The 67,603-nt window shown below is 54.1% G+C and overlaps 5 protein-coding genes across 16 annotated transcripts in view; 2 read left to right on the top strand and 3 right to left on the bottom strand.

Moving 5' to 3' along the window:
- The window catches only part of EML2 (EMAP like 2), a 25,537-nt gene extending 10,998 nt beyond the window's left edge, over window positions 1–14,539 (bottom strand). For 2 of the 6 annotated variants that reach the window (XM_032388361.1, XM_032388362.1), the window contains exons 1-12: window positions 14,198–14,539; window positions 11,231–11,449; window positions 11,024–11,147; window positions 10,731–10,835; window positions 8,813–8,841; window positions 8,483–8,612; window positions 5,034–5,183; window positions 4,458–4,527; window positions 4,247–4,357; window positions 2,789–2,884; window positions 1,767–1,901; window positions 686–785 (exon numbers count right to left, since the gene is read on the bottom strand). In XM_032388361.1, coding sequence (XP_032244252.1) covers window positions 686–785; window positions 1,767–1,901; window positions 2,789–2,884; window positions 4,247–4,357; window positions 4,458–4,527; window positions 5,034–5,183; window positions 8,483–8,612; window positions 8,813–8,841; window positions 10,731–10,835; window positions 11,024–11,147; window positions 11,231–11,449; window positions 14,198–14,369 — 1,441 coding nt within the window. In that variant the 5' untranslated portion in view covers window positions 14,370–14,539. The other 4 variants (XR_004297537.1, XM_032388364.1, XM_032388363.1 and 1 more) reach the window with 4 other exon arrangements.
- Window positions 14,540–21,820: 7,281 nt separating this feature from the next.
- On the top strand, window positions 21,821–33,420 carry GIPR (gastric inhibitory polypeptide receptor). 5 transcript variants are annotated; one of them, XM_032388498.1, is made up of 14 exons: window positions 21,821–21,903; window positions 22,907–23,035; window positions 23,438–23,533; window positions 23,984–24,091; window positions 25,001–25,104; window positions 25,851–25,954; window positions 26,150–26,294; window positions 27,058–27,217; window positions 27,429–27,489; window positions 27,809–27,878; window positions 28,000–28,088; window positions 28,180–28,318; window positions 30,096–30,137; window positions 30,234–33,420. In XM_032388498.1, the coding sequence occupies exons 2-14, from the start codon at window positions 22,945–22,947 to the stop codon at window positions 30,438–30,440; spliced, it is 1,416 nt and encodes a 471-aa protein (XP_032244389.1). In that variant the 5' UTR covers window positions 21,821–21,903; window positions 22,907–22,944; the 3' UTR covers window positions 30,441–33,420. The 5 variants fall into 5 exon arrangements, with proteins under 5 accessions (XP_032244389.1, XP_032244387.1, XP_032244391.1 ...); XM_032388499.1 differs by having other exon boundaries at window positions 21,827–21,903; window positions 23,434–23,533; XM_032388496.1 differs by having other exon boundaries at window positions 30,096–33,420.
- Window positions 33,421–33,535: 115 nt separating this feature from the next.
- On the bottom strand, window positions 33,536–39,403 carry SNRPD2 (small nuclear ribonucleoprotein D2 polypeptide). 2 transcript variants are annotated; one of them, XM_032388501.1, is made up of 3 exons: window positions 39,296–39,403; window positions 37,684–37,863; window positions 33,536–33,803 (listed from the first exon to the last, which is right to left on the bottom strand). In XM_032388501.1, coding segments are annotated over exons 1-3 (357 nt in total). In that variant the 5' UTR covers window positions 39,298–39,403; the 3' UTR covers window positions 33,536–33,628. The 2 variants fall into 2 exon arrangements, with proteins under 2 accessions (XP_032244392.1, XP_032244393.1); XM_032388502.1 differs by having other exon boundaries at window positions 33,539–33,803; window positions 39,260–39,364.
- A 661-nt stretch (window positions 39,404–40,064) lies between these two features.
- On the top strand, window positions 40,065–48,890 carry QPCTL (glutaminyl-peptide cyclotransferase like). 2 transcript variants are annotated; one of them, XM_032388693.1, is made up of 7 exons: window positions 40,065–40,323; window positions 40,799–40,942; window positions 41,727–42,008; window positions 43,406–43,558; window positions 43,645–43,744; window positions 44,266–44,382; window positions 46,429–48,890. In XM_032388693.1, exons 1-7 carry the CDS (start codon window positions 40,114–40,116, stop codon window positions 46,572–46,574), a joined length of 1,152 nt encoding a protein of 383 aa, XP_032244584.1. In that variant the 5' UTR covers window positions 40,065–40,113; the 3' UTR covers window positions 46,575–48,890. The 2 variants fall into 2 exon arrangements, with proteins under 2 accessions (XP_032244584.1, XP_032244585.1); XM_032388694.1 differs by lacking the exon at window positions 46,429–48,890 and having other exon boundaries at window positions 44,209–44,293.
- Window positions 48,891–52,437: 3,547 nt separating this feature from the next.
- Window positions 52,438–66,829, bottom strand: FBXO46 (F-box protein 46). Its single transcript, XM_032388953.1, has 3 exons — window positions 66,757–66,829; window positions 52,714–54,583; window positions 52,438–52,463 (listed from the first exon to the last, which is right to left on the bottom strand). Exons 2-3 carry the CDS (start codon window positions 54,503–54,505, stop codon window positions 52,438–52,440), a joined length of 1,818 nt encoding a protein of 605 aa, XP_032244844.1. The 5' UTR covers window positions 54,506–54,583; window positions 66,757–66,829.
- Window positions 66,830–67,603: the final 774 nt, after the last annotated feature.

Below are 67,603 nucleotides of genomic sequence, written 5' to 3'. Positions count from 1 at the left end.
CTGAGCCAGCCAGGCTCCCCAGGAGCCTATGGTTTTCTGTCTGTGAAATGGGAATAATATTCAGTGCAGCCTTGAATAAGGAGCATCACGTATATGAAAGCAAACGTACCCAGGCCAAAAAACTCACTGATTGGTTCATGCCGTCCATCTGCCGGCACAACCCATTCATTTCTTCGTTCACAATTCACGCAAAGGCTGGGGCAAGCTTTTATTCACCCCGTTAGCCTTTGCTGGGACAACAACACACCAAGCCACTGGTTGGGACAACCATTCATTCATTCACTTGCTCATTCAACTCATTGTTCGCCGTCAAGGAGGACAGTGCATTCACTTACTCAATCTTCCATTCACTGAGTAGGACAATTCACTCATTCCCTTATTCTTCATTCACTGCTCTGGGACAAACCATCCCTCTACCCACGCAACCATCCATCTACCCATCCACCCACACCTGGGTTAACCAGCTCATTTGTTTTTCATTCAAACTTGATCCCTACCACGGGATTTGCAGGGGACAAGGGTAGGGAATAAGAAATTTCATGGAGGTGGGGATACCAGAGCTGAGCCTTGATGGGGGGGTGGCGTGGGAATTAGGCAAGTAAGGATTCAGACTGTTTTATCATACGCTCCACACAAGCTGGGGCAGAGGAAGGCTCAGCCATAGGGGGTTAGGGGTGACACTGACCTTTGCCCCAGACATAGAGGTTCCCCCCAGAGTCCCCGGTGATCACATCACCACCCTCCAAAAAGGTCACACACAGCACATACTTCGGTTTCTCGTGTTTCTAGGGTAGAGGAGAAGGGGAAGGTGTCAGAAGGTTGTTGAAGCAGAGAGCCTCCTAGAGCTCACCCCCCCTCATCCAGGACCGTGGTCCAGGGGATCCCCTCCACGCTTTTGGGTGTGAGGCCCAGTGTGGAGCATCCCATCTCCAACCTGCCTCCATGGATCACTCCGTGGCCTAGAGCTTCTGACCCCATTGTCTCCCTTGCCCACTCCCAGACCCACTTCCTGCCTCCTTTCTGACTTTTCTTCTGTCCTCTCTCTGCCCTGACTCTCCCTCTCCATCCCTGGCTCTCCCCTGTCCTCTGTTCCCGGGTTCCCCCTCTCCCCATCCCCGGGTCTCCCCCTCTTTGTCCCAGGTCTCCCTTTCTGTCCCCGGCTTTCCCCCTCTCCATCCCTGGCTCCCCCACTCCGCCCCTGCCCCTCTCTCTTCCCCTCTCCTTCCCCACCCTCTGTCTCTCTGTCCCTCTCTCGGCCTCGCCCCACCCTTTCCTCAATATCTGTTTCATCTGTGCCCAGTTCTCAGGGCCTCCCTTTTTGGGGTGAAAGCCCCAGTTCTCACCAAAGACTGGTGAGCCCTGTCAGAGGTGCCCCTGCATCTTCTCCCAGGCCCTCTGCTTCCTGCTCAGTGTCTGTCTGTCTGGGTACGCATCTCTTTCGGCCAGTCGGCCTCTGACCTCGGTGTTTTTCCATATTCTCGGCAAGCATAGCACTGCTTACTGAGCATTTACTATCCACTAGGAGATGCTATACTCTTCACCCCATTGAAGCCTCCCGGCTTGAGAGTTAAGGAGGATTATCCTCACGGTATGGATAAGGCAACTGAGGCCCTGGCGGGCAACACCGTGGCATCCCCATAATCTCCAGCCTCTGAAACCCTCTAGAACCCTCTGGAACCCTCTGGGGCCCTCTGTTTTGTTGTCTGCCTGGGTGTCTCTGCCTGCCTGCTTCAGGGCCAGCCCGTCCCCGCACCCCTGGCACTCACCTCAAAGAGGCCCTGCCGCTTGCTCAGGCCGCCCCCCTCCAGACTCCAGAAGTAGATGTGGGATTTCCCGCAGGTGATGAGCAGGGTGGGGTCTGTGGGGTGGAAGGTGGCCACCAGCACGGCCTCGTTGGAGCACTTTGGGAAGTGGGGGAGATTCTGAATCAGGACCTCAAAGCCACCAGGGCCACCCCACGTAGGACTGCCCTATACAGCTGTGCGGGTTGTGCACTGCACACCCTAATTGCCTGTGTCTTTACTATACCGGCAAACTAAAGTACAGGAGGCAGGGCCAGCCGGCATAACACTATTGCCATCTTTGTCAACGTAACAGCAGACCCTGGAGAGCCCCAACTCCGCATCAAGTGCTGTGCTCAGTGCTTCACCCATTAACTCCTGTAATCCTCACAGCACCCTGTGAGGTAAGGCTCATTAGCGGCCCCCATCACTGATGAAGACTAAGGCTCAAAGAGGGGACAGCGTCCCTTGCCTTAGGCCACACAGCCAGGGAAGGGTCAAATCCACAATCAACTCCAGAGCCCAGCCTCTCAAACACTAAGTCTCTGTCCCCAAACTGTGGGCCCCATCCAGAACCCAGGTCTCCTGCCCCGCGCCCAAAATAGGCATGTGACCTCAGGCGAGTAGCTGTCCCCTCTACCATGCCTCAGATTACTCATCTAGAAGTCAGGCCACCACCCAGAGATGCAAGTCAACGTTTTGGACACTGCAAGGCTAAGGTCAGTAGCTGCCTCGCACCGACCTTTCTGTTGGGCCTGGTCCAGCATCCCCGCATCCCAACATCAAAGCCAAGGCCCTACTAGGAAGATGCTACCATTATCCCCATTTTACAGATGAGGCAATCGAGGCTCAGAGAGGCAAGCCTCTTGCCTGAAGTCACACAGCCACCAAATGGTAAAGGCTGGGCTTAAACGTGAGTCTCTCTGGTTCCAGACTCCTAACCGCTGAGATCCAGGCCAGTCCCAGAGAGGTACCCCAAGGAGAGGGGATGAGAACAGTCACCCCACCTTGCCATCCACCACCTTGCCCTCCTTGGCCCAGTCCCACACAGAGAGCATGTGATCGTTGGATTCGTCCACTGCACAGAGCAGGTTGCCCCCATTCTAGAAGGAGGAGAAAGGAAGGGGGCAGAGAAGGTGGGTCAGGATCCATCCCCTCAACACTTTGCCCACAGGGGCATTTCCCACGCAGGCCTGTTTTAAGATTTTCAAAGCTCCTGGCCCACATTATATGAAATACATTCAAATACACTCCCTGTCCAGCAGCCAGACACACATTTTAAAGGGTTTCTAGAATTTTCCTTTTGAAATGACCTGTCCCTAAGAAATATCTCCTTGGGGGGCCTGGGTGGCTCAGTCATTAAGCATCTGCCTTTGGCTCAGGTCATGATCCCGGGGTCCTGGGATAGAGCCCTGCATCGGGCTCCCTGCTTGGTGGGGAGCCTGCTTCTCCCTCTCCCACTCCCCCTGCTTGTGTTCCCTCTCTTGCTGTCTCTGCCAAATAAATAAATAAAATCTAAAAAAAAAAAACAAGAAAGAAATTCATCTTTATCCTCAGCTTTTTCTCTGCAGCCACCATGCGGTGAGGAATCCTTACACCACCTAATCTATACTCTTATATGGAGTAACTTTTATGTACATGAAATTCCACAACGAAGTTGGTAAAATGTTGGGTGTTTATACCTTTGGTTAAACAGGTTAAGTTTGATTTTGCAGGGTTCACCCGTCCCCATACACACTATGGCAACAAAATCGCTTTCCTCTCCCACCCCCCCACCCCAAGTGTTCTCAAAGGACTCCCTGGGCCTCAGAAAATCCGTGAGGCTCTAATCAGTGCTTCTTACATAATCGGCGGGGAGGACTGGTTGTTTCTTATTCCTCAACCCCTTGCACATCAATACTTTGGTAGAATGCATTTTGATAAAAGCGTAAAATATGATTAAAAAGCCCACCAATCACAAACTTGGATGTGGTGGGAAATGTCCAATTGCTCTACAAATTCCTAAAGGCTTACTCTCCAGTTCTGGGGTTATCTCACCCAGACCTGCCAACGCCCATCCTGCCAACACCCATCCAGGCCGGCCCGGAGAACCACAAGGCCCTACACACTGGGTTACAATGCCTAAGGGATAAGGACCTTTGGAGAACGAGAGCTGGTGCCAAAAAACACAACCAAGCATGGGCCGATCAAAAGATCGCCAAGGAGTTCGTCTGGGGACAATCAGGTCATGTGGGTCACCCCCTCCCCCCGCAAGGGCTAACAGAGCAGCCCTGTGAGGTCACAAAGATGGGGGCTCAGCCTGGAGGGCCTGGATTTCTGCCAGGGGGCATGGCCTACACCTTGGATGTTACAGTGAAGGCGTGGCCCCACCCCAAAGTTGTGGGAGTTGCGGGGGGAGGTGGGGGTGAGGGCTTGCTCCTGACTTTGGAGGTGAGGGGGCAAATGGAGGGCGGCGCAGAACTTACAGATTTGGAAAAGCCCACACAGCACACAGCTCTGTCAAACACCCCCAGGCCCAGCACATGTAAGGTGGAGAGAGAAACTGAGTCCCAAATGCGCACGTGGGGTGGTAGTGGCTGCAAGGAAGAGAGAGGCCTGTTACCTGGGGGGCCCAGCTGTCTGCCCCCACCCCCACCCCACCCGGGTCTCCACGAGCCGCCCCCTCCAATCTGTTACCTTCCCCTCCTTCGTGGTGCCTGCTACCTGTCCCGTGGCAATGGTGACCATATCAGGGTGGACAGCCAGGCTGAGAGAGAGGACAGATGGACAGGGCTCAGGGGGAGGGAGGGGGCTCACGGCGGCCCAGGACCCCTCCCAGAGCAGGCCGAAGTCTAAGGCCGGGCTATTCATTCCGCAAGCTGGTTGAGTGAGTTATTCAGCCAATAAACATCAATTTTGTCCGTTAACAATAAGGGGGCACGTTCTGGGTACTCAGGCTCAGAAGCAAGACTCTGGCCTGGGGTCTTTAACTCAAATACCCTCAGGGCTCAGGCCTGGACCCAACTGGTAGCCAGGAGAGTGCACCCATTTAAACGGGCTGTCTCTATCTGGCTCCAACACGCTGTGGGATTGTCTGGGGCGCCAGCTAGGAGTTTTCGAAAGAAGTGAAAAATCCACGCATTTGAGTGAATTCACCGACCTTTAAAATACTGATAAGCAATCCATTCCCGCCCCCGCCCCCCCAGTTCAGCCTGTAGGCCCCGCAAAGGCCTGGCCCCGCCCCTCCCAGCAGGGCCCCTCCCCCGCCTTTACCATTTGATGTCATCGTTGTGTCCCAGGTAATGCCGCTGTCTCTGCTCCTCCACGCTGTACAGCACGGCCACGGAGGCCACGAAATACACTATCTCGCCAGTGGGCAGCAGGTAAAGGTTGGCCCGGCAGTCTCGGCCGCGGTAGCCATAGCTGGAGATGCCCGGGGCAGGTCAAGGAGCCTGTTTGACATTGCACATGCGCACTGACTGCCAGACTCAAGAACTGGGCTTAGGTTTTCCTGCTTCCGCTCTGATCCCCGGCGATGGGGGTGGGGGCGGGGGTTGGGGTGTGTGTGTGTGTGTGTGTGTGTGTGTGTGTGTGTGTGATGGTATCCCCCCCCCAAAAAAATATGTCCACCAAAATATTAACCCTTGGAACCGGTGCATGAACCCTTCCCACTCACTTGGGAAAGGAGTCTTTGCAGATACAATTAAGGATCTCAAAATGAGATTATCCTGGATTATCTGGGTGGGTCCTAAATCCAAAGACAAGTGCCCTTGTAAAGAGTCAGAGAGGAAAAGACGTGAACACCGCGGGGGCTGTGGGATGGGACCCACAGGAAAATCAAGAGACTGGAGTGATGTGGAGGGGTTACAGGGCAAAGAGCCCCAACGGGCTGCCGGCAGCCACCAAAAGCCAGGAGACAGACATGGGACAAGTCCTCCCCCAGAGCCTCCGGAGGGAGTATGGCCCCGCCAGCACCTTGACTTTGGATTTCTGGCCTCCGAGAAACTGTGAGAGAAACTTTTTCTGTTTCAAGCCACCAAGTTTGTGGTAATTTGTCACAGCAGTCACAGAACACCAATCTAACCCCCGCCCCCCTCTCTCCAGAAGGATCCTGTTAAGACCTGTTAACACTGTTAGCTCACATCTGCTCCAACCTTCCCATGGGTCCCAAGTAACTCAGAGCAAAAGTCAAAATCCTTACGAAAGTCCAGGCACGAGGCCTGGACTGATCTGGGCCCGATTCCTCATTCCTCAGGCAGGCTCCACTCACACTGGCCTCCTCTCTGTTCTCACCTCAGGGCCTTTGCACTTGCTGTTCCCTCTACCTGAGTCCTCCTCCCCTTCATCCCTCCATGGCTCCCTCACCTTCTTCGGGTCTCTGCTCAACTGTCAGCTCCTCAGAGAGGCCTTTCCTGCCCTTGCTATTTAAAACTGCAAGCTCATGCACCCTCACTGCCTCCCCTCCCCTCCCCCACTCATGTTTCCGTCATACACTCATCAGAATCCCACACGGTTTAACTGTCTCCCCAGCTAGAGTATCTGCTCCAGGAGGGCAGGAATCTTTGTCCATTTTGTTCACTGCTGTATCCCTTGTGCCCAGATCAGAGCCTGGGACAGAGCAGACATAGGAATTTAGTATCTGATGAAGGAATGGCTGACTCCTCTGTTCAGAACTTTCTGTGGCTCCCCCCATTGGCCTGGCTGGGCCTTTTCTGGCCTCAACAGGGCTTCTGCCCTCCTTGGCTCTCTCTGATCTTGGAGTCCCTCAAAATGTCAAGATCATGGGATGCCTGGGTGGCTCAGTCGGTTAAACATCTGCCTTCAGCTCAGGTCATGATCCCAGGGTCCTGGGATCGAGTCCCACATCGGGCTCCCTGCTAGGCGGGGAGCCTGCTTCTCCCTCTGCCTGCCGCTCCCCTTGCTTGTGCTCTGTCTCTGATAAATAAAATCTTTCAAAAAAAAAAAAAGCCAAGATTATGACTCCAAGCCTTGACACTAATTTCCCTTTGCCTAGTACATTCTACCTGCTACTCTTCTCAGCTGTCACTTCCTCCACTGGCCTCATCTCACTCATTAATTACCTGGTTCATCTGTTAACTGTCCCTATTCCCCAAGGAGACTGTGAGTTCCACAGTGGCCAAGACTGGGCTGTTTCATTCACTTCTATAACTCTTCCTCTGGGAAGCCCTCCCTGACCCCCAGGCTGGGTCAGCTGCCCCTCTGGGTTCCCCTATCCCAGCCCTGATCACTGTGGGTTGTCACTGTCAAGGAGTCTGTCCCCACAATGGACGGGGAGCCCTAGTAGGGCAGGATGTCATGGTGACTACTGGGTGCCCAGCCCTTGGCCCCAGATGGTCAGAAAATATCTGAATGAATGCTGACCCATGTATCGTGACCCCACAGAAAACTGCTTTACCCTGCAGTTACTTTGGAAACGGGACATCTGAGGCCCACACTGATTTCTGCAGCCTCGGCTGATCTAGCCTGGTACAACAGCTTAGGTATGCTTTGATTCTCGTGAATATTTCCAGCGCTCTCGAAGAGACCCTGGGCTCCAACAACCCTGCCTCCTCCAGAGCCGAAACCAAGCCCGAGAGAAGAGAGGACAGGGACTGGGTCCCTAGGATGCTGATCCCAAGCCCCAGTGGGCTTTTTGGAAAAAGCCTGGGCCACACAGTCGAGCATTCTTTGCCTCAGAACTGTTCTGACTCCCTAGGACAGGGCTAGGTCCATTCTCTTGGACTCAGTTTTCTCATCCAGGAAGTGGGGGTCATAATTCCCAACCAGCAGGCTTCAGAGAGCTCTCGGAGGCTGCTGCTTGTGCAAATACATTCTCAGTTCTACAGAAGAGAAGGATCGTATCATTCACCATGTTTATCCATAAAACACTTTAGAACAGTGCCTGGCACCTAAGTCCACAATAATGAGTAGTTACTATGCTATCAATCCCTGTTTATGAGGCACATATTTTGAGCTTGGCACCTTTGCACACTGTTTCATAGCCTTATGAATCTCAGATCACAAAACCCATTTTTCAGGGGACACAACTGAGGCACAGAGAGGTGAGGTGACTTGTCCAGGGTCACACAGCCAGCCAGAGGCTGGGCCGGGGTTTCAACCCATTTCTGCTAGGGTTCTTCACCATTTCCAACTTCTTCAATTTCTCAAATATGCCAAGCTCGCTCTGGCCACAGAGCCCTCATACCTGCCGTGCCCTCTGGAACGTTCTTCTTCTAGTTCTTCCTATGCTGGCTCCTAATTGCTCAATTCGTGCAGCTTAAAGGCCCCCTCCTCAGAGAAACACAGTGACTCCTCTCACATGACCTTGGGTTCCTGTGTTCCCAGCATTTACTACTTAACTGAAATTACCTTGTTTGACCGCTGGCTTCTGGTACCTTCTCTCCCACCCACCCCCCAACCCCCTTTAGAAGGTGAGCTCCAGTTCACTCCTGGAATATAGAAGAGAATCGGACATATGGAAGGCACTCAGCAAACATTTGCTGCCTTCGTGAATCATAAAAGGTCATTTCATCTAATCTGCTTTCCTCTGGCTCCCTTCTGACTCCAGGGTCATCCTGACCCCTCAGGCCACAGAGGCCTACAAGTCCCTCCTGATTCAGCACAAAGAACGTGCCCCCCAAAGTCTCATTCCAGAAGGGCTTTTGTCCCCTCCAGACTGGAGGATGAGGGGCGGGGAGGAAGGGATTAGAGCAAAAGGATACACCCAGTCCAGCTTGAGACGGCTGGACGGCAGCTCCGAGCGCGTGTCCAGGCTGTAGGTGGGCGCCAGCTCGTCCGGAATCAGCATGGGCACAGGGCGCCCCCTCAGGAACATTTTCACGGAGCCCTCCTCTGCCAGGACACCCCCAGAGGTCAGGCGCTCACACCAGCCCCTATCCCCTATTCCCTCTCCCCTTTGGGCTTCACTTTAAAAAAAAAAAAATGATAATAATGGGCGGGGAAACTGAGGCCAGAGAGGCAAAGGCTCCATAAGCCAGGTCCCCTGACCTCCAGCGATCCCCAACCATGCCCCTCCCCCTCTCCCCACTCACCCATGCTGAAGATAACTTCTTTGGTTTTGCTGCCGGGAAAGGGGGAGAAAAAGCGCCCTAATTAGCAGACGGGTCAGAAAAGGGGAGAAACCACTCCCCTACCCCACCGCTCCCCGGAGGTCTCTGATGAATAATGGGGGCCGCGTAAGGAGCGGAGCGCTGCCTCTCTGCAGGCCGTGTGCTTTGCTCGGTTGATCTTGCAGAGCCTAAGACACAGGCCCAGAGAGGCAGTGATCGCCAAAGATCACACAGCACGAAGTGGCAGGGACGCGATCCTGGAAGACGGGAGTCACCAGGGACCCCTCCCTCCTAATCAGCACCGCGCTCCCAGCGCTCCCCACCCCCAGTCCCACAGTGACCCAAACTTCAAGCAGCAAGGGAAGCGGTGAAGGGGCGTGTCTCCACGTTCCCTTGGCGGGCGGGAAGGGGTGATACTCGCGGGCCCAGGTCCCTGGCGAGGGCGAGGGGAGACCTGGGATCCAGGCCCCGGGGGGTGCAGGGAGGAGGGGGTCTGCCAGAGGGTCTCACCCAGCTCCAAAGCTACTCATGGCGGCGGCCGGCGGAGCTTCGGGGCCGGGGGTGGAGCCGGGACGGGCTCCGCCGCTTCCGGCCCCGGGAGGCGCCCGCGCCGCCGCGCCCTGCCCCGCCCTCCGCGGCCGACCCCGCGAGCTGGCCGGTCACACTGGGTCTCAGATCCCGGGCTGTGGGGTCCTGACACCAGGCTCTTTTGGGGGGGGTGGGGGGAGAGTGTTGTTTGAGAACAGGACTAGCGGGAGTGTCTGCCTGAGTTCAAACCCCACCTCTGCCACTTCCTAGTAGTGTGGACAAGTTGCCCAACCTCTGCCTCGGTTTCCTTGTTTTCAAAAAAATGGGGATAATAAGAATACCTACCTCGCGGGGTGATTGCGAGGATTATGTTGGTTAATTCATGCAAAGTGCCTGGAGTTGTGCCTAGCACATAGCACTATGTACGTGTTTGCTATTATTTGAGTCGGGTTGAAATGTGCGGTTTTGACCCAGTTCCTGCCTTAGTTCAGCCCCCAGGCCCACAGCATCGTGACTCCATCCTCAGGTTTTTACTCCGCCCAGACCTTCAGTGTGGTCCTGCCTCCAGGGAATTGACCACGCCCAACATCCCCGTCACACCCACCTCCCTTTCTGATCTGTCCCCAGACTTGACTCCTCTCTTGATAACTGAGTGCTCCCCCCTGAGCCCTCGGGTCCCCCCAGGAATTCTGACTGCGACCACTTTATCGGGATCCAGTCCCTGGGCTGAGTCCCTTCAAAGCCTCCAGGTTGGCTTCGCCTCCTGGTGTCGGGCCACGCCTATCTGTGGCTCCGCCCCTCTGGTCTGGTCCGACTCCGCTGCCCCTGCTTCTTGCACCTGACCTGCCACCAGCTGGTATTGGGCCCAGTGATCCCCACCCCAGGCTCTGATTCTGCCCAGGCTAACACTCTGCCCATGCCCTCAAATCCCAATCATACCCGTCCCTCTATTTCTCTATTCCCTGCAGACACTGCTTTGAGGCTTCTGTCCCGGCCCCACCCCTGAGATTCAAGGGAGACTCTTTTACCTTAATGGCCACGCCCACAAGCCTGGCTCCCCCTTGATTTCCACTGTGGCTTACCCAAAGGACCCTACCCACTCACTTCTAAGTCCTAGCGCAGCCTCTTAAGGCTTGACCACGCCCCTCGATGTTGGCTGCGCCTTTCCAGGCCTTCCCCTTGGGACTATGCTCCCTCAAGATTGGTCTCTCCAAGCCTCCGTCATAGTCCCCGCATTCGGAACTACATGGCCTCGCTCTAAGTTATCACCTCGTGGCCTGGGGCATCACCCGAAATTCCCCATCCCCTTTCCCATGCCTCTCTGGGGTCCTGGCCGCACCGTCTGTGACATAAGCCCACCCCAGACACCTACCCTTCCTTTTTGGCGCTACAATTGCTGCTAGAAGATGTGGTGCGGCTGCGGGGGTCCTCGCGGCGCACCGAGGCGAGGCGCTCTGGTGACAAATAGCGGCGGGCACTGCGAAGAGAGAGCACACAGTTAGGAGCCTGTGAGGTTAGCAGGCCGGTGTGAGAGGCGGGCGAGAACCTCCTGGCACTTTCCATTGCTGGAGTTCGGGCACCTGAGCCCGTCCCTCGCCGTATAAACAGCCTCCGTCTCCCACGGGGTCTTGGAGGAGGCTCGGGACCCCGGCCTCCGTGCCTTACCTGCGCCCGGAGGTCGCCTCCTTCTTGGGGGAGGATGGGGAGGTGGCATAGCCGCCCACGCGCCGCGGAGGCCCCGCGCCATTGAGAGGCGTCCTGGTGGGAAGGCCTTTCAAGAGCTGACACACTAGAGGGAGAGGATGGGGTTAGAGGACAGAAGTAGTGAGTGTGCCCTCTCCCCATCTCATCCCTCTGGTCTAGCAAAGATACCCGAGGCTGTGGTGCCTAAGCGTGGAGGCGCTCGGCCCTTGGGGGTTCCCCGCGCGCGCAGCGCAGCACCCTGCTCTTCGCATGCCCGCAGGCGACGCAACGCGTCAGCCAGCGCCGCCTTGAGGACCGCGAGCTCGTCTTCCTGCAGCTGCAGCCGCTGCTCCAGCGCCGACACGCGGTCGTCCACCTCCATGCCGCTCGTGCCCGACAAATTGTCATCTGGAAGGAAGGACAGCGCGGTCTGCGGGGGCCACTCCGGAACTCCAAGGCTCAAGATGTTCCCCCCCGCCCCCCCCCCCCCCGCCACCTTCCCGAGTTAAAGCGGGGCCAGCCACCCCCCCTTCCTCTCCCTCAACCTGCGGCTTGAGGACGCTCGCAGATTGGCCAGGAAGACGGCTCCGAGGGAGAAGGAAATCCCCACCGCTCTCAGACCTGTGCTCCCACACTCCTCTGCCCGCCCTGGAGGTGTGACCTTAGGGAAGTCCCTTCCTCTCTTACTTTCTAAGATTCTACCAGTCAAGAGCCTCTCGGCTCTGATTTCAAGATTCTATGACTAAGATGCTAAATTAACTATGAGTGATATCAATATTTGTATCTTTTTTTAAAGTCGGCTCCACGCCCAACGTGGGGCTTGAGCTCACGACCCTGAGATCAAGGGTCGCATGCTCTATCGACTGAGCCAGCCAGGTGCCCCCATACCAATATTTTTTAAATGACACCGACTTAATCCTAGTGACACCAACGTTCTAGAATTGATTCTCAATATTCTCTGACGAATATCAATATTTTACCGCAGGTTCTAACGTTTCCTTTCTGTTTCTTAAGACTTTCCAAGCCAAAAAGGTCATGCCTGGTCCCTCCTCTTCCCCTTCTCTCCTCTCGGTGAGGTTCAACCCCAGAGTCGGCTGCAAGGACAGAGTTTCTGCGGCCCCTGGCGGTAGACTTGGGGGTTGCAGGCAGCGCATCACAGACCCAGGAGACCCACGGGAGGGAGATGCGGGCGGGGATCTGACAACCAAACTCTCTATCCCAGCCAGAGCTTCTCTCCTGTTCCTCTTCTCTATTTCGCTTCTGTACCCCACGCCCCAGATTCGGCTCTCCCTCTCCTCTCCAGCCCATGGGTGCAGGCAAAGAACTCCTCCATCACCCCCCAGCCCATTTTCCCCAAAGTGGGAGGGCGTGGATGACTGAGGCGTCCCTCTCCCGTCCCTCTCCCCTCTCCCTCCCAGACCACTCATACCCAGACTCATTGCTGGCAACAACCGAGGAAGACCTGGCTCCCAGCCGGGTGGAAGTAAAGGTGGTATTATTAACAGGGACGGGGCGTGGAGGTCGCACCTGCTGTCCCGCGTCGGTAGGCCGCCCCGCCCGCCCGCTGGGCTCCGCAGTGCAGCCGTCCGTCCCTCCCCCCCCCCCCCCCCCCCCCCCCCCCCCGACTCCTGGCGGCCCAATCGCCAGCCCGGTCTCGCCCGCCCTGCCCCCCACCCAGCGCCTCTTTGGTCCGGTGCTTGGACCTGCAGAGGAAGGTGGGGGCCTCCCGAAGTCGGAGGAAGGGAGCTGTCAGGACTTAGAACTCGGAAGGGAAGGGACTCTCAGGGTCCTGCTGGGATCACCTTTTCCAAAGGAGGAAACTAAGAACGGAGGCTGCGAGAGTGTGCGGAGACTCATCCAGTCAGTAGGTGAAGGGGCAGGAGGGCCCAATGACCTCGTTGCGCCAGGCCCCCTCTTACCTACCATCGCTAATACTACACACACTCCAAAAAAAAGGGAGGGGGAGAGAGAGAGAGGCCCCTTATACTGTTATAGGGAGCTTACATGTGACAGGACTCTTCATGCGAAGCACTCAGCACTGTCCACTTAGCACTGTTTCCTGGCTCATGGTACGGTGCTCAGTAAATCCAGAATACAATTAACTATTATTATGGCACCTACTGCTCCAGGCATCTTTGGTAATGGTGGTATTACCTCCACTTTAGGAGGAGGGGAGGAGGAAGGGGATTGAGGCCCAGAGAGATGAAGTTACTTGTGCCTGGACACACAGCCTTGCAGCAGCAGAACAGGCACTGGACCCAGGCTTAGGCATTCTGCCTCTTAGAGGGTCAGAGGAGGCTAAAATAAGCATTCTGGTCCTCTGCCAACTCCAGTGTGACCAGGGGAGTGAGCCTCCAAACTGGAAGACAGTCTCTTCTCAGAGCCCCCTGAGTGAAATGGAGGTGCTTTCACCTTGGTCCTTCAAGCCCCCACCCAGAGAGGCCAGCTGCATTTTGAGGCCTTGGACCGCCCCCCCAGACCCCCTTAACTCAAGTCCTCTGCCCCCTCCTGGGCATTCCCCCACCCTCAGCCCTTTTGCCCAGAGACCAACCCTGGTTTCTTCTCCCCTCCCTTCCACCTCCTTCACCTCCTGCTCCCCTCATCTAGGCCTGACACTCACAGTGGTCCTTCGGGTAGAAGGGAGGGGTGTTTAGGAAGAAGGGATGAGTCCTAATGGGTAGGAGTGGTGGGGCCTGAGGATTTGGGGGTACAGTGGAGGCTAAAACCTCTGGTCATCCTACCTGCTCCCACACCCAGCCCACAAGCCTACACCAAATCCCACCTCCCCCTAATCTGTCAGTCCCTCTGCCAGGGAGAAGGGGTAGGGTCCCAGAGGATTGAGGGGGGGAAAGGGCAGAGTTCCAGACCTCCAGGCCTGTCTTCTCTGACCCCAAGCTCCTGAAGGTTCTGCCCCATCCTCTTCATCCAGTCACTTCGGGAGAAGGGGAGAGTCGAGGCAAGTGGGGGACTGGGATCAGGGCTTTGGGGATCAGGGACCTTGCTCTGGGGTCAGGGTCCTCCTGGGGGGGGCGGGGCGGAGAAGGGAGGATCTTCAGCAAGGGGCGAGGATGGGGACTTGGAAGGAGGAGGTTGGGGCAGGAGGAAATGGGTCCAGCCCTGGGCGGAGCCAGGGTCGGAACTGAGGAGGGGTCTCACCGTTGCAGTATTGAAGCAACGAGGACGTGTCGTAGAGGCCGCAGAAGGCCGGGCCGCGCTCCGCCATCGCCCCGCCACAGCCACCGCCGGCCCCCCCGGCCCCAGCCTGGGCTCGGTCCCCCCCTCCAGGCCCTGCCTCCCGTTGCCATAGCAACGCCCTTCGTTCCAGCATCCCCGGCTCGGCCCGCCCGGCATCAGGCGGCCGGCGCCGGGCCTGGCACCGGGGTCATCCCCCAGGATGGCGAGAAAGGGGGGTCGGGACACCCCCTGCCAGGCCCCCCAACGCAATCCTTGAACCGGGATTGGTTGAGCCTAGATCCCCCTAGGTACCGTCTGGTCCCGCCCACAACCGGCGCGTATTCTCCCTAGACCCCCTCCTCGCCAGTTCGGGACCAATGAGAGCCTGTCGCCCAGGCCCCTCAGCCAATAGGGATGCAGAAGGATTGGAAGGGGCCGGGCTTTCCCTGCTTTTCAGCCTGAAGCATAGCCCCGGGCTCTGAGAGGAAGAGAGGGTAGAGGAAGACACTCCCCCAAACCCCCAAACCTTCTCCTTAATCTTTTACTGAATTTCACAAAAGCCCCCTCGCAGGACCAGGGCCCGACCCTAGAGCCTCAAATCTGCCTAGATATCCACTAGCTCCGCCCTCGAACTCTAATTCTTAGAGTCCTTGTTTATTAGATGGCGGCCCGCCCCCAGGCCCTTAGCTCCACCTCCAGAATCCTGCGGGAGCGAAAGTTCTATTCCTGCCCGCAGAGCCTTTGGCACCGCCCGCGAGGTATCCGAGAGCTATGGTACTTCGCCCAGGGCCCTTGACCCTGCCTTCTTTTAGGGTAAACTCCACCCCCGGGTTTAAGTCTGATATCGCTCCCCAGCCTTTCCTTCCTCTTTTTTATCCGCGGTCCCTTGGTTCCTCTCCGACAGCCCTCATCTCCCGCAACTTCATTATCCAGTCCGGGTTTTGACATAGGCCCAGCTGTGACGCGGGGAAGGCTGGCAGTGTCAGTCGGAGCTGGCTCTGATGTTGGGGGAGGAGGGGAGGAGAGAAAACCTGACAATGGATTTAAAGAATAGTGGCTCACCTTCCCCCAGTCCCCACTGAGGGTCAGCACCTAGTCTTGACCAGACCATGTTGTATAGGAAGGAGAAGAGAGCCCAAAGCGGGAAGAGATTTACAGGACACACAAGCAGACCGTGAAAGCCCTGGGCTTTGGAAACCGATGGACCTGAGTTTAAATCTTGACTCCACCAGTTTCTGGTTGTGACCCTGAGCCTCAGTTTCCACGTTTGAAACGTGGGCGGTCATATTGTGCCTATGTCTCTCATTCATTCAAAAATGTTTACTGGGGCGCCAGGGCGGCTCAGTTGTTAAGCACCTGCCTTCAGCTGAGGTCATGATTCCAGGGTCCTGTGATCGAGTCCGTACATCGGGCTCCCTGCTCAGCGGGGAGCCTGCTTCTCCCTCTCCCTCCACCTGCCGGTCCCCCTGCTTGTGCTTTCCTGCTCTCTCTCTGTCAAATAAATAAGTAAAAGCTTTAAAAAAATGTTTACTGATTTAAAAAGGAGTAACAAAAATGTTTCCTGAGCATCTAGAGTGTGTCAAGCCCTGTGCTAGGTGCTGGAATTTCAGTAGTAACCAAGTCAGTGCCAGAGTTTGTTCTCATTGATCTTGCAGGGTGACGGAAGAGGTAAGCCACCATACACAAAACAATTAACTAATAATAACTAACATTTATTGAGCACCTACTACATGCCAAACACCCAGTTATCTTCACCACGAGCCCTATTTTCACCACCGTTTTACAGATGAAGAAACAGGCACGGAGCTGGTAAGGGAAGGTCTCTCTGAGGAGGTGACATTTGAGCTGAAATGTGAATGACAAGGAAGCAATCACGCATGAAGTTGGAGGGGGGGAAGCTTCTAGGCAGAGAAATCAGTAGGTGCAAAGATCCTGAGATAGATATGAGTGTGGCATATTCCTGGGGCAACAAGAAGCCTGATGAGGGAGAGGAGAGCAGGAGGTAGATGAGGTCAGGGAGGTGATGGACCCACCAGATCCTGTAGGGCCTCGAAGATGTGGGGAGATGCTCGTAGTTTGTTACTGTATCCTCCGTGAGCCCCAGTGAGGCCACAGATGTAAATCACACATGAGTACAGTAGCAGGCACACATAGGCACCTATAAATGCTAGCAGCTCCCATCCATTTCTCAGGGAACACCTACTGTGAAAGGCACCAAGGTCAATAATGAGTTCAAAGTGATGGGCAAAGTAGATGTGGGCCATTATCATTCTTTGATCACAGCTGGCTGTGTTATTGATAGAAACAAAGAGTTCAGATCCTGCAAGCTCTGTGTGTTGGGGGAGGGGTGTGGAGCCACAGGGAGAGGAGTTCAGCCAGGTGAGTTGTGTGCTTGTGTGTGTGTGTGTGTGTGTGTGTGTGTGTGTATTTGAGGGGTGGGAGGGGGTGACACACAAAGATGAGTCAGTCCTTGCCCTCCAGGGGTCAGGATCCATGTGAGCTCAGTGACCTTGGCCCAACAGCTTGCTTCTCTGCAAAATGAGAGCCATTCCAGCACCCACTTCCCAGGGGAGAAGAGCAGGTTCAGTGAGCTCAGGCCTGTCAAGTGCTCAGCACTGTGGCTTTTGGGTACAGCTAATGGAGCTAGTTTTATTACAAGTGCTTTTGCAGGGAGATGTCAAAAGCCTGGAAGTGGGGAGGAGGGGAATGGGGAGGAGGGGGCTCTGTGCTGGGGTGGCAGGGCAGGACTCCCAGTCTGGCTTCCTCTTTTCTCTCTGCCTCTAGGTTTCCTTCTCTGGGCCACTTCTCTCTCTTCTCTCTCTGTCTCCCTTTATGTCTCTGGAAATGGGTTACATCACTTACGAGCTATGTCACCTTGAGCAAGTGACCTCCCTTCTCTGCTACTCCTACTTCTGATCCTACATTCTGTTTTTCCATCAGCTTTATTTCCCCTGTCTTCCTGATTCTTTCTTCTTTCTTTGTGTTTCTCTTTCTCCCTCTCCTTCTGTTAGTCTGTCTCTCTATTTGGGTCTATGACTGGGCTGGGCAGGAGGGCTGGGCCCCTGGGACCCCCAGCATTGCTGAGTCCAGGGCCTGATACATAATAAGTACCCAGTAAAATGAATAGAACCCTGCTCTGGGCCGAACCCTGCTCTGGGTGATGCTGGGGTCCCACAAGCCACTGAGAGAGCCGGGATCCTGTCCTCACAGAGCTCAGAGTCCGGGAGAGGAAGTAGCTATTGGTTGAATGGATGAATGAGTGAGTGAGCTAACTTTGAGGCAGGCTTGGGAAACAAAACAAAAATTGGGTGGAGGCACTTGAGGCAGAGAATATTGCTAGAACAAAGGACGAGGGCCCGGGAAGGGTCTGAAGAGCTGGTACTTCTCAGAGAGAAGGCTGGGGAGCTCAGCAAGGGCCTTGGAGGCCGTGGAGGGGAGCCCGAGCTTGCTCCTGAGGGCACTGGGGAGCCATGGCAGGTTCTAAGCTAGAGAGGGATGGGGGCAGTTTGTGCTTTAGCATCATCACTCTGGCTGCCTAGCTGTCCTATGGGAAGGGGGGTTGCAGGTGGAAAAAAAAGGGGGGTATGACTGGGGACAGAGGGGCCCTGGACCAGAGCAGGAGCTGTGGGGGAAGATTCTAGAAACCTGGAGGAAAATGCCCAGACCAGCCTACTCTTCTTGATGCTAGGAAAGGAGCTTCAGGGCTGGCCCGCCACCACCAGGGGGCAGCGAGGGCTGCAGTTTTGAAACTCTCAGCTCCTTTTCCCAGGGCTGTGAGGTTTACACCTTGCTTTGGGGAGGTGGGGGGGAAGTTGGAGCTATCTGCAGGGCCCTGGCTGAGAGCCCCTCTGCTCTCCTGCCCCCCAGCCCGGCCTCTTGGGCCCCTGGAGCCCCCACCCCACCAGCAGGAGATTATGTCAACACAGCCCCACTGCTTCTAGCCAGGACAATATTTGCCCTCAGGATCTGGGGAGGTCGCTATGGAAACGAGCTGCAGGGTGTGGGGGGAGCACCCCCTCCCTCCCGGAAGAGGGCGAGGGGTGCTGGGCATCTCTGCCTCATCTCTGACTGTGTCTTTGGGAGAGTTTACCCCCATCCCCATCTGTCTGCATTCCAAATCTCTCTCTCTGGACCATCTCTTCATCCCTGTGTGTCTGTCTCTTTCTCTGGATACCTGTCTCTGGGTCTCTGTCTCTCTGGTCTCATCTCTGTGGGTCTCTGTCTCTGTTCTTTCCTGTTTCCCGGCTCTATGCTTCTCCATGTCTCTGTCTCTCTCTGGATTTCATGTTTCTACGTCTTGGTCTCTCTTTGGGTCTTTGTCTCTGTCTCTCGCTTGGATCCCATGTTTGTGTTTGTCTCTTGAGGCCCCTGTCTCCGGATCTCTGCCTCTTTTCTGTCTCTGGGTTCCTGCTTTCTCTGGATCCTATTTGTGTGTGCGCGCGAAGTGTATGTCTCTGTGGGTCTCTGTCTTTCAGGCCTCATCTATCTTCAGTCCTGAATCTCAGGGGGGCCACCTCAGCCTTCCATTTCTGGCCTTGGTCCCCATGGGGTGCCCCTCTCCCCATCTCTCTCTGCCTCATTTCTCCTGTACCATCTGCTGGCACTCCGGGCCCCCTGCCTGCTCCCCACAGGCTCGGCTTGGCCACAGCCCCAGCGGGGCAGGCACAAGCCTTCCAGCTCCTTCCCTTGGGGGGCACTGCCTGCTCCTTGCTGGGGGGTGGGGCGACAACAGCGCCCCGCAAAGATCCAGGACCCGAGGCAATGGAGAGAGAGAAACAGAGACAGACACCCTGAGCGCTGACAGATGACAAGGGGAAGAGAAAGGGGAAAGGTTAAAGATGGGAAAGAGAGGGGCGCCTGGGTGGCCCAGTCGTTAAGTGTCTGCCTTCAGCTCAGGTCATTATCCCAGGGTCCTGGGATCGAGCGCCGCCACCCCCCCCCCCCCCCACCCGGGCCCCCTGCTCGGCAGGAAGCCTGCTTCTCCCTCTCCCCCTCCCCCTGCTTGTGTTCCCTCTCTCGCTGTCTCTCTCTCTCTGTCAAATAAATAAATAAAATCTTTAAAAAAAATAAAAGATGGGAAAGAGAGAGAGAGAGACCCGGAGAACTGAGGTCTGGGAGTCAGAGAGGGGTGTGTGTGTGTGTGTGTGTGTGTGTGTGTGTGTGTGTGTGTGTGTGTGCACGCGCGCATGTGTCCCTGCTGCCCCCTCCCCAGACCCTGGGAGACTGCAGAGGACCCAGGAGAGGGCTTCGGTGTGCAGAGGGCCATGAGGGACCCAGGCACCACCCTCCTGTGCACCTTGTGCTGGGTTCTCACCCGGGGGTCCCCCCGCAGGGATGGGTGAGGACCTCTGAGCCACAGCGGAGTCCTGGCTAGCTCGCTCTCCTCAGCGCCCATTGTTCAGGCTTTCTCTCCCTCCATCCCCCTGTCTTCCTCTCAACGTGGACTGTGCTCTGTCCCTACCCTCCTCCCCTATCTCTCTATCTCTCTCTCTCTCGTTGTCTCTGTGTCTCTCTCTGTCTTTCTCTGGCTCTCTGTGTATCTTTCTCTGTTTGTCTCTTTCGATCTCTTCCTCTCTCTGTCTCTGTCTCTGTGTGTGTTCTTCTTCTTCTTCTTTTTTTTAAAGATTTTATTTATTACTTACTTGACAGAGAGAGACACAGTGAGAGAGGGATCACAAGCAGGAGGAATGGAAGAGGGAGAAGCAGGCTTCCCACAGAGCAGGGAGCCCGATGCGGGGCTCGATCCCAGGACCCTGGGATCATGACCTGAGCCAAAGGCAGACGCTCAACAACTGAGCCACCCAGGCGCCCCTCTGTGTGTGTTCTTCTATGTCTCTGTCTCTTTCAATCTCTCCCTCTGTCTGTCTCTCTCTGTCACTCTCTCTGTGTGTGTACTTCTATGTCTCTGTCTCTTTCGGCCTCTTCCTCTCTGTCTGTCTCTCTTGGTCTCTCTCGTCTCCATCTCTTCCTGTCTGTCTCTGGTCTCTCTGGGCCCTTGGTTTCTCTTCCTGTCTCTCTCACCACCTCAATTCCTCTCCACCGCTTCCCCCTTCCCCGGTCTCTCCCTCCCCCTTCCCAGCCTCCCCCCACCTTCCCAGCCCTAGCTGAGTGCCCCCCCCAGGCTCTCTTGGGGCCAAGGAGAGACTCCCTCCCAAGCCCAGCCTCTCCCCAAGGTGCTGGGCTATCTCAGACCCCTCTCCCTCTCCACTCCATGAACCGAGCGTTTCCCAGGACCCAGAGAGCGCCAGGAATTTGGGGCAGAGAGCAGGGAGGCCAGCTGGAGGCCAGGGAGCCAGGACCCCCCCCCCCCCCCCCCCCCCCCCCCCCCCCCCGCCGCGGCCCCCCGCCGGCCCCCGGGGCGCCCCCCCCCCCCCCCCCCCCGTTACCCCCCTCCCAGACTTGTCTCCTTCCAGCTCCTGGTGCTGGACCTTGCATCCCCCAGTCTCCCTGCCCCTGTTGGGGCCTCAGGGCCTAGTTTCTCCTCTGCCAAGTGGGCACATTCACCTCTGCCCCACTTATCCCCTAGGTCCCAGGGGAGTATATGCTCCTGAGTGTTACAAGTTGACTAATGTGCATGAATCCGTGGTTTGGTTTATATTACTGGGGATGCGAACATCGAGAACCGGGACTCGGTTGCGAAGGCTTCCCCCTCATGTACAGACGCTCCCCGTTCCCCATATTTTAGAGCAAAGAAAGAGACTAGAAGTGGAGACTGCGGGAAGGTGTGTGATTCAGTGGTGCCCGTGACCGCGAGACCCTGTGAGGCTGCGGGTTTGTGCGTGATTGCGGCATGACGGTGTGTGATCCTCTGTGCGTCCGTGGGGCGTGCGGGACTCCGTGCTGGTGGCACGGTGGCGCGCGATGTGTCTGTGACTCTGTGGGACTTGTGAGTGCGGGTGAGGACGAGGAGCAGAGTCGTGTGTCCCTACCACCATGGCACTGGGTGTGACCATGTAAGGGTGACGGCGTGACGACATGACACCCTGAGAGCGTGTGCCTTATTGACAGTTGGGGAAGGTGTGCTGTCGGGGTGTGACTGTGGGCTCAGGCGACCGTGTGAACTGCGAGAGTGTGGATGGGTATGGTTGCGTGACCTTGTGTGTGGCCCCGCAGGTGGTGGCGGGTCAAGGGTTACATGACTGCGTGAGGGACTGCGTATCGGCGTGTGCATGTCATCGACGGTCATTCTTCCAGCCTCTGCTCGATGCCCAAGCTGGTGCTGAGTGATGCTGGGGACCCAGGGGTGACCGCAGGCCAGTGGGGAGACGAGACCTAGTGACTGGGCGGCTGACACGGCATCACGAGAACTGTGGGAAGCCGTGATTGTGTTGCTCTGTGAGTGGAGTTGCCTGCAGTCCGGGCCCACGGCTGTGTCACTGTGGATGACTGTCAGCCTGTGCGGGGAGTGTGACCGCGGCTGTGCGCCACGGCTGGGTGGGATGGGTGGGACCGTGTGAGAGCCTGTGACCCTGGCTCCGTGACTGCTCTTCCACGTGACTGGGTGACTCTGATCCTTGCGCGCCACTGGCCGCCACCCCCCGCTGGGTCTCTGCCCCAGAGCTCCCCCTTCTGCTCCCTGGCCCCGCCCTCTCCCACCACCCCAGGCCGTCACCTCTTCCAGAGCTCAGGCGGAGGCCGTGGAGGCGACAGCTGCTGGAGTGAGTGATCGAGAGCAGATCTGGGGACAGGTGAGGGCTTTCCCAATCCCAGCCCATTCCCCCGCCCCCATGTCCCACTCAAGCCTCTGGGTCCCTCTTTCTCTGTTTCTTAGCTCATGCCTTTGTCTCTTTGTCTCTGTCTCTCTGTGCCCTCGCTCTCTATCCTCCTGTCCCCCTGTCTCTCCGTAGCTCTGTCTCCATGTCTCCCGATCTCTGTTTAGCCTCTGGATGGCTCTGTTTCTGTCCCTTTATCTCTCCTTGCCCCATTCTCTGTGTCTCTCTCCATGTCTCTGTCCCCTCTTTGTCTCCTAGCCCACATTTTTATCTGTCTTTTCCTCTCTGGTCTCTTGCTGTGTGTCTCATTCTGCTTAGTCTGTATGTCTCTCAGTCTCTATATTTCTGTTTCGCCCATTTCTGGGGCTCCATCTGAGATCTTCTCTGCTTCCCCCTTTCCCCACACGGTGCTGTGGGGGGAGGATTGGGGTTAGACCCATTTTCAGGCATCTGGGCCCCTGCAAACCTAAGCCCAGGATCTGACTCCTCTCTGGTCCCTAGGGAGAGGGTTGTTCCATTGACTCTGGGCTTCATCTACAGCGGGCAAGTTTTTTAAGGTCGGGATCCTATTTGCCATTTGAAGACCCTCTGGGCCGGTAAAGCGGGAACTCTGAGGGTCATTTCAAGCTCCATGCCCGACGCTTACCTCTCCAAGGCAGTCCCCAGATTCCCCAGAATCTCTATGTCTAGACTGCGGGTGACATTAGCGCTTCCGCCCAGAGCAGCTCTAAGGGCAACCGCGCCCTCAGCAAACACCCCCCTTCCACCACCGCTGCCCCAGCAACAGTTGGGGGCGGGCCTGGGAATCACGTGCTGGATCTCGGCCTCGCCCACTCTTCCCCCACCCCACAAGTCATCACTGGTGGGGGCGGAGGGGGGCCACTGCCTCCTAGTCCGCCTGTTTGAATCTCAGAGCGGGTGGCGCCCGGGGCTGGAGGCGGAGGGCCGAGGCTCCTGACTCTGCGCCCTGACCCTCCAGGCCGGACTGCCCCTACTAGACCAGACCCTTCGCCCCCCATGCCCCGCCGCCCTCACGATGCCGAACTGTCCGCCTTGGCGGCTGCTACTGCTGCTCTCGTGGTGGGGGCCGCTGCTCCGGAGGGCGGAGGTGAGGACCCCAGGAGCCACAGGGGTTCAAGGCTAGGAGGGAGGTCTGGGGACAGTTTTAAGGCTTCCCCCGCTGCAGAGAGAATTTTAAGACTGCCCCGCCTGTCCAGATTCAAGTTGTTTCCAGTCTCGCTTCTTTCCCTCTCAAATCCTCCTGATGATTTCCAGCCACTCTTTCCCTAATTTTCCTGAAGGTTTTCAGCCCCCCACAGCAACTCCCCTGGTCTAGGCACCCCTCGAGACCTAGAAGAGGTTTCTAAGTTACCCAAGACTCCCGGACAAAACAGGGCAGCCTCTTCAAGTCTCTGTAGGGTGTTTCTACACAAACCGTGCTGCCTGGGAGCGGGGATCGGTCGAGGTGTGTGTGTGGGGGGGGTCCTCCCTCCTCTCTTTCCATAGACAGGCTCTGTCGGGCAGACGGCGGAGGAGCTGTACCAGCGCTGGGAACGGTACCGCAGAGAGTGCCAAGAGACGCTGGAAGCCTTGGACCCCCCGGCAGGTGTGACTGGGGAGCGGGGCCTGGGGGCACGGGAAGGACTAGGGTTGAGAGGGGTGTGCTTGAGGGGGGGCTAGGACTGACAGACGGGGCCTGAGGAAGTCTGGGGTAGAGGTGGGCTGGGTCGGGAGAGGCCTGGGTGTTGCTTGGCCTCGGTGGGACGGACCTAGACCTGAGCGCGGGGCCGGGGGGGGGGGGGGGGTGGGAACTGGGACGTAACTTGGATTAGTGGGAGAGGCCCGGGCAGAAGCTCGAAAGGGCGGGGCTGCATCAGGTGGGTGGAGCCTGAAGTGGACGGCGGGTGGGGCGGGGCCTGGGGTCTGGTGGGAGGGGCTGTGGCAGAGCCGGGGACTGGACCACCCCCGGTGGGCGGGGCCAGAGCAGCGCTTGCGGAGAAGCCTTGGGCTGTGTGCGGTCTGTCCACCCGACGTCTGGCCCCCACGCCCACCCCAGGCCTCGCCTGTAACGCGTCCTTCGATATGTACGTCTGCTGGGACTACGCTGCCCCCAACGACACTGCCCGTGCGTCCTGCCCCTGGTACCTGCCCTGGCACCGTCATGGTGAGGTGCCCCCTGGACCCCGGGCCCTCCCCTGACAAAAATAGCTCCTAGCCCTGCCCCAGACAACACTTCCCAGAGTTCGCTTGATCTTGATCTCACACTTGATCTCCTGCTCCTCTCTGTCCGGCTGAGTGTCTCCTCCTGCCTGACCAACCCTGGCTCTGTCACTTAATGCCCCTTCTCTGTCTCTGTATCTCTCTGAGGACCACAGGGTTCTTATTTCCTCCGGGCGTCTTGGTCTGCCTGTCCTAACTAGCTATTTGGCCTAGAGCAACTTATTTAACTTCTTTATGCCTCAGCTTCCTCTTCTGTAAGGTGGAGTTGATAATAGTACCATTTTTATAGGCTTGTTATGAATATGAATTTAATTAATACACAAGGGTTTATTATCACATCACTTTGGCTATCTCTACCTTTGTCTTATTTTTTTTTTTAAGATTTTATTTATTGGGGCGCCTGGGTGGCTCAGTCGTTAAGCGTCTGCCTTCGGCTCAGGTCATGATCCCAGGATCCTGGGATCGAGTCCCGGATCGGGCTCCCTGCTTGGTGGGAAGCCTGCTTCTCCCTCTCCCACTCCCCCTGCTTGTGTTCCCTCTTTCACTGTGTCTGTCACATAAATAAATAAAATCTTTAAAAAATTTATTTATTTATTTATTTGACAGAGAAAAGTTAGCGAGAGCAGGAACACAAGCAGGGGGAGTGGGAGAGGGAGAAGCAGGCTTCCCGCGGAGCAGGGAGCCCGATCCGGGACTTGATCCCAGGACTCGATCCCAGGACTCTGGGATCATGACCTGGGCCGAAGGCAGACGCTTAACGACTGAGCCACCCAGGTGCCCCTGCCTTTGTCTTACTTTTGTCTTTCTGTTTTATTCTCTGTGCCTCTGACCCCCTCCTTTGTTTCCCCCACAGTGGCTACAGGCTTTGTCCTCCGCCAGTGTGGCAGTGATGGCCAATGGGGATCTTGGAGAGATCATTCGCAGTGTGAGAACCCAGAAAAGAATGGGGTCTTTCAGGTAAGAAGCAGTGAGGGATTCAGGTCAGAATGTGCAGGGAGAGATGAAAAGGCAGCCGCCTCAGGCCGAGCCTAAAACCCCTTGTACTAAAAAAATAAATAAATAAATAAAACCCCTTGTACTATTCAAGACTCTAGGTTCCAAGTGATAAAACCCAACTTAAACTTGTTGGGTGGAGAAAAAAAGAGAAATGTATTGACTTCTGTGATTGAAAAGTATAAGGTAACAGCTTCAGGCACAGCTGGATCTAGGTGCTCAAATGATGTTGTTGGGAGTCTTTTTGTCTCTCACCACACCATGACTTTGTTTTTCTCTGTGCTGCGCTCATCTTTTCTGTGGGATGGAAAGTGTGGTCCTCATTAATTAGCACCAGGCTCACATCCTACCAACCAAGCAAGACTGTGGGGAGACTGAACTGTGTTCTTAATAGCTCTAATGTAATGTCCCAGGACTGATACCTTGGGCCATGCCTCCACCCTGCACTAATCACTGTGTATGTGTGTGTCTCTGTGTGTGTAGGGGGTTATATAGAATGCTCTGATTGGCTGGTCACATGCTCGGCCCTGGACTGAGGGGTGGAATCAGCCAGTCAGCCCCAGTCAAGCAAGGGTAGTTGGATCCCCAAGAGAAAACTGGGATGCTAGGCAGGAACAAAAAGCAGGGTCCCTTTCTGGTCCTGGGAGGGGAAGCATTGAACTGTGTTCCTGTGTCCTCCTACCGTCCTGCACCCCCTTACCCTGACCTAGGATCAAAAGCTGATTTTGGAGCGGATGCAGGTCATGTACACCGTGGGCTACTCCCTGTCCCTGGCCACACTGCTGCTAGCCCTGCTCATCTTAAGTTTCTTCAGGTGAGACCTCCAGCCTTGAGTCACAGCTGCAGAGCCTGGGCCTCAGTTTGCCCAGTAAGATGGGGTGGTCAGGCTTCACTAGTGACAAGCATCTAATGGTGGTTCTGTGGGAATGGCGGGGAGGTGACTTAAGGGGATCTGTGTGGCCAAGGGCAGGTATCCAGGGGTCCCCAGACTGCATCCCCAATCCCCTAGGAGGCTGCGCTGCACTCGCAACTACATCCACATCAACCTGTTCACATCTTCCATGCTGCGGGCGGCGGCCATCCTCACCCGAGACCGTTTGCTACCTCCACCTGGCCCCTACCCTGGGGACCAGGCCCCTGTCCTGTGGAACCTGGTGAGCAGCATCCTTCTCTTTCTCAAATTGGGATTCTGCCTCCTCTGGTGGGGCCAAGAAGTTCCCAGTCCATTTACTACTTTCTACACTATCAACAGTTTATCTCTCTTGACCTCTCCAAACACATTTGGAGAGGGGCCCTCCCAACTCAGCCTCCTCCATCACCCACCCCATCACCTCCTCTGTGAGACTTTTCCCTTGCTTAGCTCTCATTATCTCACCTGTCCCTGGACTTCTCCACCAATGAGAGAGTCCCCTGCTGGAGGTGGGGCGTGGCAGGATGGGAGGGGATTTGGTAGATACCAATTTGTTGTTACTGCGAAACTAAGGTGGGGGAGGCTAGAGGCTGGGGGCCCAGGGGAGAAAAACTTTCAGGTAGCCAGTTGGGCCATGTCGATTGTGAAGAAGCTATGGGGTGGGGGAGTCCCTGTGCTGGCTGGACAAGGGTGATGGGGTGGGAGAAACTTTTTGACAGGTGAAGTAGTTGAGTTCAATTTTTAGAAGGCGATGGAGTGGGAGAGGCCATATTTGGGGGCCCTGGGGTGGGGGAAACTGATAGCAAGATGGAAGATACCAATTGTTAAAGAGGTAAAAGCGGGACAGCTCACAGAGGGAAGAGAACAGAAGAGAGAAATCAATCACAGACACCATCCTCTAGTGATGCAGAGCGGGAAGTGGACGGCAGGAAATGGAGGTGGAAGGACGGCTTGGGGACACCCTGGAGGCCCTGACTGCCCCCTCCCCCTGTCCGGCCACCCCCTAGGACCTAGCTGCCTGCCGCACGGCCCAGATCGTGACCCAGTACTGCGTGGGTGCCAACTACACTTGGCTGCTGGTGGAGGGTGTCTACCTACACAGTCTCTTGGTGCTTGTGGGAGGTTCCGAGGGGGGCCACTTTCGCTGCTACCTGCTTCTCGGCTGGGGTGAGCCCCGACCCTGTCCCCTGCCCAATCCGGCGCGCCTCCACTCCCTCGACTCCCCTGCCGGTCTATCTCAGGGGGTCTCCTCCCCTCTCTGGGCTTCTGCCTCCCCACCCCGGCGGCGGGGGAAATTCCGGGGGTCTTGGGCCTGGCAGGGCCCATGCGCGCGCTGACAGCTGCGGCGGGGTGGGGGGCGGGGTCGGGGTCTGCACAGGGGCCCCCGCGTTTTTCGTCATTCCCTGGGTGATCGTCAGGTACCTGTACGAGAACACGCAGTGAGTCTTGGGGTCTGGGGTGGGGCCTGGGAGGCGGGCGGAGCTTTGAGGGACTCGGGCGGGTTGTGATGGAAAGGTGGGGAGGTGCGGAGGGCACGTAGGGTCTGGGAAGGGGTGGGTGGGATCTAAAGGAATGGGGAGCTAAGAAAGATTGTGCTCTGGAAGGGGGCGAGATGGGGCGGGGCCTGGATAGTAGCAGGGCGGGGCTTTAAAGGAACGTGAGTGTGGCATTAAGGAGAGTGGGCGGAGCTGGCGAGAAAGGGTGCGTGATCTCTGAATCCAGGGGTTTTTCTCTTAGCTCTACTCCCCCTCTCCCCAGGTGCTGGGAGCGGAATGATGTCAAGGCCATTTGGTGGATCATACGCACCCCCATCCTCATGACCATCTTGGTACGGCCAACCCTGAGTCCTCCAGGCCACCCTCTGGAATTTCCCACCCTGGGAAACGGGGCGCCACCCTCTGTCCCCCAGGACAGGATGGGGCTGGCTCAGCCTCTATCTCTCCCTGCAGATTAACTTTCTCATCTTTATTCGCATTCTTGGCATCCTTGTGTCCAAGCTGAGGACGCGACAGCTGCGCTGCCCGGACTACCGCCTGAGGTGAGGGAGCCGGGCCGGGATTGAGGGAAAGGGGCAGGGTGCAAAATGGAGGACCTGGGGCTGCGGGACCACTGCCACCCTCTACCCTCAGGCTGGCTCGCTCCACGCTGACGCTGGTGCCCCTGCTGGGCGTCCACGAGGTGGTGTTTGCTCCGGTAACAGAGGAACAGGCCCGGGGTGCCCTGCGCTTCGTCAAGCTCGGCTTTGAGATCTTCCTCAGCTCATTCCAGGTGCTAAGGCACTAAGGCGGGGTGCAAGGGCTACACCCTTCGTCCTGGGGCCCTCTTCCCCAGAGGGGCAGGGGATCTACAATTGTCCACTGATGCGGGCACTGAATGGGGTGTGAACATGTTCACATGTTCATTCGTACATTTCTGCGCAAAACACTGAGCTAGCTCTGTCCTGAGCTGGGGAGGCAGCAGGGAGCAAGGGAACAGACCAGGCAGCCTCAGCAGACTGCCTCCTAGTGAAGATGGAGGGCTTTGCAGCCCGGGTAGGGCTAGGGCCAAGTTCAGGTTCTGCCACTTCGCAGCTCTGTGGCCTTCACCTAGAGTGAGGTAAATGAGGTGCTTACAGTGCAAAATGTAAGGAGGCACTCCAAAATTTAAGGCCAACCCTGCACTTGCCTGCCAGACCCTAGTCGCCATACTGCTTTTCCTTGTCGGGCCTCAGTTTCCTCATCTCTAAGTTGGAACAATACTAATCTTACCTCACAAGGCTGTTCATTCATTAAATTCAGCAGAAATGTACTGAGCCCTTACTGTGTACCAAGCACTATTCTGGGCCAAGAACCAAATGGTCCCTACCCTCTAGTGGGAGAGACAGATGCTAAACATGCTATGTAAATAAAATGAACAGAGTGTCAGATGGAGAGATGTGCCTAGAAGCTGGGGCGTGGGGGGAAGAGAGCAGACAAGATATAGAGCTGTAGACAGGGGGTAAAGGCCTCACTGAGAAGACACTGGAGCAGAGACCTGGAGGTGAGGGAACAAGCCAGGCAGATATTTGGGGGAAATGTTCCAGGAAGAGAAATATCAAGTGCAAGATCCCTGATATCCAACATGCTTTAGGCGGTGGGAGCCAGAGGGAGCAAGGGGGAGATAGGACAGAGAGGTGAGGTACCTGGGCAGATCCTTGGGCCAAGTGAGTACCTTGGCTTTTCCCTGAGGGAGCTGGGAGCCACGGGAGCAGAGGGATGTGATCAGAGTTAGATTTTTTTTTTAAAGATTTAATTTATTTATTTGACAGAGAGAGACACAGCGAGAGAGGGAACACAAGCAGGGGGAGCGGGAGAGGGAGAAGCAGGCTTCCCGCGGAGCAGGGAGCCCGATGCAGGGCTCGATCCCAGGACCCTGGGATCATGACCCGAGCCGAAGGCAGACGCTTAATGACTGAGCCACCCAGGCGCCCCCAGAGTTAGATTTTTAACAGGATCATGGAAATTAATAATAAGATTTGTAAGATTTTAACATAAATAACTGATTTGTATTATCAAGTAATTTATTAGTAATTATATTTTATAAAAGTTTATATGTAAAATGTATACTTAAAGATAATTCTTAAAATTAATTTATTAATAATATGTAATATATATAACAAAGTTATAACAAGCTTAAGAATAAAGTTTAACCCTACGTGCCAGGCACTCCAGCTTCTTGCATATTACCTCAATTCTCACAACCACCACTCTATTATGAGCCCATTTTCCAGATGGGGTCCAGAAACTGAGGCACAGAGGGGATAAGCCCTTGCCCAAGTGGGTCAGGAAGTGGGGAAGCGGTTCTCATATCTAGGCAGCCCACCTCCATGGTCCCCTGTTAACCCTCTTATTGCTCAGCAAACCTGGGAGGGCAAAGGGGGGGCCAGGGAGAAGGTGATTGAAATGGTCTCGGACCAGGGTGGCGGCAGCCGAGGTGGTTTGGATCTGCTAAGGGTCCAAGCTCACTCAGGGGGTGTCTGCGATCCTGCCCCCACTCTCGATTTAACCCCCGTGCCTCCTCCCGGCAGGGCTTCCTGGTCAGCGTCCTGTACTGCTTCATCAACAAGGAGGTAGGGACAGCGCCGGCTCGCCGCCCGCGCCCTCTGGCGGCCGCGCAGGGAACGGCCGGGAGCGCAGGGACCGTTCTGAGCCCCGTCGCATTGCAGGTGCAGTCGGAGATCCGCCGCTGCTGGCACCGCCGTCGCCTGAGCCACAGCCTCGGGGAAGAGCAGCGCCAGCCGCCCGAGCGCGCCTCCGGGACCCTGCCCTCGAGCTCAGGCCCCTGCCGGGTCGCCCCTGACCGCGCCCTGTCCTTGGGGACCCTCCCAGGGCCTGGGGATGAGGCCAGCCGGGTCTCGGAAAGTTACTGCTAGGCAGCGGGGATCCTGTGTCCATTCGAGATCGCACGTATTTATTGAGCGCCTACTGTGTACCAGGCCCAGTGTGGAGGGCGCTGGAGAAACTGGGGTGCGGTGGGAGGGGGGAAACAAGGTCCCTGTTCTCCTAGAGTTCACAGTTCACAATTGGGGGGGCAGCAAAGACAGAACATCACGTTAGACACACACTGTGGAATGGCTAATGAGGAAAAATTAGAAGGGAGCCTAGGGCGGTCCAGGAGGGCATCTCTGAGGAGGTGACACTGAAGCCCATGCCTGCAAGAGGTGAAGGAGACCGCTTTGGGAAGAAGATTCTAGGCAGAAGGAACAGCATCTGCAAGGGCGGAAAAGCTTGGTGCTGCCCGAGGAAAAGACAGGAACAGACGGTGCCATGTGATGGAACAGATTACTGGGGGGGCAGGAGAGGCAGCTGCGGAGGGGTGTGAAGTGGTTGGAGGGGTGTGAAGTGGTCGGACTGGCGCTGCTCTGCTAAAGGTAGAACTGAGGATTTGCCACCCTTTCGCACGAGGGAAGTGCAGCAAGAGAAGGCAAGGAAGACTCCTAGGTTTGGGATGATGGCAAGAGAGGGAGATGGGGTTCAGGGTGGGGAGAGCCAGGAGTGCTCTTGGGACACGTCAGGCTGGGGAAAAGGCCCTGGAGCTCACAGGAGAGGTGAGAGATGGAAAGAGAAATATGGGGCAGCACTGGGGGGGGGGGGGCAGAAAGGAGGAATTGGTGTGTAGACTAAACAGGAGCCATTCAGGGCAGGACCCAGAGGAACTGGGAGAACTGGGGAGAAGCTGACAGCCTGGACCACCTGTACACACACAAGACTCTCGCTCCTAAATCCATCCCTGACTCAGATCTACACTTAGATTCAGTTAGTACCCGGGTGTTGTTTTCCTTAGGGTCCCCAGCCCCCTGGACAGATGGGCCCCATAGCCCCTGAGGAGAGTCCTTCAAGCATGGGGTTGTGCTGGGCCCCCCTCATGGGTTTGGGGGGGTGCTCTAAGGCACGGGCCTTGTAAATCAAGCATGTATTTTTGTGTATGGGAGGTGGGTGGGAGAATCATCTTGGCCAGGCCATCAGGAGAAACGAGAGGTGGGCTGCCTGCCCGTGGCGGCCTTGCAATCTCTTCAGCCATGTGTTGCCACAAGAACACGGACGCTATGCCACCACTGTCCCCCATGCCTAAGAGAAACCCCTATTGGGATTGTTCATGTGATCTCCTGATACTTAACTATTTACAGTGTATGCAATTAAAATTATGTGTATGTGCCAAACATTTTCTGAGGGTTGCTTCTCTAAAAGGTAGTGTAGGAATAGTAAGACTGCAGAAACCAGCCTGGTCCAAACTTAGTTTGGGTACTTATTAGCTGTGTGACTTGGGAGAAATTCCCTTTTCTGTGCTTCAGTTCCCACTTCTGGAAAAATGGGTATAATGATGGTGTCTACATCCTATGGTTGCAAGATTCCGGTGAGTTATTCTTAGGGTAGTTCCTGGTGCACGGTGCATGCTTTTCCGCAATCTCTGCTTTCGCTTTCACGCAATGAAGGAAGAGGTGATTAGAAACCATTTAGGCAGGGGTGGGCGAAGACGTGAGGAAATTCAGACTGATGCCAAGCAGGGTGCCTGAGGCTGGAATTTCTGCTGCCAGCCCGCAGGGCAGGGAAAACCAATTCCCACTTCTTGGGGAGGCTAGGTCAACAAGAAGGGGGAGGCAGGGCAGGGATCTGAAGCCAGGACTGATTCCAGTGCTTGTGCTGTCCCAGCTCCTGCACAAGAACTGAATGCTTGCAGGGGCGGGGAGCGGGGCAGGAGTATCTCCTGCAGCAGCACCATTGCCCCCACATTACAGATAACTTGGCTCCATTATTTCCTGAGTGACCCTGGGCAAGTCACTTACCCTCTCTGGGCCTCAGCTGTCTCACCTGTAAGATGGGATGGCTCTGGTATCTACCCACCAGATGACTGTTCCCATTAGATGTGGGCCACTCAGTAAGCGTGCACCTTTATCACCTCACAGCTGTCGCCCTGTGTCAAGCCTTCTCCTCCTACAGGGTCCCTTGCTCTGTCACTAATGGACTCATGGAATGACTCAGGATGTGCCTTCCGCAACTCAGTGTATCAAACATCTCATTTTATCCTGATCTGAGGCCTGCAAACTCCTGCACCCACCTGGTGTTTGGTCTTATCTGGAGAACAGAGTAAGAGATGGAAGCAGAGACAGGACACAGAGACATGGGTGGGGAGAGCACAATGTGTGCGCATCAGAGCAAGACCAGGATCTTCCTTATCCCCCCCCAATAAGCCAGCCTCCTCCTTTCCCACCTCTATCTCCCCACATTAGTCAGAGGATTTCTCCCAGGGGTAATGAAGCTGTAATTTGAGGCCAGTGGAGCTCAGGGTTAAGCCCCAGGCTCTGGCGCAGGGTGGAGTTAAGTTGAATTATATCATCACCACTTCCTGGCTGGGTAGCCCCGGGGAAGTGCTTGCCCCTCTTTGTACCTCAGTTCCCTCCTCCGGAAATGGAGGTCATCATTCACAGTGTCTGCTCACGGTGGCTGAGAGGAAGTCTGATCAGCACAGAGGCTAGGGCCTGGCACCCGAACAGCTCGGCAGGTGTTAGCCGCAATCGCTACCAGTATTTGGGTACTGGCCGCTCTAACTAGATCCTCCTCCTCCTCCTCTCAGTGAGGGCTGGTCAGGGCTCTCCTGGGTGCTGCCGGGCCCCCAGCAACACTGCAACACAGACCTGGCAGAGAGGAGGCACCTGGGGGGCTGTTTCCTGACTGAACAAATGGAGAAAAAGACTGCAAGAAGTTCTGAGCTAGACCTCAACTTACTGAGAGAGGGACAGAGGGCGGGAAGAGAGAGAGATGCAAGAGAGAGACACAGTGATGAAGAGAAGCTAGAAAAGATTAGGAAAGGAAAGGGAGCTCTCTGTATCCAACCCATTCGCTTCACAGATGGGGAAAGTGAGGCCTGGGAGGGGCAGAGAGGTCCTGACCCCAGCACCCGGCCCCACACCCAGCTGCCTCCCTTCCCCAAGTCTGCCCTGCTCGCAAGGCTCTGGGAACAGACAGATGCCACTAGAAAAAACACAGGACTTTATTATTCCCATTACAAAGGGCAGGTCTTTGCAAGATGAGGGCGGGAATTCTGATGGTGGAGAGGAGGCCCCTACTTGCCGGCGATGAGCGGGTTCCGCAGGACCACGATGACCGAGTCCCCGCGCAGGAACATCTTGGAGATGTAGCGGTCCTTGTTGACTGGCTTGGACTTCTTCTTGCCCTTGCCGCTCTTGGGGACCTCGGTCCACATCTCCTTCACATTCTCCAGCACCATGTTGCAGTGCCTGGGGCGGGGGGAGGCACCGGGAGTGAGGGGGGAGCCTTCCGTCCGCCCCTCTTCCAGCAGCACCCACAGACCCAGGACCAGGACAGCTGGGGCTCCCATACCACCTCCGCCAGTCCTCAGGTTGAGGCTTGGGCAAAGAACTTCACCCCTCTGGGCCCCAATGTCCTGCTCTCTAAAATGGAGCCATTCCCAGTGCCCCCATAGGGCTGCTGTGAAGCTCAATCAACACGGCATTCTTATAAAGACTTAGAACAGGGCCCTGGTCCAAGGTAAAGGTAAGCAAAATGTGTCTGCTTGTGTTTCTTAATTCCAAGTACTTCTGAAGGCATCAGCAGGGGAGCTGCTTCTCTCTGCGGAACCAGAGGCCCCTGGGGCCTATGCGGGTACACGACGCCTCCACTACAGTCCTGCTTGGTCCCTGTCTCCTCAGGGTGCCAGGTGGACGCATATGAGGACAGGATGGATTAACTCACTCCACAAGCACTTGCAATGAATACAGCAAAGAAGCAAACAGAGGATAACCCTGCCCTGATGGGGTCTGCATTCTAGTGAGGAGAGAATGCTAAGCAAGTCAACAGACTGACCTGAAACACTTGTCAGATTACGCTACCTGCTACGAAGAAAAATTAAAGCCAGGCGAAGGGACAGAAGGATAGAAGGAAATGTTACCGAGTGGCAAGAAAAACAGAAAATAGTTAAGAGCCGGGAAGCTCTGTGCCTTGCTATGGAGTAATATCCACAAGAAGCTATTGAGTGACAAATGCCAAGTATTCGAGGAAAGTGATTCTCTTGAGGGGAAGAAGGCGGGTAGGAGAAGCATTGATAGCCCCCACTTGCTTGTACAATACAGAATCCTGGAAGACATGCAGAGACAGGGGGTGGTGGGGTGACCTGGGTAGACTGGGGACAGGCTAGATGGAAAGTTTTCATCAGACTGCTCTTACTGTTTTTGGAATCCTATGAATACATTAGCAATTCAGAGAAAAATAAGTTAAAAAAAAAAAAAGTAGCGTACCAGTATAGAAACATTTCCAAGATATACTGTTAAGTGAAAAAGCCGAGGTCTAAAACTGTGTGATGTGCCCTTAGCAGTGATTTAAAAATAAAGAAAAGCACCCTCCTCCGTCTGTTGGTCTGATGTCACGTAAGGAGACAGACCTAAGGAATTCGCCATGGAGGGATTCCTGGAGAGGGCCACTGGTGGGCAGGGAGCAGAGACTTGCTCTTCATTGGGTGCTTTTGTTTCTTTTGAATTTTGTCTCAATTGCATGCACTGCTCACCCAAGAAAGTAACATAATTAATACAGTAAGTAAGGGGGTTAAGAATGCTTTAGCGGACCTGCAGGGATGTTCTCAGACCCCTGACACAGTGTGAAAAACAAGATGCAGAAGAGCAGCACATGAAAGATTCAATCTTAAAAACAATTAAGGGGCGCCTGGGTGGCTCAGATGGTTAAGCATCTGCCTTCGGCTCAGGTCATGATCCCGGGGTCCTGGGATCAAGTCCCGCATCGGGCTCCCTGCTCGGCGGGAAGCCTGCTTCTCTCTCTCCCACTCCCCCTGCTTGTGTTCCTTCTCTCGCTTTGCCTCTCTCTGTCAAATATATAAATAAAATCTTTAAAAAAAAAATTAAATTTATGATATGATGACATGTCAATTAAACCTCAAAAAAGCTGTTAGCTAACACCACAGAGGAGCCCCTGGATGTGTGTGAGAGTCAAATGTGGCAGGATACATATTAGGGTGGGAGGCTGGGTAGGGTGGAGAGGTGGGAGGCTGATGTGGGGGCAAGAAGCAGCAGCTAGGGGAAAAGGAATCACCTTAAAAAAAAAGTGGGTGTGGGGGGGGGGGGGGGGGGCGCCTGGGTGGCGCAGTTGGTTGAGCGGCTGACTCTTGGTTTCAGCTTGGGTCATGATCTCAGATCATGAGATCGAGCCCCGCCTCCGGCTCCATACTCAGTGCAGAGTCGGCTTGAAGCTCTCTCTCCCTCTGCCCCTCCCCCCCAAATTAAATAAAATAAATCTTACAGAAAATGTGTATACATACACACACACACACACACACACACGAATAAACCACCACTTAACTGTGCTCTTACTAAGTGCCCACGCCCCTCTCCTAAGCACGAAGCCAGCAATCCTCACTGCATCTCACCCCCAGGAGGTAAACACTGGTGTCACCTCCAGCTTCCAGAGCAGGACACCGGGTACAGTGGGATGACATTTTGGAAGTGGCAGATCCCGTGTTCAAATCCAGGTCTATCTGCCTCTGTGGGCTCGGCACTTCCTGTTCTTGTTCTCATTCTTTTTTTTTTTTAAAGATTTATTTATTTATTTGACAGAGAAAGACACAGCGAGAGAGGGAACACAAGCAGGGGGAGTGGGAGAGGGAGAAGCAGGCTTCCCGCTGAGCAGGGAGCCTGATGTGGGGCTCGATCCCAGGACACCGGGATCGTGACCTGAGCCGAAGGCAGACGCTTAACTACTGAGCCACCCAGGTGCCCCTCTCATTCTCATTCTTGAGAAGAAACTGAGCCTCACAGTGCAAAGACTTATTCCTGGTCACATAACAGCTTGTGGCAAAAACATTGTAGACTTACGCTTCGCCACACTATTTCCCAAATGCTAACTGAAAGCTGCAGGTTATATGTTTACTGAGCATTTATCATCTTAGCTACTGAGCCAAGTACTCTTCCTACAGAAATACTTAACCCTCACAACTGTCCTACGAGGGGTATTTTCTTTTTTTTTTTTTTAAGATTTTATTTATTTATTTGACAGAGAGATAGTGAGAGCAGGAACACAAGCAGGGGGAGTGGGAGAGGGAGAAGCGGGCTTCCGGCCGAGCAGGGAGCCCAATGTGGGACTCGATCCCAGGACCCTGGGATCATGACCTGAGCCAAAGGCAGACCCTTAACGACTGAGCCACCCAGGCGCCCTACGAGGGGTATTTTTATGATGCCTGTTTTGCAGACAAGGAAACTGAGGCCCAGAGAGGAATAACCACTTGCTGTTCCCTCTGGCCAAAACACTCGGACCCTAGCTTGCTCCTTCATCGTATTTAGGTCTGTTCATCATTGCCTCTTCCTATCATTGCCTCTTGCGTTCCAGTTTAGGACAGCACCTCCTTCCCAGCACTCCATACTCCTACTTGGCTTTTCTTTCCTTTCTTTTTTAAAGATTTTATTCACTCAAAATAGAGAGCGAGCAAGGTCTGGGCAGAGGGAGAGGGAGAAGCAGACTCCCCACTGAGCAGAGAACCTGACGTGGGGCTCAATCCCAGGACCCCAGGATTGAAAGCAGATGCCCACCAACTGAGTCACCCAGGCGCCCTTGGCTTTACATTTCTTATGACAAGTTATTTATGTGCTTGCTGTCAGCTTCCCTACCTACGGCATAAGCTCTCTTAAGTATAGGACCCATCTTTGTTTTAGTCACTGCTGTGTCTCTGGAGCCTAAAAAAAAGTACTGGGCATGGGTACTCTATGTTGTAACTGCAAAAACTGATTAAGAGCTTCCTGTGTGCCAGATGCTGTACTTCTAATGACTTTATTACACGTCAAATGTATTAAGTCACTGAATCTCAGCAACCACCAGAACTAGTGCCACTGTATGGAAGAGATAAAGTTACCTGCTGAAGGTCGCCTGGCTGCTAAGAGGCAGAGCTGGAAAATGAATCCAGGAAGCCTGGCTCCCAAGCACATGCCCAGCACTACTGTACTGCACAGCTGGAGGGACCACAAGATACTGTCACACCTTGAGGTCTGAAGGCGCTTATGCCCCAGGACTCTGAAAACCTTGTATTCAGGCTCCTCACACTGGAGCTAGGACCACATCTCCAGGCTTGGACAGAACACCTTCCAGGACCCAGGCACTCACCTGTCGAAGGCCTTCACGCGGCCCAGGAGCTTCTTGTTGTTGCGGCAGTTGATGAGCACCTGGGTGTTGTTCTTGACTGACTGCGTGAGCACAGAGAGCGGACCTGTGTTGAACTCTTCTTCTTCCCGCTTCTGCAGCTCCTCTGGGGTCATCTCACTCTTGGGCTTGTTGAGGAGGCTCCTGAGTGGGCAAGCATGGAACCCCCAGGTGAGAGGGCCCAGCGCTGGAGTGTGCGTGGTCACGTGGCCTTGCACTTGGGTGTCTCCCCAACCCTTCCCCAACACATCCACCCTCCTGCTCAGGCCCTCTCGCTTGGCATCACCACTTGGATGCTTAATAGATGTTTCCAACCTTACACATCCTCAGTTGAGCTCCAGATCTCCCAACCACCCCAACCTACTCCATCCACAGCCTTCCTCATCTCCATCCTTCTAGTTCCTTGAGCAAAAATTCTGATACCAACTTGACTCCTCTCTCTCACATCCTGCATTCCATCTGTCAGCAAATCCTGTCATCTGCCTCTAAAATATACCCAGAATCTCACCATTTCTTACCATGGCCTAAACCTCCATCACCTCTCTCCTAAGAGGCTTATTTGTCTCCCTGCCTCTGCCCATGCTCCCCGACAGGTCTATTGTCCAGAGGAGTCCCAGAGGTTGTATCAAACCTAAGTCATATCTTCTCATGCTCTGAAACCCTCCCATGGCTCCCATCTCCGTGTAAAAAGTAAAATCCAAAGTTTTTACAATGCCCTGCATCTGTCCATCCCTCTGTTCCAGCCAGTGGCCTCCTAGGTGGTCCTTTAAGATATTAGGCAAACTTTCACCTTGGGCCTCTCCATTTGCTTTCCCTCTGTCTGGATACCTCCCCAGGTATCTTTGTGGTTCTCCCGCTCTTCAGGTCTTTGCTCAACTGTTGCCTTCTCAGTGTGTCCTGCACTGGTTATTAAGTTACTCTCTCTCAAAACTGGCATTCCCCATTGTTTTTACCCTGCTCTATTGTTTCCTTACTCACAGCTCTGGTCACCTAACATTATGTTTTACATGTTTATTATCAGTGTATTCATTGCCTGCCTTTTCCCACCCCATAAGCTGCAGTAGGGGAGTTTTTTTCTTATGGGGCGGGGGTGGTATTCACTGATGTATCCCACGTGTCTAAAGCAGTGCCCCATACGGGAGCGATAAATAAATACTTGCTGAGTGAATACATAAATCAGGAAAATCATTTCGGTGACTCGTGAGCCGAAAAAGTCGCGAATGAGGTGGAAAGCCAACCGTCTCCAGCTCAAATGGTCCGGATAAGTCCCGTACTTCAAACCGTTATTTCTAAAACTCCGCATTCCCCTTTCCCAGGTTCTTTCCTTCCCCTTAAAATCCATTTCAGTAAGACTATTTATCTGGGAAATCCCAGCCCATTAACTGGTAAAGCTGCCTTCTCACTCGAACTCAGGACCCGTCAAAGGCCCCATGCCCGTCCTCAAACTCGTCAGGAGAAAGATGCGTACTTTACCCCTACAATCTCTGCCCTCGCCCCGCCTCTGCGCACCACCGGTAAGCGGCCACATTTACGTCCTCACCCCCACTCCCGCCGCCAAAGCCTAGCCCGGCCTCACATGGTGATAGTGCCTGCGGTCCCAGATCAGCGCCGTCTTCTCCGCGTTGCTGCCGCCTCTGAAGACAGAGCGACAGGCGGGACTTCCGTTTCCTGCGGCTCACTTCCGTCGGCGCCTGCGCAAGCCCAACCTGTGGGGGGCGTGGCCTGTTACCATAGCGACCCGCCCAGCCCAGCGCAGAGGTGGGGTAGAAGCATTGCGTAGTAGTTCAAGGTCTTTCAGGACCATACGGGGCAGATATTCACGATTATGGAGAGAAGAAGAAAACGGATTCGACTCAAATCATTTCGTTGTAGAGCGGCACAGGCTGAAAGAGGGAAAGGACACCCCATTCCAAATGCCCGCCGGCCCTGCCTTCGGGGGCGCGGCCTCCGCGAAGCCAATCGGCTCCTCGCCTCAGGGACGGACACCGCCCCTTTTCCTTCAGGGTCTGTTCTATTACGTGTCTATTGATCTTTCCGACTCCGAGTAACCAATCCTTTGCCTTTACACGGGAGAGGCGTGGACCTGTGCCTAGGTCCAGTGTTTTCCACGATCAAACATTTCTCACTGGCTTCCTTTCCTCCGCTGAGGCGGAGCCTACCCCTTTCGCGCTCCCTTTTGGGGTTGTGCAACCCTCAGGGGAACCAACCCTAAAAGCCCCAGGGAGACAAGAAGGCGTGTTCTCGGAACGAGAGTCCCCATTGGCTTTACTGATCGAGGAAGGGTGGGATGGTGCAGCCTCTCTTATTGTTCATTGGTCCGGTGATTCCATGGGGTGGGATTTGGCTGGGCCTAAACTATCCGCGGTCCCGGACCGGTTTCTGGGCGAAGCTGCCATGCCTTCCGGGGGCCGCGGGCGGTCCCGGCTGCGGCTCGGGGAACGTGGCCTCTTGGAGCCACCCTCACCGCCCAAGCGCCGCCTGCTCCCGCGGGCGCACTTCTTGCCCCTGCTTCTGCTGTCCCTGGCCGTGGCCTCGGCGTTCTACACCATCTGGAGCGCCTGGCACCGCCAGACTGAGGAGCTGCCACGGGGCCGGGAGCTGCGGGTGAGGCCGGGCAGGGGCACGGGCACCGCGGGAGCCCTCATTCCCCGCCTCGCCTTCCCTGAGGTCTCAGGTTGACGTGGCTGTATCGTATGGCTCTAGCCGCAGGTGCTGCGGTCTCCATCGTTAGAGCGCATGCTCGTTGCTAACGAACTGAGGCTTCGGGCTTGTTCTGCAATAGGTGGTTCTCCCTAAGAGGAAGGGTCTGGAGTAGTAAGACTTGGGAGTTCTGGGTTCCAATCTGAAAGTCAGCTATTTGGAAGAGTCCTTCCTCTGTCTCGGCCTTGATTTCCCCATCAGGATTGGGGTGGGCTGGACCTGATGGGCTTAGAGGGACTTTTCCTGAGTCTCTCGGCTGGAGGCTCGAATTAGGAAGAAGAACCGGGGTTTCTTAGGGGCGATGGCGTTCGGGTTAGGGTCGGAATGGGGGTTGCTCTCACACTCGGCTCTTCTCTTCCCTATCCTACCCCCTCCCAAGGGCCGGTTGATCGGAAGCCTCTCCGAAGCTCGGCTGCGGAGGGTGGTGGGGCAACTGGACCCACACCGTCTCTGGAACACTTATCTGCGCCCCCTGCTGGTTGTGCGGACCCCGGGCAGCCCCGGCAATCTCCAAGTCAGAAAGGTAAAGGGCCCCACCTCCAACCCCTGACCCGCAGCCTGCCAGGGAATAGGAAATAGGCATTCTGCCCAAGATCCCCCAAGCAGCTAAAACGCAGAACTGGGGCTCTGACTGGAGCTAATCTGAATCTAGAATCCCACGTTGGTAACCACTAGGCTGTATTGCCCTTCATACTCTCCCCAAAAGCTTACTGTGTGCTAGGCAACAGCTCTATGAGGTGAGCACTGATGTAATCCTCACTATGCAGATGGAAATTGAGGACCGGAGCAGTTAGGCATTTTGCCCGAATCCCACAGCTAATAAATGGTATACCTAGGGTTTCAACCCAAATTTCAGATTGGTTCCAGAGCTGGCACAATGACATCTCTACATCGCTTCCCAGAAAGCATCCAGTCATTTGAAGACTTACCCCCTGAGTTCAGATCCCACCTCAGCCACTTGGAGTGTGACCCTGGATTCGTTTCTTAACCTCTCTGTGCCTCAGTTTCCTCATCTATGAAATGGAGCCGTCGACAGTGCCTATTCCTACAGGGTTCCTAGAACAGGGCTCGGCACACAATGAGCGCTATCGAAGAGTGAGCTGGGATTAGTCTTGGCATCGAGAGGCGGGGTCACGACAAACCTGGCACTCAGTAGGCCCTCAGCAAAAGCGTGTCAAGGGAATGATTTAAACCAAAGTGGGGATTAGGAGTCAGCCCGACTGCTCTGCATGGCTCAGGTCACATGGCCCTTCTCCCAACCTCCTCCCCAGTCCCCACCCACCCTCCCACCTCTCTCCTGCCACTAGTTTCTGGAGGCTACACTGCGGACCCTGACTGCAGGCTGGCATGTGGAACTGGACCCCTTCACGGCCTCGACACCCCTGGGGCCACTGGACTTTGGCAACGTGGTGGCCACGTTGGACCCAGGGGCTGCCCGTCACCTCACCCTTGCCTGCCATTATGACTCCAAGCTCTTCCCATCTGGTTCGAATCCCTTTGTGGGGGCCACGGATTCGGCTGTGCCTTGTGCCCTGCTCCTAGAGCTGGCCCAGGCCCTCGACAGGGAGTTGAGTAGAGCCAAAAAGCAGGTGAGGAGTGGGTGGAGGGGTGGGAGTCTGGGGCTGCCTCGACCCTAGTCTAAACCCCCCATTCTTCCCTGCCTGGACTTATCTTCCTGCCTCCGTTCCACACACGCAGTCACAGGGATCTTTCCCTCCTCCCCTGAATGTCAGATCCTGTCTCTCCTCCACCCAAAGCCCTCCCAGAGCTCCTACCCCATTGCAGGCATAAGCGAGAGTCCTTATAGGGGCCTCTGAGTTGTGCCCTGTTACCTCTCAAGTCTCTTCTCCCACCCCTGTCCCTCCTCACTCCACTCTAGCCACCCACCTCCTCAGCGTACCTCAGACTCACAAGGCTCACTCCCGCCTGAGAGCATTTGCACCTGCCGTTTGCGCTGGCTAGAATGTGCTTTTTGCAGATACCTTCCTGGCTGGCTCCCACCCTTCATTCAAGTGTCCACTCCGATGTCACCCCCTCAGAGATGGTTTCCCAGCCACCCTGAAAGAGCTCCCTGTCACTATCCCAAGCATTTCTGGTGCTTTATGTAGATGTGTTTGCCTGTCTCCCCAGCTAGAACAAGCTCCCTATAGGCAGGGATTTGGCTGCTTTTGTTTTCTGCTGTATTCCCTGGGCCCACAAGATTACCTGGTGTAAATTAGGATGTCAAGAGAAATGTGTGGAATGTATAAATGAAAGAAAGCACAAATCCCCTCCTGCTTCTCCCTTGCTCAGGCCCCTTCCGTGGCTCAAACCCCCTGTAACAAAGCCCAAGTCCCTGGTATCTGCTCATTCCTCGGGCCTCTTCACAAAGCTCTCTGGCTCTTGTGCCAACCCTTGGCCATATTGCTTCTTGCCTGGGAACATTCTCCCCGCTGCCCCATTTTGCCAGGCCAGCTCCCACTCACCTCCGTGCAAACGTCCCTTCCCAGCAGACCCAACGTGCTCCGCAGGCCAGGTTATCCCCAACTCCCTTCCCATGCTCTTTTAGAACCCCAGAGTTCTTGGAAGCATTCGTCCAAGTGCAGTTCACTGCATAATGATTTGTTTGTGGGTCTGTCCCTTCTGCTAAAGGAACCTAAAGAATAACAGTAATAATCAGAGCTGCCCCTTCTTAGTTACTGTATACCAGGTGCTATTCCAGGACCTGGATTCACATCCTACCGTATGATTAGAATTGTTATTAACCCCATTTTGTCATCTGATGCCTTGAGAAGTTAGTAACTTACCCGTAACTGCCTGGCTACAAAGTGGCCAAGCCAGGATTTGAACCCAGGCGGTCTGGCTCAGAGTCTGCACTTCTGGCCCCCACCCTCTACGAGTGAGGAGACCTAGTTTGCGCTATTCAGCGGTGCAGGCGGGCAGGAAATGCGGATGGGTCGAGGCCGAGGGCTGGAACCAAGCCGGCCCTGACCCCCGGCTCCCACAGGAAGCCCCAGTGACTCTGCAGCTGCTCTTCTTGGACGGTGAAGAGGCACTGAAGGAGTGGGGGCCCCAGGACTCCCTCTATGGCTCCCGGCACCTGGCCCAGCTCATGGAGTCTGCACCCCACAGCCCAGGCCCCACCAGGATCCAGGCTATCGTAAGACCAGGGCCCCACTGGGTTCCGGCGAGGGAGGGAGAGGGCAACGCAAGGTTGGCGAGATCCCACCTGGCCTCTCTCCCTAGGAGCTCTTCATGCTTCTTGATCTCCTGGGCGCCCCTAATCCGAACTTCTACAGTCATTTCCCTCACACGGCCCGCTGGTTCCATCGGCTGCGGAGCATCGGTAAGGGTGAAGGTGGGGGCAGGCACCAGCCTGGGATGTAGGAGGGAAAGCCTGGTGGGGTGGGTCCCTGTTCTCTGAGGGGTCATCCAGCCTGCCCTCCACCTCCCTACTCTCTCTCTAAGGCACTAGGGCAGAAACACACAAAGATCCCACAGCAGGCAAGTGCAGTGATTCCACACAGTCTCTGGGGTCCAGTAGCCCTGGCTTTGAATTTGGGCTCTGCGTCTTCCCAGCTGGGTGAACCTGGGCAAGTGGCTTCAACTCTCTGAGCCTCCATTTCCTATCTGTAAAATGGGCACAATAGTAACAATAATAGGGGTATCTACCTCCTAGGCTCAGAGGGAATAGAGGAGACTGAGAACACAGTGAGCCTGTGGAAAGGGCTAGCTAATTACATCCTTGTGGGGATGTAAAGATTAGTTCTTTACCCCCAGGCCTCCTGCCCTGCCCTGATCTGTGTGCAGGAGAAACTTTGACCCTGAGGGGGCTGACCCTTGCTCTCTAATCCCCACCACCTCCAGAGAAGCGCCTGCACCGCATGAACCTGCTACAGTCTCATCCCCAGGAAGTGATGTACTTCCAGCCTGGGGAGCCCCCTGGCTCTGTGGAAGATGACCACATCCCCTTCCTCCGCCGAGGTACTTCCTGGGCTGGGGGGGGGAGGGGGTGCGGGGAGGGGGCTCATGGCGTCCAAGGGAGGACAGGTGGGACCTGGCCCTGGCCCCTTCCTAGGGTCGGGGACTGGTGGCAAGTTGCTGAACTTCTTTGTGCCTCAACTTTCTCATCTGTAGAATGGGAACACTAAGAGCCCCTATCTCAGAGTTGTTGAGGGGACTGAATGAGCTCTTACAGTAAAGACGTTACTTGCATAGTGCCTGGCACACAGTAAGCCTTCAGAGAACGTTAGCTAGTACTGTTGGTGCCTCAGTGATCAGATTCCAGTACTTGTCTTTCAAGGCCCTGGGAGTCCCGCAGAATCACCAGAGGAGCTTCGAAAAATGCCCAGTTGCATTTCAGGCGTTTTTCATTTCACTGAACCACAATCTTGGGTCTCTGCATTATTTTTACAAAACTCCCAGATGATTCTGTCGCACAGACAGGGCTGAAGACATCTGGTAGAGGGGTTCAGAACATAGGTTTTAGAATCGGACAGGCTGGGGCGCCTGCGTGGCTCAGTCGGTTAAGCGTCTGCCTTCGGCTCAAGTCATGATCCCGGGGTCCTGGGATCGAGCCCCGCATCAGGCTCCCTGCTCAGTGGGGAGTCTGCTTCTCCCTCTGCCTCTCCCCTCCAGCTTGTGCTCCCTCTCCCTCTCTCTCTCAAATAAATAAATAAAATCTTAAAAAAAAAAAAAAGAATCGGACAGCTTGGGTTCTAGCGTCTACCACTTACCATTGGTCGACCAAAGGCAGATTACTCAGGCTCTCTGAGCCTGTCTCCTGCATTTCTTCTGGAAAACGAAAAGACACATACATACATACGAACCCACCTCTTTGTGTATATTCGTAATCACAGGGTTGGGAGGATTGAATGAGATTAGGTAAAATGCCTTCTCATGCAGTGCATGGCATATTATAGTAAGCGCTAAAAACTGCTTTTAAAATTTTTACTCTCTAATTTACTCATTCCATAAATATGCCATTCCTGACAGTGCCTTTAGTGATTCTTTCAGTGATTATTTCCCAACGCAGGTCCTGGGCTGGGTGTGCAGGATACTGTGATGGCCCAAAACCTGCCTGGGTCCTGTCCAGTCGGGGGAGGGGACAGATATTTAGCGAATCTTGACAAACACAGAGGGAAGCGCTCGGAGGATGGGAACCCATCATAATGCAGGGATTAGGAACACAGACTTGGAAGACAGGTGGCCCGGCTTCAAATTCTCACTGTGCTGTTTACTTGAGACAGGACCTTAGGCAAATCACTCTGCCTGCCTCTGTGCCTCGGCGTCCTCCTTTATAAAATAGGGGTAAATATAGGATTATTGTAAAGGATTACTGTAAGGGTAAAATGGTGTGTGTGGCCTTAGCTGAGGGCCTGGAATAAGAAGGGCGCCTGGCTGGCTTAGTCGGTAGAGCATCCGACTCTTGATCTTGGGGTCGTGGGTTTGGCCCCACATTGGGCATAGAGATGACTTAAAAAAATTTTTTTTTTTAAAGATGCAAGCTATGGGGCACCTCGGTGGCTCAGTTGGTGAAGTGTCTGCCTTCTGCTTGGGTCATGATCCCAGGATCCTGGCATGGACCCCCCACACGGGGCTCCTTGCTCAGTGGGGAGTCTGCTTCTCCCTCTGCCTCTGCTTCGCCCCCTGCTTGTGCACTCTCTCTCTCTCTGTCGAATAAATAAATAAAATCTTTGGAAAAAAAAGTGCAAGCTATCAATAAAGAGAAAAAGAACCTAATAATAAACCTGGCAATATGAGGTCAAAGACATCTTTCCCTTCTTCTGGTCTTTGCATAATCCATTAGGTTTTGAGTTTCTCTAGTTTGTGTGTGAGAACAATAGATATTCTGTATATATATATTTAAACTAACATGTTGCCCTCACATGCTTAAAATCATCATTCAGAGTTCTTCAAGTGCTGGGACAGAGTATCTTCTGGGTGGGGGTGAGGCAGGTTTCCCCAGGCCCAGGGCTGGGCTTCTGGGTCAGCCATCAGCCTGACCGAGCTTCCCCTCTCTCCTGCCAGGGGTCCCGGTGCTCCACCTCATCTCCATGCCCTTCCCCGACGTCTGGCACACACCCCATGACTCTGAGGCCAACCTGCACCCCCCCACGGTACACAACCTGAGCCGCATCCTCGCCGTGTTCCTGGCTGAGTATCTGGGGCTCTAGCCTCCGTGGCTGACTCTGAAGAAGTGCCTGGCCAGGACATGCCAAGGACACATGGAACCAGCTCAGGCCAGGCTTCCCCGGGGTATGCTGGCTTATCCTTTTTTTTGGTATGGATTCTACTTGTGCTATGATTGGAAGACCCTCTTTCCTTTGACTATCTCAGGCTGCCACTCTTTAAAGACATGGAAGAGACGAGAAGACTGTGGGGGCGGCAGCCGAAGAAATAAGAGCTTGGACCCCGTCCTGGAGGAAGCACTTGGTCTGAAGATTTGCAGGGGCCAAAGGCTGTTCTCAGTTTTATAGTTGGCACACCTTGGACTGGCATCTGGACCAGCAACACCACCCCACCAAATGAATTCTCTGTGGCTTATGTTTTTAGGTCCATGGATTGCTGTGTGGGGTCCACAGGGGATGTGCTTAGAAGCAGGAACAGAGGAGGTGGAAGCCAATATTTGGGAACTCGAGTCGGCCAGACCCAAGGGCAATGAACCAGTGTTTCTGTGAAACATATTCTACAGAATTAGCATAACTAGATGTTGCATGAAAAAGGGGATCGAAGATGCGGGGTGAGAAATGAGTTTCTTCATTGCACAATGTGAACTTTGAAGAGTAAGGCAGAATGCAGTGTTGTTTCCCCAAAGTATTTCAACGTGGAACCCCTTTATTGGGAAGCTCCTGAACTAGGGTACCTCAGAAGACACTTTGGGAAACGCTAGGTTTTGACAGTTGGAGTGTATTCGTGGGAGGAATGAGTAGGACGGAGTCACTGCCAGTGAGTTCTACCAAACCATCCCTTCCCTTTCACTTGTGGGTAGAGGAGTGTGAGATGGTGGGTGTCACCGCAACTCTAAGTGATGGCTTGAGGAAGTACTTCCCAACCCAGCTACGGTTCAGACTCAACAGGGGGTGCTTATTAAAAATGCAGACTCCCAGGTTCTACCCCAGACCTGCTGAATCAGAACTCCAGGGAGGGGCTGGGACTCTGTAATGAGCACCTGAGGGAGTCTCCCGATCAGCGAAGTTGGGGACCTGCTGTCCTTAAGGATACAGTGTGGTGCGTTCCCTGCGGCTTAGCAAACCTTCTCAAAAAAAAAAAAAAAACCCATAAAATAGGGGGCGCCTAGAAAGGGAGACCTCCGCCGGGCTCCGTGCCTGCCGGTTTTGTGACTTCGACGGAGCCCTGGTAGGCAGTGGGGAGGCCAGGCGAGGATGGAGAGTGTGCAAAGGTGAGCACTGGCCTTCCAAGCCAGCTCGGGGCTGGAGAAGACTCTCTGGAGTCTTCACTCATAGGCTGAAGCTCAGGATCTCAAACGAGGGAGGATAAACAGAAGGTCCTCGTTTGTAGTTTTCCACTGTAGCTGACATGTATTGGGCCCCTACTGTGTGCACTTGACACATATCAGCTCATAGTCTCCGCCCAAGTCCTGAGGAGGGTACAATTTCCGTTCCCTTTTGCAAAGAAGGAGGGTGAGGGCTGAGGGTTATGACCCGGGTGTTTACAGAGCCACGTGCTCCCCCCCAGCTGCAACTCCTAACCTCATGTCCCATCTCCCAGAGATCACCTGTGCTGGACCAACAGATGGTTGGCAGCGAGTAGCGCCTCCCGAGGCTTAACTGACTACAAGCTAGAGCGAGCAGCGTTGGTGGGGGAGGGGGGAGACTAACGACCTCTAAGAGGTGGAGGTGGCATGAGTCCCGCATTCAAAACTGGAAATTGACAGACATCAACAGCCAGGGCGGCAAGGCTCCCCAACCACAGGGATGGCTTCTGTTTGTTCATTTCTTGTGTGGCAGGCACAGTGCCAGGCACGTGAGAGCACCCCATCTCCCCTTCAACTCACAGCCACCCCAAAAGTAGATGACACCATTTCTGTGTTCAGAGACCGGGAACCATATGCTGTTACGCCCCAGGCTCCCGATGGGTCCCTGAAAGACCTCCCGCTTGAGTACTGCACACCAGGCACTGGGCAAGGGGGCCTGATGCCCACTTTCCCTCTGGAATCTGGGGCAGGGATCATTAGCCCATCTCACAGATGAGGCTGCTGCTTGGCAGGATGTTTTCCCCAGCTCCCGTCTGTCCCCCAAACTTCACACTCTGACAGGCCCCCTAGGTTTATCTGACAAGCACAATGCCTGAGCACTCTAGGTGCTGACGTCTCACAAATCGATCTTTTTGGAGGACTGTCAGGATTCTCATTTTTCACCTGAAACAGCTTGGAGAAATCAATAGCTGCAGATCACGTGTCTAGGTGCACTTTTCTTTAAAATTCATCCTGCTTTGGGGTGCCTGGGTGGCTCAGTCGTCAAGCGTCTGCCTTCGGCTCAGGTCATGATCCCAGAGTCCTGGGATCGAGCCCCGCATCGGGCTCCCTGCTCAGCGGGAAGCCCGCTTCTCCCTCTCCCACTCCCCCTGCTTGTGTTCCCTCTCTCGCTGTCTGTCAAATAAATAAATAAAAATCTTAAAAAAACAAATTGCAAGAAAAAAAAATAAAATTCATCCTGCTTACAATGCATTGGGCTTATCGGTGTCACTCATCAGTCTGGAATTCACAACCATCCTGTCTTAAAATATTATCTTTGCACCATTGTCTCTTCTGATTCTAGAAGGTCAACTGAATGTGTTATAGATATTCTCACTCTATCTTCCATTAACATTTTTTTCTTTTTTTTTTGTTGTTTCTGCCTCTGTGCTACTTTTTGGACCTAGCTCTAGTTCAATCAATCTTTTTTTTCACTTGTGCCTGATTTGCTCTTGAGCCCAGCCACTGAGTTTTTACTTTGGGTTCTTGTGTCTGGGGCTTTCTCCCTTTCCCATCTGCTAGGCCATTACTTAGTTCTGGGCTGCCTGCAGAGATTTCCAAGCTCTTCTACACATTTGCCCTGCTCGCTGAAAGCAGAGTGATCCTCTGGAACCTTTCATAAGCCGTAAGCGCAGAGTATCCCCCACTTTCCAAAAGTTTGTGTCCCGCCACTGCACTTTCACAAAAGACCTACCTTAGGGTGGCTCAGTTGGTTAAGCGTCTGCCTTCAGTTCAGGTCACGATCCCAGGGTCCTGGGATCGAGTCCCACATCGTGCTCCTTGCTCAGCAAGGAGCCTGCTTCTCCCTCTGCCTGCCTCTCTCCCTGCTCGTGCTCTGTAACAAACAAAATCTTAAAAAAAAAAAAAAAAACCTACCTTAGTACCTGTTATCACTAACAGAAAGAGATCCAAAGAAGATTTTCACTTTTTTGAAAAAAGCCGTTATCGTACTAAGGCAGATCTTTTGTAAAAAGCAAAGTGGTGTAATCTGAACTTTCGGAAAGTGGGGGAGACCTGTATTCTAATCCGTGACTGGCGGGTTCACCGTCCAAAGCCCTTGTGAGTCTGCTTTTGCTCTGTTGTCTCTTCTGGTTCTTGTTCGTGATGCTTTATTTCCACGCATGTTGGGTGACTTGACTGTGGGCTGCTCATTGTCTGAAAATCATTTGTGGGGATTCTAGATGACAGTTCTTTACCCCGGAGGATTTATCTTTGTTCCTGCCAGACAGCGCAGCTCAGAAGTACCCCGAACACACGGATGATGCCACAAACCTGAGCTGAGGGCCAGCCTGTGTCTGCAGTCTCAGGGGCCACTTTCTTCTCTCCTTTGGTCTTGTGCCCCCTTCAGCATTTAGAACATCTCTGCAGTCTTCTGGGCCATCATCCTTACCTGAGCTTGTAGAGCTCCTATTAGATTGCCCACCTTGGTCTTGACTTCCGCCTGCTTGTCCCAGTAAGACTACAAATTGGAAACCCAAGTTTGTCGGCACAAGCAAATGCCCTCAGAGCAAAAGTGGCTTCAGGGTCCCATGTCCCTTCCCCTGAAATTTTTGGCGTGGCGTATCCTTTAACTGTATTATATTGGCTAGTTGATGCTTTTATGATTTTTTTTACCACCTCTCCCTCTTTTTCAGCAGGAGTCCAAATAATCTGGCCCCTCCCTCCAGAGAAAACTGAAATCCCACAAAGCCAAGCCAAGGGTCAAACCCAGGTCTCTCTGATTCTGAAGTCTAAGTATTCAATAACTACTATGATACATCCTAGTCTCTATAGTCATTTTTTTTTTTTAAGATTTTATTTATTTGACAGAGAGAGACAGCGAGAGAGGGAACACAAGCAGGGGGTATGGGAGAGGGAGAAGCAGGCTTCCTGCTAAGCAGGGAGCCCGATGTGAGGCTCGATCCCAGGACCCTGGGATCATGACCTGAGCCCCGTCTCTGGTCATTTTTATTCCCTGATAACAATGTCAGAGACTGTGGGGGCGCCTGGGTGGCTCAGGTGGTTAAGCGTCCCACTCTTGATTTTGGCTCGGGTCATAGGATTGAGCCGTCTCTGGCTCCATGCTGTGTGTGGGGCCTGCTTGGGATTCTCTCTCTCCCTCTGCCCCTCTAATAAATAAATCTTAAAAAAAAAAGTCAGAGACTGTTAATTACCTCTCACTACCCATTCTTTCCTCTTCCTTTATACTTGAATTTTTTAAAATGACTTAATTCCCCTTTTTTATTTAGTAAATAATTGACTGTTTTGAAGCTTTAATTACAGGGATCTTTAGTAGTTTTTTTTGTTGGGCATATGTACCCAGCTGAAAAACTCCATGTCCCATTCTCCCTTGCAGCCCTTCCATATGGCTAAAGCTCAGACCAGTGAGATGTACATATAAGTATAGTGTAGTACTTCTCGGAGGAAGGAGCCTTCTCTTCCTGCAAATTGGTGATGGTCAGAGTTCTAGCAGATCCACGGCCAAAGGACAGTGAGCCAGAAGCAGCCTGGGTTCCTGATGACTTCAGAGCCACCATTATCTGCCCACTCAGGATTTCTGAAGAAATGAAAACTATCTTGTTTAAGCTACTACTATTTTGAGATTTTTGAATCCAAACTGACACAGATGAAGAGTCAAAAATAATCTCGAGCTAAGGGACTTGGCGAAGGATCCTTCTCCCAATCTTTCCCAGCTCACCATGCAGTGCTCCGTGGCTCCCTTCTCTCCCCAACCCCCTCCCTGAACAACACACAAACCAGTCTGGGCCCAGCCTTATAAATATTGATTTTATAGAAAGGACCAATTCAAAACTGGTCAGATGCCACACACCAGAAGCTTCCAGAACCACAAGGATGAAAAAACAAAAAAACAAAAAACCCCAAATGGAACAAACAAAAATACCCCAGACCAACCTGCTTGAAAATCAAGGTCTCTGTTGACCAAAGGATTCTAAAGAAACACATATGGCTGAGGCTAGACAGACCCCAACGCCTGAACGAGTACCCAGAGTGGAAGGAAAAACAATCCAGAAATTCAAAGCCACAGTCCCTGCCCACCGGCCCCCCACGCTGTCAAGAGCGAGGCAAAGGGCTTCACAGCTTTTTTTTTTTTTGCGGGGGGAGAAATGATGGCAATAGCTTCAATAATGGGAGGAAGGGAATCTTTATACTTCAACTTTTTTTTTCTCTTCCCCTTTGGGGGAAGTGAAGAGACCGGTAGCTTTAGGTTAAGGAGAAAACAGTGATTTTTATTGTTTTAATGGGGGAAAACGTCTAGAAATGGCAGGCTGCCACGAAAAGTGCCACATCTGATCTGTGATCTCACTGGCTGACAATTCCTTAAGAGGAGGTGAGCCCCGGGGTGGTAGGTCAGAAGAGGTACCAACCTTGTGCCCTGCAGCCTCTCGGGAGAACACAGCTCCAGAGACAAAGAAATGGGGGGGGAGGGGGCCAGAATGGGGGAACCCTTGTGGAGTACCAAAATTAGCTGCCTTCTGCTCCCTGCTGGTGGGTCCCTGGGGTGTAGAGTGGCAGGGAGGGGGCTGGAACTGAATGGAGAAGTTGAGATGCTGATAAAAAACACCCTACTTGAGGGTCCACGGCCCTGGGTCTGAAGAGTAGAAAACCAATAGGCGTCAGTCGATCAGAGTGCTTTCTCAATCATCCCCCTGAACCCCATCTCAGTTCTGGAGGGGGATCAACGCCGCCTGGACTGGGGGTACGGGCTGGTGACCCAGTCCTGGCCCTCGGCTCCCGGGGGGAGGGGGGAGGGGTGGGCACGGTGGGCTCTCCCCCCCCCCCCCCCCGGCTTCACCTCCCTTCCTCCCGGCCAGCCCGGCCCCCGCCGCCCCCGCCCCCGCCGCCGCCGCCGCCGCCCGGCCCATTGCAGGGCAGCACCCAGTTGTTATCGTGCAGACCCAGGCGGCAGCCGGGCGTCTCGCGGTCGGCCCGGCGGCAGCACATCCAGTAGGAACGTCCGTAAGGCAGGTCGTGGTGGTAGGGCTTGGGGTGCCAGCGGCAGAGCGACACGTCCCCCTTCTCGTATCTCTTGCGGCACTGCTTGCAAGGGTCATCGCGATACAGCGGGTCGCGGCTCCAGCGCGAGTCCGTGGCCCGCACGCCGAACGCCTCGATGATGCCCTTGAAGTGGTGGCAGGTGCACTTGAGGGCCGCCAGGGCCCGCGTGGGCAGGAAGCTGAAGATCTTCACCAGCACGTGCTCGGGCAGCAGCAGCATGTACTGTCGCGGCTCCAGCAGCCGCTGGATCTTGAAGCGGATCTCCAGGAAGTCGTGGGACACGTGCCGGTAGAGGCGGCACAGGGACGTGTCCGCGGCGCCCTCGGCATCGTCCGGGCCTGGCGCGGCGGCCGGGGAGTCGGCCGGGGCTGGCTCGGGGGGCCCGTCTGGGCCGCGGGACTGGAGGAAGAAGAGCTGGCCCGGTGGGGGCGGCTCCTCGGGGCTGACCGTCAGGCACACCGTCTCCTCTTTCACGTTCTTGGTGCCGTCCTTGCCGAAGAAGACGCACTCGTCCACCACCCCGGTCACCACCACATCCACGTGGAAGCCCGATGCTCCGCAGTCCCGGGCAGGGGGCGGAGGGGGGGCCGGGGGAGTGTCCTCAGTCCTGGCAGGGACCGGCGTCTCCCCCTCGCTGGCCTCATCCGCCCGAGCCAGAAGGAACTCCACGTTGCTGGGGAGGGCGTCCCGGGAGGGGCTGATGAGCTGGTACAGGTCGCAGGTGATCTTGTCCTTGGCCCGGGCCCCGGGGCCTGGGCTGCCCGGGTAGGCACAACCGGGCCGGCCCCCGCTCCCGTTGGGCAAGCTGCCGTCCGGGGCGCGGGGCTCTCGGCCATTGGAGATACGGAAGGCGATGCGTACCTCCCCGGGGCCTGGCCCGGGCCGCTCCTCTTTGCGGAGGCCTTTGGCTGGAGGGCTGTCCCGCTGGGCCTCGAAGTGGGCCACCGCCTCGGCTACCCGGCTGCAGTCCCCGCCACCAGGCCGCCGTTCGGACCCCAGCCCCTTGGCAGGCCCGCCCTGCTCGGCTGACACGAAGACCACAGGCGCTGGGGTGCCGGGGCGTGGGTAGTTCTGCAGGGCCAGGGCGGCCCGCTGTTCCACCAGCGCCACCATCTCAGCCACAGAGAGCAGGTCTACGTCCTCGCCAGCCGAGGCTGGGGCCCCCTCAGAGGCAGGGGGCGCCTCTGGGCCTCCTGGGTCCGGGGGAGCCTTTGTAGGCTCAAGACAGCGCCTCCTCCGCTTGGCCTTGGAGCTGTCACTGCCCCAGTGCCCCTTGACCTTCATGGAGCTGGCCCGGCTGCCCCCACCACACTGGTGGGCCACAAAGAAGGCCACCTTCTCCTTTGTATTCCCGGGCTTGATGACGTACCACGTGTCCAACAGGACTCGCCCCTCATCACCAGCAGCTGCTGCTGAGAGGAGCGGGGCCGGCTGGGAGGCAGGGGCCTCCGTGGCCAAGGTGGGCGGGGTGTTCTCGGAGTGGGCAGGCCCGTGGTCTGGCTCAGCCCCGCTGCCAGGCTCTGGGCAGGCCGCCGGCTTGAGGGCTGCAGTAGGCGGGCGAGGCTGGTTCTGTGAGTAGGTGCCAAAGGGCCGGGGGCACCACAGCTGGAAGGGCAGGAGGCTGCCTCGGTCCATCCTGGGGAATGGTAGCAGACAGGCAGGGGTTCACCGCATTTCAGGACCTGGATGGTCAGGGGAGGTTCCACAGGCCACCTGGGGACAGGAAAGAGGAGGTTGGGGAGCTGGGGGGGGATAGCCTGCCCTTCTCTGACCACCCCAACCTCAACTCCTGAGGGGACAGACCAAATTAGATCTCTATTCCTGCCGCACTGCACAGGTGAGCAAATGGAGGGTTGCAGAGGGAATGAGAGCTGGTCTTTAAACACCCAGAATGGGGGCATCTGGGTGGCGCAGTCAGCTGAAGGTCTGACTCTTGGTTTCCGCTCAGGTCATGATCTCGGGGTCGTGAGATTGAGCCCCAGCACGGAGTCCGCCTGAGGTTCTCTCCCTCTGCTTCTCCCCTGCTGGCTTGAGCCTAGGCTCACTCGCTCTCTCTTTCTAAATAAATAAAATCTTTAAATAAATAAATAAAACACCCAGAATGTAACTAAAGCTGGCAGCTTGTTCCAATCCCGCAGGTCATACTCCACGGCCCAACTGCTTTCACTCACGATCCAGAGGCCTCCTGCTGCCATAACCCTGAACTTAAGTGAAAATACCCACTGACAGACAGCTCCTCCTTCTTCCATTTGCTCACCCAGTAGCCAGTTCCTGAAAAGACAAGAAATTCCCAGCCCTGCCCACAGCTACAGTACTTGAGCCCACGGAGGAAGGAATGAGGCAGGCTGGGCAGGGGAAGAAAATTTGAGGTCAGAGCCAGCCAGGCCCTTAAGAAATAAGCTCTTTGGGGCGCCTGGGTGGCTCAGTCGGTTGAGTGTCCGACTCTTGGTTTTGGCTCAGGTCGTGATCTCAGGGTTGTGGGATCGAGCCCCGCGTTGGGCTCCGCACTCAGCACGGAGTCTGCTTGTCCCTCTCCCTCTGCTCCTCTCCCCCACTCATGCGCTCTCTAAAATAAATAAATAAATAAAAATCTTAAAAAAAAAAAAAGAAATCAGCTCTTCACTTTGTTCGAGTCCCCAGGCTCCCTGAGAATCTCTCAAAGCTGTGTATCCTCACCCAGAAAAATGCACCCACTTGCACAAGACGGTGTAGGTAATGAATGCCCTTAAGCTCAGGCATAGACCTCTGGGATAAGGCCTGTTCTCATCTAGTTTCCTCTTCAAGTTGCCCACAGGTAGACCGAGTGGGGAAGGGTTACTTATCATAAAACCAGGCCCTCAAACTTGGTTTCAGGACTTTTTAATTCAGGGCTCTCTTTTTTTTTTTTAAGATTTTATTTATTTATTTGAGAGAGAGAATGAGAGAGAGAGAGAGCATGAGAGGGGGAGGGTCAGAGGGAGAAGCAGGCTCCCTGCCGAGCAGGGAGCCCGATGCGGGACTCGATCCCGGGACTCCAGGATCATGACCTGAGCTGAAGGCAGTCGCTTAACCAACTGAGCCACCCAGGCGCCCTAATTCAGGGCTCTCTTAACAATGACCATTTTAGGGGCACCTGGGTGGCTCAGTCGTTGGGCATCTGCCTTCGGCTCAGGTCATGGTCCCGGGATCCTGGGATCGAGCCCCGCATTGGGTTCCCCGCTGAGCAAGGGGCCTGCTTCTCCCTCTCCCACTCCCCCTGCTTGTGTTCCCTCTCTCTGTCAAATAAATAAATAAAATCTTTAAAAAAAAAATGACCATTTTATTTTGCAACGACTTTGTGCATGACCTAATCTGGAAGCCATTCTGCTAATGAGTCTGACATGACCACTCTCCACTGCAGGCCCAACAGGTAGCATATTCCTCCGTCTCGATCATTCCCTGGGCCCATCTCCCTCCAGTCATCTTGAAACCAAAATACTCTCCAAACCTCAAATCTTCCACATGCCCATAGACCAGGGGTAAGCAAACCATGGCCCACGGCTTGTCTTTGCCAATAAAGCTTTATTGAAACATGCTCATCTATGTATGGCTGCTTTCACGCTACAATGGCAGAGTAGTTGCAACAAAGGACATATGGCCTTGCAAAGCCTAAAATACTCATTATCTGGCCCTTTATAGTAAAAGTCTGCTGACCCCTGCAGTACAGACTGACCCCACCTATAGATGGCTAAGTTTACCATCCACCAATACATCTAAATGCCCAGGCATAGACACGAACACAGCAAAAGCCATTTTCTATAGATACTATCTCTCTACAACTTGGCTACCCCCTGAAATCCTCCAATCAGTTCCTACCCTTATCTCCAGAAGATAAATGCCCTCCTCCAAATATCCAGACCCTTTCAAATCCTAATTTAAACTTCCAAACCTATAAATATCCCCTCCAGCACAGAAGGACCCAATCTCAAGGAACGCCTCCCAAATCCCATGTCCACCAAGAACTCCAACATACACAGCAATCGCCCAAACTCACACATGCCCCAAAAGACCAGTTTCCTGAAATCCTATACTCCCCTTCAAACACTTTCTAAATCTCCACATGTATTTCCTAATTCCTAACAGAAGCCCCCCTAACTGCAAAAAAAAAAAAAAAAAAAACCTCACAAAAACATAAAAGCTCCCTAACACATAAGACTAATCCCAAACCATATATTTCTCAAAGCCCAAAAAACCCCCAAACAATCCTCACCAATGACACGTGCTTCCTGCAGGGCTCACTGGAGTTTATTAGGTACTGTTCTAACCATTCCCGCTAATCCTCCCCAGTCCCTTTGAAGCAGGTAGTCTATTAGTCCCAGTGTCCAGATGAGGCACAGAAAGGTTTAACCCCACATCGCGGGTCAGACAGGTAGGAAGGACTCGAGAAAGGCGAAAGCCCAGGCATTCTGGCTCCAGACTTGGCACCCCTGGATTCTTTACTTTGCTTTTAAGTCTCCCCATGAGCTTCCCAAATCACGTACCCACCAAACACCCCCAACCGCAAAGGAGACCCCTACAATACAACGGAAACTTCAACATTACATAAAAGAACCCAAACCCAAGCCCCAAGGCTCCCCCTAAGCTCAAGGGAACCCCAAGTATCCCCCACACCCACGCAAACACTTCAGGCCCCAAAATACCGCTTAACTGCAAAGGGAGCCCCCCAATTTTGTAACCGCCCCCCAACCCGCCAACCCACTCAGACGACCCTCGAAACCTAAACACGCCCCTAAAGTACCCTCACCGGTGAGCCCCGCCCCCCCAGCGGCGGGAGAGGGTGGCAGCGCACACGCATGCGCACGAGAAGAGGGCCCGCCCCCTCGCTCTTTCCCCCCCAGACTTCGCGCGGACAGCCGCGCGACTAGTTTCTCTCCGCCCCTTTGTTGACAGACCCGCGCGTGACGCCCCCAGCCAATGAGCGGCTGCCGTTCGGGGCCGTGCCCATATAAGGAATGCCTTGGCGAAGGGGCCTAACTTCGAAAGAGGGAGGAGTAGGCGAGAGGTGAAGGGGGTGTGGAAACAGTGGAGTGTAAGAGAGCGAGGAACAATTCCCAACTCCTTGCTAAAACGGAGGAACAAGGTCAGGAGAGAAGCCAAGGTATTCAAGGAGAGGTTTATTACACGACGTTCCCTCTAAACAGGAGCCCTGATTGACAGTTGAGATTTAAAGGACCAAGCAGCTCCGGGATTGAGACTCGAGGGCGGAAGGAAACCGGCAGAAAGATAAGCGCCCAGGTTTGGTTGGAAACCCTGAAGACCGAGATTCCCTGCGGGAGAAACTGGGCAGCAGAATCACTTCATCCTTGAAGAACAAATGGCCGAACCCTGCGACGACTCCCTCGGCACTGAGTTCAGCCTCGGGGCTTGGCATCAAGGATCAGGCTGTGTGGCCAAACGCACCTTTCCGTTCAGCCTGTCCAACCAAGCGCCCCAAATCTGACTCAGACTTAGTACAAGAAAAGAATATCAAATACCCCGATAATGCTTTTTAAATATTAATTACCTGTTAAAATGATAATACTTAGGATATAATTTAGTTAAAGTACTTAAAATTAACTTCATCTCTTGACTTAAGATTGGCTACTATAAAATTTTAAACTATACATACGGCTCGCATTATATTTCTATTGAACAGCGCTGGTCTAGATCCTTTCAATGCCAGGCCCATTCAAGAGACACCCAAAGGGGGCTCCACTGTAGGCGGTCACATGTCCCCCCACCACCCTGCCCCAGCCTTGCCTGCTTCCAACCATCCTGCAAGTCACGGCCAGAAGGGTCTTCTTATAGCACAAACCTGACCCCGTCCCTACCCTGTTCAAAAACTACCATGACTCCCCAGTACCCCTGGGGAAAAGCCCAGGTACCCAGCAGGACAGGTTGCCCACACAGAACTGGTGTGAGTTGGAGCAGGGATGTGAATCCAGGAATCTGATTCAGGACTGCTGTGCTCTATTATTGCTTTGCTATATTCTCTGGTGTCCTAGCTCAGCCATTCCCTCCAAGAAGCTGAAACCCCTAGGCTGGATCAGACTCCACCTCTGGGCTCTCACCCACATTGGCCTCCTGGCTTTTTATTCCTCTAGAGTCACCAAGCTCTTCCCTTCTGTGGTCTTTGCATTTGCTGTTCCCACTAACTGGAATGCTTTCCCCCCAGATCTCCACATGGCTCAGTTCCTTATTTCATTTGCGTCTTTGCTCAAATGTAACTTTAACAGAAAGGGCTTGGCCGAGCTTCCTTCTTGGAAACCTGCCACCTGACCAGAGGAGGACCTCTGGGTTCCCAAGTCCCAGCCCTGCCCACTCCAGCTATCACTGTTCTAGGGATGGATCTGGTCTCCTCTACGGGACAGTGGACCCAGTAGGGCCAGAACAATCAGGGTCATCATGGTGCCCCCAGCCACACTGCCCAGCATGGGACTGAATGGATGAATCAAAGCTCCCTCCCCTGGAACAACAAGTCCTAAACTTTATGAGGCCTGGGTGTGCCTGGGTGTGAAACTGTTTCACACCCAGGTTCTGTCTGGGTCCTAGGTCACCGGGGCAGAATTTTCTAACTTCCCACACACTGAGCCCTCCACGAGGCCTTCCATTAGGTCAGCTTTCAGAGAATGCTCCATGAAGATCCGTTTATTATAAAACATCATGACCCAGAAAGACTGAAAATTTTTTTAAAAAATGGAAAAAGACCAGACAAATATGAACCAAAAGGTAAATAGAAGAGAGACAATATCATTTAAAAAAACAATAAGGGGGGGTGCTTGGCTGGCTCAGTTGGTAGAGGATGCAACTCTTGACCTCGGGGTTGTGGGTTCAAGCCCCACGTTGGGTATGAAGAGGACTCAAAATAAATTTTTTTTTTTAAGATTTTATTTATTTGTCAGGGAGAGAGAGAGAGAGAACAAGCACAAGTAGGGGGAGTGGCAGGCTTCCTGCTGGCAAGGAGCCCAATGTGGGGCTCGATCCCAGGATGCTGGGATCATGACCTGAGCCGAAGGCAGACGCTTAACCGACTGAGCCACCCAGGCGTCCCTTAAAAAATATTTTATTTATTCATTTGTCAGAGAGGGAGTGCGCACAAGCAGGGGGAGAGGCACAGGGAGAAGCAGGCTACCTGCTGAGCAAGGAGCCTGACGTGGGACTCGATCCCAGGACCCTGGATCATGACTGGAGCCAAAGGCAGACTCTTAACTGACTGAGCCACCCAGGTATCCCTCAAAATAAAATCTTAAAAAAAAAAAAGTAACAGCTGACAAAAGCAAAAGGTATTAGTAGGCACAAAGATGGTAACGAAACAAACTGACCCATTATATACAAAAGTTCTCAACATATGTGCTAACACGATGGCCTCAAAATGTATAAAGGAAAAAACAACAGAATGGCAAGCACTTTGGCAAATCCACAACTGTGATGGGAAACTGCAATGTATCTCTCCGTAAGAGGTGGGTTGAACAGATAAAATTAGTAAGGAACTGAACCCCACGATCGACACTCGGTGGGATGTGCCCAACTATTCGAGAATCCAGTTTACACCCCTTATCTGACAGTCTGAGGTCCTCCTGCTTGCTGGCTCGGAGCTGGTCGCCTGGCACACAGAGATGACACTGAGCTCACCAGGAGGAGCTCGTGAGAAAGGGGGCAGACATCCAAATAAACCATCATGATCCGCATGAATATATTAAGAGAGAAACTGATCACAAAGGCAGTTCACACCGGAGCATCATGGTTGGGAGCCAGGCTTTGCTCGAGGCATTTTACAAATATTAACTCACTGAACTGTCACATCATCTCGCTATTCTTAACCTCATTTCAAGGACGTGGAGGCACGGAATGGCGAAGCGATTGCCCTCAGACCCAGCTTTGTGGCAGGAGTTCCTGAAGTGGCCGGCAGCTTTAGTCACTGAGCGGCACTTTTGTGCAGATCATCTTACTCGGTCCTCAAACAGGAGCAGTCCCCCTCACCGAGAGCCACAGACAATGGCCTTTCTCTTCCCGATTTATTTTTTTCCTTAGCACATATCCCTATCTAATATACTAGAAACTTTGTTGATAAAGTTTCTTGTCAGTTTCCCCTCCCAGGACCAGTATTTTTGCCTATTTCACTTAGCTGCAGGATCCCCAGCTTTTAGAACAGCACCAGGCACTTGGCTCCTGTAACTGAGCTGCCTGGAACAGGAGACCCCGGCAGTGTGTTAGGAATGAAGTCTCTTGTGCTGAACGGACACTTCCACAGCTCTCTAGGGGATTTGTATGCACATTTGAGAAGGAATGCCCTAACCCATCAGAGGTGTGCAACGCATGTTTATTTGAACAGACTCCTAAGACCGCCACGCCGTCCGTCTTTACATGTGCTACTGGGGACCTCTTGGGAAAAGCCGGCTGGTTCCAGCCAAGTCCACGTGTGGAAATCCTGCTCCCAGGACGGAGGCAGGTTGGCACCCCTTCCAGGAGCTAGTCCAGCATCCTCCCAAGCTATTTGGGATCTCTTCCTCCTGAGGCCTCCTCTGGCTGCCCCTGTCACCTGTCATTGCCGAATGACAAAGACCTGGGTGAGGGCCTCTCTCCCCTCCATGCTGTGGGTTTCTGGAAGGCTGGGACCTCTCCTCAAAGGCACAGCTGCTCCAGCCTCCGCACTTGGCTCACTGGCCTAGTTTAGCTCTTCCGGCTCCATCCTTTCCACAGTAGCTGGGGAGATTGCTCCAAACATAAATCAGACCGTATGAACTCCCCTGCTTAAAACCTTTCTGTGAGAGGCGCAAGTTTGCAAAAACAAAAATACATGTCCGGGAACCCTTCTCAGGAAGCTACCGGAGGATTTGCTTCACCAAAATGAAGCGGTGAACAAAGAGAAAAGGGAGCTATCAGATCAAAGACAAAAGTCTAGCCCAGAAGAGAGGCAAAAGGGCATCCCCAGATGAAGGTAAAGGGAGAGCCTGGGAGCACAGCTTGCAGTAGGTCTAGGGAGAACCTGTTTCCACAAATGCACAAAGAAAAGAGAGAACAAGCTAAGCATGCACCCTAAGAAGTTGGAACCAAGGGGCGCCTGGGTGGCTCAGTCGGTTGAGCTTCTGACTCTTGATTTTGGCTCGGGATCTCAGGGTGGTGAGATCGAGCCTGCTTGGGATTCTCTCTCTCCCTCTGCCCCTCCCCCCGCTGCCGAACGCTCTCTCTCTCTCAAATAAATCTTAAAAAAAAAAAAAAAAAAAAGTTGGAAGTTGGAAACTATGTCAGCTATAGCAGAATAAAGCAAAGAAAGAAGATAGGAAATAAAAAGTGGATGCCTGGCTCCTCTCACTCTGACTCAGGTGAGGCCCGCCCCCAACCCTGGGGCGCCTCCATCCCACAGACAGGGTCATGCCAGCACAGGGCTGGGCACAGAGCAGGTGCTCAGGGAATGCACTGGTCCATGGTCATGGTCACAGGAATCGGTGGCAGGATACCAGGGCTCTGTTCCTGGCCCTGCTCCTTCTATCCCCCACCCTCTTGACCCCCACTCCCATCCCCACTCAGTCCACAATCTTGATTCATCTCTCCCTTGGCTTTTTGGCCTCAGGGTCGGCCGCCCTCTCTCTCCCTCTCAAACCTTCCTTTCCAACAGCTCTTGCTGACGGCAGGAATCATCCAAATCCTCAGGATCTAGAGATCCAGGATGCAGACAGAATCCAGGCAGGGCCTGCAGACACCCCAGCTTTCCCACTTTTGGGGGTGTGTCCGTAGGTTAGGGTGCTTAACCCTTGGTGCCTCAGTTTCCTCCACTGTAAAATGCAGATAATAACAGTACCCACCCACGGGCTGCCTGATGATTCACGGAGATCAACCCAGCAGAGTGCTCAGTGTCAGCTAGGTACTAAGGAGAGGCTCAATATTCCGGCTCTGGGCTTATCAAGGGAAGGGGAGACTCAGTACCTAGGAGTTTGGAAATCACTGACTAAATCAAAGACTTCGTCCCTCTTTACTTCATATTCTGAAAGGAAACTGACCCTGGCTCCTCCTGGTAGTCAAAATATGGTCATTCCTTTGTTACTGTTGCGTATTGGGTCTCAACTATTAAACGGATATTTACAGACCAGCTACTGTATGCCAGGCGCCTGTTCTGGGCACGGGGGGTGGGGGGGAGGAGACAGAAATCCTCGCCTTCGCGGGGCTGACATACTAACTGGAGACAGGGACAGTAAAAATAGAGTAAGTCTAAGGTGGCAAGTGCTATGGGGAAACAAATATAGCAAGTTAAGAGGACTGGGAGTGGAAGTGGGGGGTTCTGATCTTAATCGAGGGGTCAGGATGGCATCACGGAGCAGGTGACGAGCGAAGCCTTTCAGAAAACTTGTGGTTTTAGGAATCATACAGCGTTGCCAGAGCTGCTAGAAATACCCCATTAGAAATGGTAAAAATAGGGCGCCTGGGTGGCTCAGTCGTTAAGCGTCTGCCTTCGGCTCAGGTCATGATCCCAGGATCCTGGGATCGAGTCCCACATCGGGCTCCCTGCTCGGCGGGAAGCCTGCTTCTCCCTCTCCCACTCCCCCTGCTTGTGTTCCTGCTCTCGCTGTCTCTCTCTGTCAAATAAATAAATAAAATCTTTAAAAAAAAAAAAAAAATAGAAATGGTAAAAATATCATGTTGTATGAGTAAGCTTCGGACAAGCACAGGCTGAAAACACATTGAAGATTTTAAGAAGAGGCAAAATGACTTGGAAAGCGGACACATTTTCTCAGACAGACAAATAAAGGAGAGGGGGAAAAAAAAGTGTCACATGACCTCAGGGGCCCAGATGTGACTTTCAGGCACAGGGATGAGTGAGAGGCTGGCCAACTTTCCCCCAAACCAAGAGGTTTTCAGAGGCTTCGTGGAGAGCTGAAGACAAAGTGTTAAAGACCCCTGAAGTTCATGACGCAATGACAAGCAGGCAAAGCTAGCATAAGGAGCTGCAAATGAATCAGGGAGAGAAAAACCCAAACCCGAAAAATGAGCCCGAGTGCCACCAATGCTGGGACAACAACGAGCTCCCCAAGGGCAGGGTGTCAGTCTGCACACACTAGGTGCTCTATCAACACTGTGGCCCCACTCAAGGAATGAACCCCCATTTTCCAGAAGAGGAAACTGAGGTCCAGAGGGGTTGAGTGACTTGCCTAGAGTCACACGGCTAGTGTGTGATGGAGCCAGGATTCAAATCTGGGTGTTCTGGTTCCAAAGCGCATGAGTCAGGGTTTTTTCTTTTTTTTATTTTATTTTATTTTATTTTTTTAAAGATTTTATTTATTTATTTGACAGAGAGAGACACAGCGAAAGAAGGAACACAAGCAGGGGGAGTGGGAGAGGGAGAAGCAGGCTTCCTGCCGAGCAGGGAGCCCAATGCGGGGCTCGATCCCAGGACCCTGAGACCATGACCTGAGCCAAAGGCAGACGCTCAATGACTGAGCCACCCAGGCGCCCCCAGCGTTTTTTCTTAAAAGAATAAAAACCATAAAGAGACCTCAGACTTACTGAAAGCTTCATATGGACTACACATTTTATACAAGTTACCTCATCAACTCTTTACAAGAGCCCCATGGCTGGAATGTGGCCCCATTTTGCCCGAGAAAACTCGAGGGCCAGAGTGGGAACACAGCGTGGCCAAGGACACACAGCAGCAGAGGTAGAGAGCTGAACCTGGGCCTATCTGAGGCCAGTGCTTTTAACCACAAGCTTTCCTATCAGGGCCAGAGAATTTATGTGATAAACTCAGGCAGCCTCACAACAAATGAACCAAACTGTTTCAAGATGAATTACAGTTACCAAACTGCCCAGTGAGGCTGGAATAACCAAAAGGTTGGAGGGAGAAAACACAGTTGTCAGAAATAGCTCCTATTCACTAAAATACCTGGAGTTGGGCCAGGCTGGGCATTGGCAAGTGAATTATTTATATCTGGCTAGGAATCGGGATGGGAATGGGGACAGATTGAGTTTCTGAGCACCCCTTCGGGGAGTCGCCCTTGGACTTGGAAGCCCAGGGGTGTAGAGGGTGGGAAACAAGAAGAGACAGATATGGGGGCAGCCTGTGGGAGAAGGAAAAGGAGGCAGCCTGGCTGATGTCTCCCTCACTGGTCCCTGTCTTCTGCGTTCTTTCTCAAGTCTGTTTCCCACTCTCTGTTCAAAAAATGACAACTCATGTGTATTGAGCACTGACTCCAAGAACTTTACGTGCTTACCTCCCTGAACCCTCTAACCTTCCTAAAGTTACTGATCCCAATTTATAGTTTTGTTTTTTTTTTTTTAAAGATTATTTATTTATTTATTTGAGAGAGAGAGAATGAGAGAGAGCAAGCACATGAGAGGGGGGAGGGTCAGAGGGAGAAGCAGACTCCCCGCCAAGCAGGGAGCCCGATGCGGGACTCGATCCAGGGACTCCAGGATCATGACCTGAGCTGAAGGCAGTCGCTTAACCAACTGAGCCACCCAGGCGCCCCCCAATTTATAGTTAAGGAGAGACCCAAAGACTTGCCCAAGGTCACACGACAAATGAATGGCAGGGCTAAAATTCGAATTGAAGACTGCTTCTGCTCTGGAGTCTCTGCCCTAACTCATAACACTGTATTTCAGTACAAGGAGAGGGGGCGAAATCACAGTGGTGAAAGCAGATTCTGAGCCAGTATGCCTAGTTTGGAATCCTGAGTCTACCGCTTAATGCTGGATGACCTTGGGAAAGTTGCTTAAGTTCTCTGTGCCTCTGCTTCCTTTGGGGAGAATGGAGATAACCCCACCTATAGACCTCAGGGGTGCTGTCAGAATTAAATTAGTTAATATGCACGAAGAGTTAAGAAAAGGGCCAGGCACTTCCTAAACTGTAAGTGTTAGCTGTAATCCACTGTGGAGAGCCCCTGCCTGCTTCTTAGCTGGGGTGTGCCCTGATCAGTGCCAGGTTTTGAGAAAAACGCCTCTGGGGTTGGTCTGATAAGAAGGGAACCCATTAGCACCTGTGACCCAGTCACATTCCTCGGGTGGGGAACTTCCCACCAACAGCTCCCAGACTGAGGAATTATTGCAAGGGAGGGTAACAATCTTAAGGAGTCTCCCCTCTTCTCAGTGGCAAGTTGTTCCCACAACACAGATAAGGGCACCGAGTTTCAGAGAGGGGAGACTTACCCAAGTCTCAAAGGAGTGACAGATTAAGAGATCAGAATGCTGGACTGCCAAAGCACAGAAAGCACTACACTTTTCAAGATCCCTCTGGAGAAATGAGAGTGCAAAAGGTTCTCTCTAAGGCTCCTTCTGGCCATCTTATCTACAGTTCTGTGACTGTCCAGTTTCTCGGGAGTCTCTGGCTGGTCTAGGCAAACTATCGTTGCATCCAGGCGCCTAAAGCCATGCTCCCCACCCCACCCCCACAGTACGGCAGCCTCACCAACACACCACTCTACCATTGATTTCTCTCTCCCACCACCTCAGCTTGCCCTCCTGCCCCTAATCTGATCTAGAGGCCCTAACCCACCGCATCCACGGCTGGTCTCTCCTTCGGAGTCTACAGTCCCCCTCATTCATCTAGCTCTGACCCCCATGCCTTTCCGCATCCCCCAGGCTACCCGCCTCGAAACTGCTCCCTTCAGGGCCTCTGCCGGGACGCCCAGCCCCTTCTCCCAACTCGGGACTCCCTTCCCCAGCTCTGAGCTCCCTTACAATCAATCCCAAAGCTCGACTCCTTCCCCACCTCCAAGACCCCTCCCCAGCCCCCATTCTTCTACTACTCCCTCCGGCTCCCATTCCTCCCGCACCCCTCCCCAAAGCGATCTCTCGTCGCCCAGCCCCTTCTTTAGCCCCAGCTTCTTCCTTCTCGCCACCTGGTCCCGAACCCTCGCCCCAGCTTTCAAGAGCCCCCGGCCCCGACTCTGGGTTCTCACCATCTCCCCGCGCCGCGGCTCTCTCGGCTACGCGGGTTTCCCCCACTCGCTCCTCTCCAACCTCCCCTTCCGGGTTCCCGCCCCGAAGCCCGCTGGGAATTGGAGTCCGAGCGGCCACGGACTACACCTCCCAGAAGGCAGCGTGACCACGCTTGGAGGTGGGGAAAGGAAGCAAACTGGGCGGGCTGAGGACAAGAACGACTCTAACTCCTAGGAGGCAGAGAGGGCGCTTTATAGCGCAGGCGCAGAGAGCGCCCCCGCCAGGAGGACTGGGAGATGGAGTCCAGTCTCCTCCATTTTGGCCCGGGGCCCCTGGAAAGAGATTGAGCAAATTTCAAAGAGACGTTTGTGAGGGGTGAAGAGTTGGGAAGGAGCAAGTTTATCGATTTCCTTATGCTTATTAACATAATAATTAACAGTGCCTTGTACTTTCTCAAGCATTTTTCCATCTCTTCCCCCCCATTTTCTTACCATCACCTCCTCTAATTTACAAATGAGAAAATTAAGCCTTAGGAGGGAGGAAAGCCCCATGAACTAGGAACTATTCAATATCCTAGAAGCTTCACGAGGACAGGCACCTTTGTGTATCTCATTCAAGCACCCAGAACAGTGTAAATAAGTGTTGTGTAATATTTACTGCATACTAACCATATGCCAGACACCCTGCAGACAACCCAAGTATTACCCCAAATTTGTAAAAGTTAAGGCAAAAAGAGATGAAACCTCTTCTCCATGGCAACTCAGCAAGAAAGTGATTTGAACTGAAGTGTGTTGGACATCAGGGCCTCTACTCTCCACTCGGTCGTTAGATCGCTTCCCCTTAAGCTATATTTCCCAGTCTATCCTC

Source organism: Phoca vitulina, unplaced genomic scaffold (assembly GCF_004348235.1).
Source record: "Phoca vitulina isolate PV1807 unplaced genomic scaffold, GSC_HSeal_1.0 scaffold52, whole genome shotgun sequence".
Classification (NCBI taxonomy): domain Eukaryota; kingdom Metazoa; phylum Chordata; class Mammalia; order Carnivora; family Phocidae; genus Phoca; species Phoca vitulina.
The sequence above is the reverse complement of the archived record's forward strand: the minus strand, read 5'-3'. Positions and strand labels throughout refer to the sequence as shown.

Coding starts and splice junctions, on each gene's coding strand:
- GIPR (XM_032388496.1), top strand. CDS start 22,945: ATGCCCCGCCGCCCTCACGATGCCGAACTGTCCGCCTTGGCGGCTGCT. Junction 23,534..23,983: donor AGCCTTGGACCCCCCGGCAG/GTGTGACTGGGG, acceptor CGCCCACCCCAG/GCCTCGCCTGTAACGCGTCC. Junction 25,955..26,149: donor CTCATCTTAAGTTTCTTCAG/GTGAGACCTCCA, acceptor CCAATCCCCTAG/GAGGCTGCGCTGCACTCGCA.
- SNRPD2 (XM_032388501.1), bottom strand. Junction 33,804..37,683: donor CGCGTGAAGGCCTTCGACAG/GTGAGTGCCTGG, acceptor CCCCCGCCCCAG/GCACTGCAACATGGTGCTGG.
- QPCTL (XM_032388693.1), top strand. CDS start 40,114: ATGCCTTCCGGGGGCCGCGGGCGGTCCCGGCTGCGGCTCGGGGAACGT. Junction 42,009..43,405: donor TGAGTAGAGCCAAAAAGCAG/GTGAGGAGTGGG, acceptor CGGCTCCCACAG/GAAGCCCCAGTGACTCTGCA. Junction 43,559..43,644: donor CCACCAGGATCCAGGCTATC/GTAAGACCAGGG, acceptor CTCTCTCCCTAG/GAGCTCTTCATGCTTCTTGA.
- FBXO46 (XM_032388953.1), bottom strand. CDS start 54,505: ATGGACCGAGGCAGCCTCCTGCCCTTCCAGCTGTGGTGCCCCCGGCCC. Junction 52,464..52,713: donor GCCGGGCGGCGGCGGCGGCG/GCGGGGGCGGGG, acceptor TCTACTCTTCAG/ACCCAGGGCCGTGGACCCTC.